At 32.6% G+C, this 63935-nt stretch overlaps 2 protein-coding genes and 1 long non-coding RNA gene across 4 annotated transcripts; 2 read left to right on the top strand and 1 right to left on the bottom strand.

Moving 5' to 3' along the window:
* The first annotated feature begins 2899 nt into the window (after positions 1–2899).
* LOC134723143 (uncharacterized) lies at positions 2900–5869 on the top strand. Of its 2 annotated transcripts, none has more exons than XR_010107994.1 (3): positions 2900–3067; positions 4716–4774; positions 5169–5869. It is a non-coding gene; the product is annotated as an uncharacterized LOC134723143 (long non-coding RNA). The 2 variants fall into 2 exon arrangements; XR_010107993.1 differs by lacking the exon at positions 2900–3067 and adding an exon at positions 3217–3454.
* Positions 5870–17874: 12005 nt separating this feature from the next.
* Positions 17875–34690, bottom strand: LOC134723134 (threonine synthase-like 1). The gene is made up of 10 exons (XM_063586775.1): positions 34502–34690; positions 29492–29632; positions 28032–28831; positions 27290–27360; positions 25834–25938; positions 25245–25347; positions 24378–24543; positions 22210–22461; positions 21659–21749; positions 17875–18261 (listed from the first exon to the last, which is right to left on the bottom strand). The coding sequence occupies exons 1-10, from the start codon at positions 34637–34639 to the stop codon at positions 17936–17938; spliced, it is 2193 nt and encodes a 730-aa protein (XP_063442845.1). The 5' UTR covers positions 34640–34690; the 3' UTR covers positions 17875–17935.
* A 2078-nt stretch (positions 34691–36768) lies between these two features.
* Positions 36769–56452, top strand: LOC134723123 (DNA/RNA-binding protein KIN17-like). The gene is made up of 11 exons (XM_063586767.1): positions 36769–36837; positions 39354–39509; positions 40513–40607; positions 41299–41465; positions 48053–48286; positions 50152–50206; positions 50529–50673; positions 51123–51254; positions 51847–51946; positions 52805–52905; positions 56121–56452. Exons 2-11 carry the CDS (start codon positions 39390–39392, stop codon positions 56187–56189), a joined length of 1218 nt encoding a protein of 405 aa, XP_063442837.1. The 5' UTR covers positions 36769–36837; positions 39354–39389; the 3' UTR covers positions 56190–56452.
* Positions 56453–63935: the final 7483 nt, after the last annotated feature.

The raw sequence follows: 63935 nt of genomic DNA, 5'->3' as shown, positions 1-63935 counted from the left end.
TTTAAATCCACTGCATTTGTTTGCACCTGTCCTAAGTCGGGTACCTGGTACCGTATCACAATGTCGTTTTTTTATGTGCTTCATAAGTGTTTCCATTTGTTTTTATAGATTATACCATTGGCTTTCCTGTTTTTACACAAGTCTTTTTTAAGGCCCTTTGTACCATGCTGTTCAGTGTTAGCCAAGACTATACACACTTTGTGCACGATGTTCCTACGTTACACCACCACGACGTCAAAGAGAGTTTTCTGAAACGTTTGACGTACATTTATTCAATTTGCAAGTTTCATTTGCTTTTTTATGTAGTTGGTTGATTTTAAATCTGTCTCTACTAATTTTGTAATGTCTATTAACCATGAATTTATTTACCCCAAGTTGTGGAAATCGATTAAATAATTTTTACCCTGAATTCACATTTTAAATTGTTGTATTGTCGTAAGTAATGAACTTTAAGGAAGGAAAAATGGGACAGAAGTAAACGGTTTTCTATAAATGAATTACGACAAAATTTTGATCGCAGGCTGCTAAAATTGCATGGATGCATATCATCTGTCATTGTAAATTTTTCATATCTTGGTTCAACCCTAATACAAATATATCCGACACTCTGCAAGTAAATAAAAACATATTTACCCTTGATTAATTTGAATTAAATTGTAATAAAAATTTACTTGACACATAATCATTGAATGAAATTATTATAACCCGATCTTGAAAATTATTTTCCCAGTCATTTGAAGTTTCTTGCTTTTAAAATGTACTAATCTTCTCCTGAACCGTACGTATAATACGGGGATGCATTAATTCAATGAAACTGTTTTTGTCGCCGTTTCCGATAAGTCTTTCAGTTACCTCCGTTTCATGCACAACATGCACCGTGGTGGGTTTTTTTTGACAACCAGCAACTTTTTTTTTAAATTTCACCACGCGATTTGTTTTAAAATTTTGCACATGTAAGTAACGTCGAAAAAAAGCGTTTGTTTGGATTTTTCGACGTATTTCGACGTTGGGATAAAATGGCTACCGTTTTGTAATGTTTCGTAGCATTTTACTTATTTAAGACCCAAACATGCAGTTAATAAAAAAGAATCTAGACTTTATGGACTTTTCGTGTATCTAACTTTTGTTTTTGTAAATTATAAATTAATTATTGAAATATTTGGTGAAAAAACCGCATTAATTGCTTGGACAAATGAAATATCAACTTGGACAAAATGGCGCTACCGCTTGAAAAACGACTGTGTAGTAAGAGATGGTTTTATAGAATCTACAATTTTTAAACTCACGAACAATGAGGCAAATGTTTGTTCTTTCGGTAGATGTTATAATTATCTCACATCTTTTAGGCATTTTTAGCTATGTCTACTTATAAAACTACCTTTCAGTCGTTAAGTCAACAACATTTTTCTTATTCCAGCTTAATATGCAGCCACCGAATCAAACGAAATTCGACAAAATAACGGCTTTAATTTAACCGAGAACTGACACACTTCGTTGCTTCCGCCAAGTTTCGGGAAGATCAGAGAATTAGAAATAGGATCACTATACATAAGAGATAAAACAGTTGTTTAAAAATGTAACGTTGGACATCCGTTTTTTTCACAAAGTTTTGTTGTATTAATCCTCAAATATATTAGATATTACTAAGCATATGACCAAGAGCTATAAGAAAATAAAGGAAAACATATATATATATATATATACTGAATTAGTTTTTATAATGGTTAGTGTTTGTTAACATTTTATTTTGTTTTGCAGAGGAAATTTCGAAGATTCTGTTTTAAAACATAGGGGTTGTAGGAACAGCGTGCATGCCGTTACAGTGAAGGCTGTAATTCATTCCCGAGTGTGCTAAAATGTTATCGTCTTCATTGGTGTCATCTTCTTGTGTTTGTGGTGGTATGTTTTCATTTGCAGCACTTGTTTTTTGGTAGTATGTTTTCATTTGCAGCACTTGTTTTTGGTAGTATGTTGTTCAAGATACCTGTTACAAATAGGACATTAAAACTTGTATGGTTTTTAGTTAACAAACCGAGTTTCCTATTTTGAAATCTGGTTTGTTAAGGAGAATGGTTTAATCGTGAGAGGAAGACGAAATGTAATATCTTCATTATCCTCCTCGTCTGAAATGTCCTGGGGTTGAAGTCATAAAACTTTGCTCAGTGCTCGGAGCACAAAAATCGTGCTCGAAACATGAAATCCAACATTTTCATTTGTTGATTTACGAGTACGAGTACAAAAACTCACGGTCATAAAACTTTCGAGCATGATTATTGTACTCAGACTCGAAAATCAACCAATCAAATTGCTGGATTTCATGTTTCGAGCATGATTTTTGTGCTCCGAGCACTGAGCAAAGTTTTATGCCTTCACAACACGCTACTCCAAAAAATTTGAACAGATCATAGTATTCGTTAGCAACATTATTGCATAACTCCAACCAACGATGTTTTATCGCGTTAAACGATGTTTTAACGCGTTAAATGAAGTTTAAACGCGCGTCTGGCGTATAAAATTATAATCCTGGTACTTTTGATAACTATTTAACGCGTTAAATGATGTATAACGCGTTAAATGATGTTTTAACGCGTTAAAATAATGTATCGTAGCAACGTTTTTGTGTTGAATTTAACGCGTTAATGTGATTTATTATGACACATGTGGCCAATGCGACGAATATTTTATCGCGATAAACGTCAATTTTCATCTACAGGATAAATCCCAAACTTGATAATTGCAAAGTTTAACGCGTTAAATATATTGATTTCTTTTCGCGTTAAAGTCTTGTTTTAACGCGTTAAAACTGTATTTATCGCGTTAAATGTGATTTTATCGCGTTAAATTTTAACGCGTTACTTTATCGGGTTTTTGACATGATCGGCCTCTCATACCGGACAACCGGAAGCGCCCGAGTAAGGATTTCGCCGCTCCGTGATACGGTTCACTAGTCGACGTTGTCAACACGTAATGGCGGCCATTATTTGACGTTGGATTTGGCATTCCATGCTGAAAAGTTGCATTTATGACATTCTTGGATGCTTAATCTTTATGCTGAATAACACAAAAGGTAATGGTTTATACCAGATATTTTAGTTAATTACTATCAAATAAGTCGGATCCAAAGAAATGATTTAAACGGCAAAAATAAAATCAAACATGAAACTATTGAAATCCAATATATCATAAACTAAAGACTATCATTTCCTTATGATATACTAGTATTGAATCAACTATATACTGGTGAATTACTTTCGGATTTCGGTCTAAGGTATCCGCACTTGTCTCCGGAAATATTATACCCACACAAGTTGTCAACATCCGTTTTTAAACTGGTCAAGGTGTTCTTCACGATCTCCATGGAAAATATTCACGCTTTCACTTTTTGCTCAGATAAAAGAACATTGTAAATCTCTAACTGAAAATACGGACCCAAATGAATCAAATTCGAAAGCACGTATGATCACGTTTCATGCCGATTGCAAGTTCTCGAAAAAGGGGGGTACACATGTAATTTCAATGCCCCATAAATTGCAAAATATAGGCTACTGAGGCACCACGAATTTTGAAGAACGTCTCGGGTTCAACTCAAAAGTGGACCCCATACTGGGCCCATAGGCGGATTTAGGGGGGGGGGTGCAGGCTCCCTCTTTTGGGGAAAAAAATGGTTGCTTATATAGGGAATCAATGAAGCGTGACTAGAGCCCTCTTACAAAAATGTAGGTCAGGCAGTGGGCCCCCACCTATTTCTGGATCCGCCACTAGACCCACTTTAACTGTTGGATGTTTTATACCAGGTATAATATTTCATTTGGAAAAAAATATTTGTGTCCCTGATTTCATATATATATATGTCATGTACATATGTACACCAAAATGTAAAATTCATAAAAATTAAATCTTTCATAAACATAAAATACAAAAGGAAAGCGATACAGGCACATGCTCCTCTTTCCCATAAAAAAAAAATAATAGATAGCCATGCATACTCTAAATTCATATCTCATATTTTAAAAGAAATTTACACATTGAAATTAACCACTGAATCACCCACCCATTTCAGAGCTTATACATGTACATGTAGCTGATGACCAGGAATTATTACAAATTTGATATGCCTGTACAGATTCTTTATATCCATTATGTTATATTATTCCTATAGGCCATAGTCATATATATTTTTACAACTAATCATGCTAATTATCATGCTACTTAGAAATGATAATCCATTGACAATATTAATTTCTTTCAAAAAATGTACTCCAACTTGATTGATATCATAATATTATCAAAATAATGGTGTTATGACAGTGGTGGTTCATTGATTCAAATTAAAACAAGGTTGTGAGTGCCCTGAAAATGTAAAAAAAAATCAGCTTGCATATATTTATGTACACTGTACACTATTATAATACATGTTTTCTTTGCCTGTAACTTTTATGTATTGAGCAGAAATTTATAATAATAGATATATAAAATTGCAAATGGAAATGGGTTATGTGTCAAAGAAACAGCAACCCAACCAAAGAGCAGAGAACAGTCTACAGCCACCAATGGGTCTTCATTGGATCAAGAAAATATGGGTTTTTTTGGTAATTTATTTGGCAAATTTGTATTCATGTGTTGATAATAACAATGCAAAATTAATTAAATTTTGCATTGAATAATTTAGTATCATAGATTTAGTAATTGTATGTACATTTGCTTTATATTTACAGGATGGAGAAAGCTGTTCACTATAGGTCCAAGAATCATACACAGACTTTAAGACCAAATGGTATACTTTTAAAAGTTTAAAGATTTTATGCTACATGTATTATCTATGCTGTATAATTTCAAGATAGTTTCATTTGGATTTAAAACTTAATTTCAAGAATGAAGGGTTCAGTAATTTAAGATTCATTAATAAAGATTTAAAACAATATAAGGGAATTAACTCTTACATGATGTGCATCATATTCATATCCATGAGAATGTCAGAAGTGTTTAAATAAACTTGAACATTTTTTCAGATACATGTAAGAGAATGACTTAAGCAGACCATATTTGGGTCAATGATGCCCATAACAATGAAATATAATATATTAAAATTATCATTTATCATTTATCATTACTTTTCAATTGAATCAACAAACTTAATTTAATAACAAATTTATTGTTTTCATTTTCAGTACACTGTCAGCATGGTCAGAAGAAGAATTTTACTGGAGGATTCAAATTTTGATACCTGGAATCAGCAATGAATATGAAAATGAAAATGATATATATTCATGTACAGAATGGTAACCGAGGTGGTTCAATTGTTTTATTAGCAGACATTTTTGTTGAACTTATGCAGGATTGAATAAATGAAACTTAAGCTGACTATGGGCTCAATGTGTAGTAAAAAGAGGATTTTGAAATATATGCAAGATTCATCAACATTACAATGTGCACAAGTGAAATATCACCTTATTTAGTAAAAAAAAAATCAGATTATTGACTCAGTTGTTTTCATGAAAAAAAAGTTTCAAAGCAATATCACTGTTGTATACTTAATAAGATTCCTCATTTTTCTTGAACCTGCAACTTTTGTTGCAGAAAGCTCTACAAAGAGATAGTGATCTGGCCACTATGGAAGTGGGGTTAGGTAACTACTCAAAAGACTTATATTTTAAAGGAGTGAAGACCTGGATGCTTCATCCTTGGTATATAGATGCCTCATGTTAAGAAGTTTCTCTCAGGCACATGTCCAATGTACTTGACCTCATATTCATGGTTCAGTGACTTCTTGTAAAGAAAGTTAACATTTTTTGTAATGTTAAATTCTCTCTCATTATAAGTAATAGGATAACTATATTTGGAATGTCATACCTGGCAAGGTCCTCATGCCCGTCAGACAGTTTTCACTTGTCCTCTTTTCATGGATCAGTGAACAAGGTTAAGTTTTGGTCCAAACAATGGTGGTCAAGTCCATATCTCAGATACAACATGTATAAGCAATAGGTCTAGGATAGTTGGTGTATGGAAGGACTGTAAGGTGTAAATGTCCAACTCGCAGGTGTCATCTGACCTTGACCTTATTTTCATGGTTCAGTGGTTATACATGTACATGTAGTTAAGTTTTTGTGTTTTGGTCTGTTTTTCTTATACTGTATACAATTGGTCTACTGTATTTGGTGTATGGAACGATTGTAAGGTGTTCATGTCTAGCTGGCAGGTGTCATCTAACCTTGACCTCATTTTGATGGTTCAGTGGTAAAAGTAAAGTTTTTGATTTTTGGTATTTTTTCTAATACTATATGCAATTGGTCAACTATATTTGGTGTATGGAAATATTTTATGATCTATATGTCAATCACACAGGTTTTATTTGAACTTGACCTCATTTTGACAGTTTATTGTCCAATGTTAAGTTGTTTGGTTTTTTTTTGGTCTGTTTTCTTAAACAATGAGCAATAGGTCAACTATATTTGGTGTATGGAAGATTTGTTTTCTGTACATGACTGCCTGTAACAGTTCATCTGACCTTTTTCTCATTTTCATGGTTCATTGGTCAATGTTTTGTTTACTTGTTTAATGTTAAGTTTGTGTGACAGTTGTAATAAAGCTTTATATTTAGGACCATCAACATAATATCAATGATAAGTAAAGAAAAAGCGAGACATTTCAGCGTGTGCACTCTTGTATTGTATACTTCTGAAAAACGAATATATCCCTCTGGACTCAAGTGTTTCCCTTTTATTTTGCATGCATGTAATTTAAAGAAATCTCACTTTTACCTTTTGGCTAATTCAAGTTTTACCATTCCAGAATTATTTGACTATTTTCATGCTAAAGAAGACTTTTACCTTACCCATATGTTGTAAAACTCTATTTTTAAGAATTGAATCACAAGGATGAATTTGATCAAATAAGTTCACTTTTGGATACTTTTCACATATCACATACTTAAATTATCTATTAAATTGAAAATGGAAATGGGCAAGGTGTTAAAGAGACAACCCTATCAAAGAGCAGAAAACATGTCTGTCAGAGCAGAAACAATAGTGTGTTTAGATTGATTTCCTTCACTTTTGCCCTTTTATTGAGATTTAGTGAATGAATTTTAATTCTTTTATCCCTATCAATTTAGGGAGAGGGGAATCAGTATTCAACACTGCATTACTACATGTATATATCCTACCACCAGTTACAAATGTATGATATAAACAACCATGCTTTGAACATAGCCCCTGTGACTGAAAGGAGAAAAGAGATGCACAACATATAAAACATATTCCATATGGCTAGCTACATTATATCATTTAAAATACTTCATTGATTTTTTTAAAAAGTGGAACAGTTTTTTGTAATAAGTTATTTACTATAGGTACTACAGTTCCCTTTCAGTTTGCCTGCTTAAGGCTTGATTACAGTTCTAATATGAAAATCAGAAGTTTGAGTATGATTGCCAATGAGACAACTCCTTGCCAGATACTAAATGACTTAATATAGATCTCTGACAGCCTTCAACATTTATTATAGCAGAACCAGTAATGTATAGTAAGCTACATGTATATAAAAGACCCCTAAATAACATGACACAAAACTACATGAAAAGGAATATTCTGTGTCTGTGTGCAAAAGTGAAATATGTTTAATTAAAAATAAAAGCATATAATGCAATGGATGCAGATTAATAGTCAATCCAGAAAAAAATCCTACTATAGATCTCCAATGTTATAGTTTATGTGGATTATCAAAAAAAGTTGTCAAACAAACTTTTACATACTTCATTCAAATAATTTACATTAAACAAAATAACAAAAGAAAAATGAACATCTAGGCCTACTATTGAATGGATATAAAGGTAGAGCACCTAGGACAGACAAATACACCAGGATTCTCTTCGAATTCCCATCACCTAGAATAGCAAATGGTCGCCCCCTTTCCCCTCTATGCATAGATACATGTATATGTAATACTAATATAGTAATCATAAATAATCATTTCCTAAGAAACTGCAGATTTGAAATATATATGTAAAGTCATGAAGAGGCTAAACCTTCACTGCAAATCAGAAATTGAGAACCATAAGTCCTAAAAATTACGCATGCCTTTGATAAAATTAAAAGAGCAAGCCCCCCTCCCCCTTTTGACAAAAAAAAGAAACAAAACACACAACGATAACTGTATTAATGAATGAAAGGAAAATTATGAAAGAAATCGATATGACCAAACAGATAAGTTGTTCCTTTCAAAAACTCAGCGGCCGGTAACAATATGCACGAAATGAATCTTTCTCAACTTTATTAAAGTACGATGTCAACAATCTCATGATGTTGATGCAGGCCTTAAACTTTTAGTTTACCAAGTAAAGCCTGGTTTTGGTATAACGTTGATATGGTTTCAACATACTGCCTGACTTTCCTGACATTAAGATAAACAAAATTTATACAAAGTCTACAAAGAAGAAAATATTCCAACTTTTGCTGACATTTTACGTTGACATTTTCGGCGCCGGAAATTGACAACGTTGATCTATGTATTGACACAACATCGGGTGGGGTCGATTCCGGCATATTCTGTTAAAAAAAATCAGTAGCACTTAAATTTAATGATGTTTTAAAATATATTCATTTTGTTTCAATGATATTTAGTTGATAATTAATTTAGAGAGATGAATAGCTATCGTGTACTTCAGAAACAGGGGGAAAGGAGGACCACGCCCCATAGTGGGGACATACAAAATAAAGATGACCGTTCTCCATTTCTACTCGATAGAAGTGCCTATTATTTTTATAATATCTGTATTATGTACCAAAGATTATAAAATGCAAGTATAAAAAAAATCGAGGCGGAGATTTTTTAGAATCAGCTAATAATTATAGCGGATCAATAAACGTAATAGACAAATAGGCGAAAATGGCGCCTTCTTCAATTTCTAAAAAAAATCTATAATTTTACAATTTATTGACACATATTGATATTTTTATAGGGGTTACATATATAAGGATTCAGCTATTCTTGATAGTTGAATGAATATTTACTTTAAAAACAGAATCTTTCCCAATTTCTAATTCTACCGGCCATGCTAGGAAAAACCTATAAAAAATTGAGACCCCTACTTTAAAATGGGTACAATTTTTTGCCCTACTTTGGACACCCTTTTTCTTTACGGATTTCGATGTGAAAAACTAGCGAAATTACGATGTAAAAAATTCGAGGTAATTGGAGGATATGCTTTTTTTTGTACCCCTTTTAAATATCGCTATTTTATTCTATAGTGCAGAAAATCGAAATCCGAAATTCTATGTTCAGATGTGAAAAAATAAGATTTTCTTTAATTTTTTTGTTCAAATATGAAAATAATAAGTAAACTCATATATTTTTCTCTAATAAATGTGCTTACAATCAACAGCATTGACCGCCGGTACTTTGCTGTAAACGAATGAATATTTTGTACAAAAGCGCGCCATTTTTCAGCTGACGTCGGCCGACGCAAAATAGTCCAATTTTCGGCGTAGGACTACTGAGCGCCGCCGAATCACATTTTGGCCAAAAAGGCACATCCGGTTGTCCTACTGTAACAGGGGAGTTAATGACGTTGCTAACGTAAAACGTTATTTTCGCGACGTCATATATATCGGAAAAAGATGCATTTTCGACTGATTGTTATCATTCAAACTGTTTTAATTTGAAAACGAGTGCATGGAGTCCTATTTTTTAAAACGACATTTTGTGTCATTTTGCAGGGAAATGATGTGGACCAAATTTTATAAAATGCAAATAGTGCATAATAGCCATTTTTTTAATTTTGATAAATATCAGTGAAGCAAAAAAATTTTTTTTTTTCAATTCATGACCATTTGTCAAATATGCATTAATTTTTAGGATACTTATAAAAAAAAAAAGAAATTACAAATTGTTTAACCAAAAACAATTTGTGTTTATCTTTTAAAACAAAAAAGTTATGTCTTTCTTTCGAAAGGAAAAATACGGCCACAAATCCGAATTTTGAGCAAATATACATAATTTTGACCTCATTTAACTAAAAAAGTAGCACATGAAGGTATCTTTTTTTTTATTAAATCATGCAAACATTAGCCTATATGGAAATTTTCATCGAAATGTAAATACAGGATCAAAACTGTATCGTATGCCCGTAATTGTTGAACGAAAATAGGTATACTTTAACATACATACGCTGGAAATAAGATTAAAAAAAAATATGCTACTTTTAAGGTGGAGCAGAGCTAAATATTTCCTGAGATACAATTTTCTTATACTTTGCCAAATTGTAGATTTGACCATGTTTTCTTTTCAAAAAAATATTATGAACAGTATGGATGACGTGCTTGTTACTATTCAAGCTATAATTGCCGGGGCAAAATGTTCTATTTGAATACTCAGATTATTCATGAAAATCACACTTTTTGTGATTAGAAAGAAAGAAATCAAATAGAAAATTGAAAGTAGAAAAAAAATTCATGAAGAGAATGATTTATAGAATGCTTTTAAAAAATAAATTTAAAAAATTGTAAGGGTTTCGCGGAACCCAGTGTCTCGCCTACTTTATGAATTTTATAAATGTATTAAAAGAACTTTAACTGCAGACTGTATGCAATGTTAACTAGAAGAGACAAGTCCATTTTCAAGTAATATACAGAAAAACAGGAAATATATTTTTACAAGTTGTCTTTCTTGATCATAAACAAGCTTCTGTCTAAGTTGGTAGAAATCCAGGATAGTTTAAGAAAGTTATTAAAAATCTTAAGTAGCAGAAACACTAAGTCCATTTATAAGTAATACAAAAATAACTTCTGAATACCATCTTCTCATCATAAAAAAGCACTTCTGTCCAAAATAGAAATACAGAATAGATTAAGAAAGTTGTTGAAATTTTAAAAACTTTAACCACAGATCTAGAGTGATTGTAATGTTGACAGAAAAAAAAACTAAGTCCATTCATTTAATTGTAAAATACAGATAAACTGGATTTTTTTTAACAACTTTATTTCTGGGTACTATCTTATAATGATCATTAACAAGCTTCTGTCCAAGTTTGGTAGAAATTCAGGATTAATTAAGAAAGTTATTAAAATTTCAAAAAGTTTAACCACATATGTAGTGAATATTTATGAACGCTGCCAACGACGACAACGATGGAATGTAGGATCGCTATGTCTCGCTTTTACGACAAAAGTCGAAGGCTTGACAAAAACGATGTCACCGAATTACGTTTTCAAATTCGTTAAACATTTCCTTACACAGATCTACTATTAAATTTATTTCCCCTTATTTGCTCAAGTTGTTCTAATATGAGTTTTTTTGCCTTCGAAATCCTCAATCCACGTCAGGTCCAGTATGTGAAGAATTGACCAAATCAGCAATTTAGTCACATGTTGTCGTTGGTTGCTATTGTATTTGGTAAGCTGTCAATAATCACTCAGAACGTTGGTTTTCACGTTTGAAAGGTTCACATTTTGTCATCTCAGCCCCTTTTAAAGCTCACTTTATTGGCATTGCTCGTTGTTGAATGTTGTACAGACAGTGACACATAACCATGTCATATAGACTCTTGTGGATATTTGTGAAATTGGCAATCATACCACAACTTATTATTTAAGTGCTGGAACACAGACAGTAGCCACTTGTATCAGATAAATAATCCTACATACCTTACATTAAGGTATATAAGGAAAGAGTTCTGAGACAAAAGCCTGTTTTCCGAACGTAGCTCTTAAAACACAACAATCACCCAATCATTCGACCAACCTGAGTTTTTATATAGTAAAGTAACACATTGAGTTTCATAATCGTGGATAAACAGTTTTACTCTTTGAAACCGTAGTATATGACTATAGACCTGAACAATAATGTAACTGCGTAATATCAACGTATGAAACTGATTTCTGTGAGGACATAAAAAAAACCCGATATATAACGAGATAACTAGATCACAAAGCCGTGTAGGAGGCAGTGTATTCGGCAATCACTAGGTAAAAAGGTCCGGTATACAGAAAAGCCAATGTATGCAGGGATCAGCTTTGACTGCGGGATTTGCAAACTTAGTTTAGGTACTTAAATGATTCTTATACTATTCAAATCATGCCTGTGCAGAAACATTGACTTCTGGGCTGATAGCACATTCAGTGAATAATAATATAGAAGTTCACAAGCAGAATTTTGAGGGAAAAAGCCACACTTTCCCAAAACGATATTAATCAAAAATCCATATTTTTTTTTTTAAATAAATACAAAATCAAAATAAAGAATGCTTTTCAACCTACTCACAATATTGTTCCTTTCAATTCTAATATCTACGTAGATTCAATATAAGGTCAATGTCAGATATCATTTTAAGGGGTCAGTTTTGTATAATCTTAAAACAAGATAAGACAAAAAAAAAACATCCCCAGAAAATAATAAACAAATAAAAAGCCTGCGTCACATTCGTAAAAGTACAACCTTTTGTGATATAAAGCAAGAAATGTGTATCTACGATCATTAGATGTAGTCACCTTTCAATTGAGCGTAAGAGACCATAAGATGTGGATCGAAGAATGGAACAAGGAAATAACAATCGTTTAAATATTGTTGCTATGTTGGCTTTTTTTATGATTGAAGATTTTGGAGTATTTAGAATCCATATCTGACTGATAAAATTGAGAATGGAAATGGGGAATGTGTCAAAGAGATAACAACTCGACCATAGAAAAAACAACAACAGAAGATCTCCAACAGGTCTTCAATGTAGCGAGAAATTCCCGCATCATTGTTTACCTTAACTAAACTAAACTAAAGGATATCTTTTTCTATATGAATATTAAAAATACGTTAAGTGCAATATACATGTATAGACAAGCCTGCTATATTTCGCTCTTTGTAACGATTTTTGTGAAGATTTGGTTTTAATCTAAAGAATGAACATGCCATCGTCCTTTCTCTTAATTATTACAAAGGAGGAGGAAGGATTAGTAGTGTTAAAAATATCCTCTATTATAGGCTTATGTTTGTCTGTGAACGATCCATTCTTTTTTGTTTGGATCATTAACAGTAATCGATAATAACATTCTTCTATTCAATCTTTTATCGTGTTTCATCAACATGCAAACAGTATATTCAATGTCGTAAATAATAGTGAAAGCATAGCATATTAGAACATTGCGACTGCACGAGTTTTTATATTTGTTGGTCATACAATGAAAACACAAAGTAAGGATATAAAATGTGTTATAATTTTTTCATAGATATGAAAATGGTGTATGTTGTCACTGAAATGTAGAACAGAGACGGGAGATACCAGAGGTATATTCAAACTTATCAGTCGGAGACAAGCTGGCAACAAAATGGAAAAAAAGACAAAAAAGTCTGCAAAACCAGAAACATATATACTCAATGTTTATATATATATCTGACAAAAAACAAGATAGAAAACTAAATACTGAACAACACGATTCTCACAAAGAAAAGGTTTTGATCTCAGGTGATCAGGACATTTACAGATCCTGCTTCAGAAGTGGCAACTGCCATGTCATGCATGTTACCATTTCAAGTACAAATTCGGTTTTGCGTATCATTCGGTGGTGTCAAATGTCGAGGAGACCGCGGGACCGGTAACGTATCGGAAGTCATATTGTATCTAAGGTCGACGTCACACGGCGAAGTCTCCTTATCTTGTCTTAGTAACTAGTAAACGTCAAACTACAAAGCTGTTGTGTATTTTATCAGAGTCATATTATAAGAAATCGTCCCCACATTTATGGTGCCGTGACTAATGGAGCTACCAAAGCTGAAATCAAGAAGAACGGACAATATTACACTCGTCAGCACAAACTCACTCAAAAGTATTGTTGAAAACTGCCGTGGCCCCCGTTTGGTCAGATCATCATTGCACAGATACGAATATTTTGTTTGATGAAGGCGCTCAAAGATCTTTTGTAACGGAGAGTCTTGCGCATAAATTGAATCTACAGAGAGAAGGAGCCGAAAAGATTCAACTCTCATCATTTGGAGAAACCAACACTAATGCTAGGCGACTCGATAAAACCACAGTTTATGTTGAAACTGAAACTGGACATAAAATCTCAGTACATGCATTGATCGTTCCTATGATAGCTACGCCGATACAGAACCACATTCGTTTCATTGACAGGAACAGTAACTATTTACAAGATCTAAAGCTCGCACATCCAGTTATGCAAGAGGAAACATTCGAAATTTCACTATTAATTGGAGCCGATTTGTATTGGGAAATAGTTGAAGATAAAGTTGTACGCGGAAACGGACCCACCGCTGTCAAATCAAAATTAGGGTACTTACTTTCTGGACCGTTAAATTCAGAAAAATCACAGCTATCAACAGTGTCAAGTATTTCCAATGTACTTATTTCACATCAAACAGAGGAACACAACTTAGAAGCGTTTAGGAAGATTGAAGATCGAGAAGTAGAATTTCAACAAGTACACGACGAAAAAGAGAACTATATAAGAACTTCAATAGAGTTTCGCGACGACAAAGATTATGCAAAGTTACCATGGAAACACGACAACGATTAAATAGAACATTAAATATTTTTATGGACTTTTGGAGTAAAGTATGAGCGAGCATATTTGTTTAGAAATGTGTTACGGAATTATAATGGACTGTAATGCGATTTTGTTTTATGAACTACGTTAGTTCAACTGTGAAAGAACTGTGATTCATTTTTTCATTTGAGAGACTTTAATCTTAATGTAATTATATTGTATTTCAATTTTCTTTTTTACGTAAATTAATTTTTTTTGAGGCCCCGAGAATGTCGAGGAGACCGCGGGAGCGGTAACGTATCGGAAGTCATATTGTATCTAAGGTCGACGTCACACGGCGACGTCTCCTTATCTTGTCTTAGTAACTAGTAAACGTCAAACTACAAAGCTGTTGTGTATTTTATCAGAGTCATATTATAAGATATCGTCCCCACATCATCTTCGAGGAAAAGAGTTCGGTACTGTGATTTCCGCATATGGAATACATTCATCGTCATATTTGAAACAGAGGTTTCATTAGCCTAAGGGTAAAAAGTAAAATAACAAAAATACTGAACTCGGAGGAAATTTCAAAACAAAGAGTTCCCTAATTAACTCGTGATAGCCGGTCCATAAAATTTTATGAAAGGAAGACTTTAATTTTACCTCTTGGAAACCTTGGTTGTAAGCAGCAACACTCTTTCTAGGAAAACATGATAGGAAACGAAAGTTATGGAATATATTATCAACTCGAGAGATTACTCCATACGTAAGCGCTGCTGGAATGACGCTGTACATATAAATGAAAAGTTCACAACTGCAAAGCTGAAATTCACTTAAATTGTCAAATTATAGATGTTAGTCAAGATATAAAACAGACCTGACTGTATCTGTAGGATTCCTTCATGTACGATGGTATAATATATTCGAGTCTTACCTTACAGTACACGAAACAATATTATTGCTTTACTACAACGGGAACTCTTAAGACGTTTTCATGACATCTCTAAAAGTAATACTGCGGACAACTATACAAAGTTATCAAAGGTACCAGGATTAAAATTTAATACGCTGGACATAAAACTCATCAGTGACGCTCTGATCAAACTAGTTATAAAGCCAAACAAGTAAAAAGTTGAACAAGTATCACTTTCAGAGCTGTGTCCTTCACATCTAGCAAATTAATGCCTATAGATCATTGGCGATGCTGCAACCAGTATCGTTTTACTTCCTCTATTTGGATTTCAAGCTGTTAAGCTATTGTATAGTTAAATTTGAAGGAACATAAGACAGGCGAAAGATAACAGAGGAATATTCAAACTCCGATGATCGATCGGAAATAAACTGACATTGGTGAAACGGACAACGCTTTGGCTGCAAAAAAGACAGACAGACAAATAATAGTACACAGGACACAACATAAAAAACAAAAGACTGAGTAACACGAACCCCCCAAAAAACGGTGGGTGATATCAGATGCTCCGGAAGGGTAAACAGATCCTGCTCCACATGTTGCACCCGTCGTGTTGCTCATTTTATCGCACACCCGGTAAATAGTCTAGCTAATTCGGTAGGTCGCATTCGGCATGTTCGGGAAAAGGGAAGGGGATTGTAGTTACGACATAAAAACATATCCGATATCATCTGTGTATCTGATATTCCATATAAACGGCCAACCAACTCGTGATGGCGTCCGTATAATTTACAATTTCACCATTTGGAACTTTTGGTTTAATAGCTTCCTTTTTGGCAGCACCTTTTTCAAGAAATTCATGATAGGAAATAAAAACTCGGTAATATCTTATCAATTGGGAGATATATACTCCGTATGCAGGCGCTGCACAAAATTATACACCATTATAGATTTGAACGAAGGTAAAAAATATGTGAGGCAACAATATATTTCACCAATGTTAAAAGCTTCATTTTACATTACGAATATGAAGAAATCAATAACAAAACCGAAAGAATTAATCGTGTGCGTCGACATGATACGCGTCAACACATATGCACTTCAGTGATAGTGAGCTTTATTCAAATGTGTTAAGGTAGATCATAAGTAAATGTTTTTTGAGACAGAATTTTCTTATAATTTGCCAAAATGAAGATTTTACTTTGCTTTTTTCCAAAAATATAATAAAAAGTATGGGTCACCATGCTTTTTTTCAAGCTATGAGTCGTTGAAAATTGCCTAAATTTGGTTAGTTTGTTCATGGAAAAATACATAAGAGTGCATACAAATAGTTCCACGAGATAGAATTTTGAAATAAATTGTAAGAAGACAGGTTTCGTAATACCCTTTAAGAAAATAAAAAGAAAACATGGTGTCACCGATCTTGTTTTCTTGCCACTGTAAGTAAAAAAAAAAAAAAAATACTATTAGTCTAGTATAAATTTTGTACTAAAAGAGTTATCATTCAAAATCATTTAGCTCATTTGCAAAAATGATATTAAAAAACAAAAAGGTTGCTATTTGTTAAAATATGTTGGATAATACAATAAATTAACAAGTTTTCTTTATATAAATAAACAGTCTAACCATAAAATTGCAAATCTGTTTCCAAATTTGCTGATTTGGGCAAATAACTAGACCGATTTTGTACTGTGATTGTACAATCCAAGATGGCGGTATACCATCAAAATACCTTAAGTGAAGATACGGAGGGTAACGTTTCCATTTGGAATATTTGTCATCATATTAGGGTAAAAGCTAAACCGCTTAAAATGAGCTTCTGATTTTAGAAATATATGAATCCATCTCTTCTCACTCGATAAATACGGATATTGTGATATGAAAATTTGCCGTTGTTTTGGAAATTATTTAAACTTAGGGAATACATCTCCATCTTGCAAAGCGCTGATTCCTTGTCTTCCTTTGGATATACTTTTTGTTCTTTTTAGGTTATAAGCTTTACGTATTACTAGTACAATAAGTTTTTGATTTTCAAATATTTCAGCCTCGAGCATCAATGAAGAAACTTTAACTGTCAAAATGCGCATCTGATTAAAAAAACCAATACCGTTAATGTTATCATCAATACAACATTACCATGATGTAATCGAATAGTTATAAAAGTACCATTAGTATAATTTAGTACACCAGACGCGCGTTTCGTCTTCATTAGACTCATCAGTGACGCTCATATCAAAATAGTTATAAAGCCAAACAAGTAAAAAATTGAAGAGCATTGAGGATCCAAAATTCCAAAAAGTTGTGCCAAATACAGCTAAGGTAATCTATACACGGGATAAGAAAATAACAGTTTCCATAGGGATATTTTGTACAAAACACCTTGTATAACATTCTTTGAAAAAATATGAAAAAGAAAATAAAACACAGCAAGCGAGATAATTACGGATGAATAAAATTGGCATATAAAATAAACTTTCCAAACATGAGAATGCGCTATTTATTCAATTAAAATGTTGTTTCTGGAATATAATAAAGAGTCCGAAATTACACATCATTACAAATTTCTTAAATTTCTTGAAAATGATATAACCTGATTAACAACCTCTTTGTAATCAGCGTTTACGACGGTATTGTGAACACGCTCATGATGCATGTATTTCTCCAACAAATGATGTGGCCGTGGATTTGACCTCATTCCCTGTAATGTCCTAAACATAGATGCCAGGTCATCTTTACTCTCTGCTTTTCCCATGAAAGACATGATTTCTGGTGCGAATTTATCACAATGGGCTGTTGAAGCTATTAGCATAGGTCTTTTACCATTGTTAAACCTGTCACCCACTGCTTTTGCTACTGCTGTATGTGGATCTAACATATACCCTGAAATATAATAATAAATGAACGTAAAGTATAAATATTAAACAATAAGACAAAAACATACAAGAGTGTTCACACTGAAATGTCTCGCCTTCTTTACTAATCCTTGATACTATGTTGATAGACCTAAATATAAAGCTTTATTACAACTGTCACATAAACTCAACATTAACCAAGAAAATGAAACATTGATCAATGAACCATGAAAATGAGGTCAAGGTCAGATGAACCATGCCAGGCAGACATGTACAGCTAACAATTCTTCAATACAACAAATAAAGTTGACTTATTGCTTATAAATAAAGAAAAACAGACCAAAACACAAACACTAAGCAATTGACCGTGAAAATGAGGTCAAGATCGAATAAAACCTGCGTAACCGACCTATAGATCATAAAATATTTCCATACACCAAATATAATTAACCTAATGCATAAAGTATTAGAAAAATAGACCAAAACTAAAAAACTTATCTAAAACCACTGAACCATGAAGATGAGGTCAAGGTCAGATGACACCTGCCAGTTGGACATGTACACCTTACAGTCCTTCCATGCACTGAATATACTAGACCTATTGCTTATAGTATCTGAGATATGGACTTGACCACGAAAACTTAACCTTGTTCACTGATCCATGAAATGAGGTCGAGGTCAAGTGAAAATGGACTGACAGGCATGAGGACCTTGCAAGGTACGCACATACTTAATATAGTTATCCAATTACTTATAATAAGAGAGAATTTAACATTACAAAAAATCTGAACTTTTTTTTCAAGTAGTCACTAAACCATGAAAATGAGGTCAATGACATTGGACATGTGACTGACGGAAAGTTCGTAACATGAGGCATCTATATACAAAGTATGAAGCATCCAGGTCTTCTACCTTCTAAAATATAAAGCTTTTATGAAGTGAGCTAACACTGCCGCCGCCGCCGTAGCCCGATCACTATCCCTATGTCGAGCTTTCTGCAACAAAAGTTGCAGGCTCGACAAAAAACCTATTTACAATTGCAAATGGGTTTTACTTTATAGTAACTATATACACATGTAAAAGCATACAGTCACATACCGTGTCTATCCTACTCCCTGTATTGTCTTATACCAATTATCAGTCAATTGACTATTGAGAGCTTTCTCTATCATTGATTTATACATTATTAACTTATCTTACCTAAATTACATCAAACACCTCACTCAAATTCAAATCACCAAAACACATGTCATATATTTGTCAATTTAGTTGAGAATAATTATATCTGTTATGACAATCTAACACTTCACAGAATTACCAAATCTTAACAAATAATCTGTAGTATGACGCTCATCAACTTTGAACTTGTTTGGCTTTTTACTGTTTTCGTGTGAGCGTCTCTGGTGGGTCTTATGTAGACGAAGCGCACGTATGGTGTATCACATTTTGAGCCTGGTACCTTGTATAACTATTAGCATGTTGAAATATTCTATTGTAATGTTTCTTTGTGTATTTCTCTGACTGTCCAGAACGTTTTTGCATTTATTTGTCCTGTAGTCCTGTCATGTAGTGTTATCGTTTTAGTGTTATATTCAACATTACCATAAAAGCGTGAGGTTGCCTAGCCGCAAAACCAGGTTCAACTCACCATTTTTCTTAAAATGTCCTGTACCAATTCAGAAAAAATTGCATCTGTTATCTTATAGTTGAGAGGCGGATTTAGGGGGGGGGGGGGGGGGGGGCAGGGCCTTTTTGGGAAAAAAATTGTTTGTTATATATATAGGAAATCACTGAAGTGTGACTGGAGCAGGCCCCTCTTAGGCAGTCAGTGGGCCCCCACTTATGAAAATTTCTAGATCCGCCAGTGTGTTCGGTTTCTGTGTGTGTTCATTGTCGTTTTTGTTTTGTTGCAGATCAGTATTTCTGTTGTTTCATTGTTTTCCTCTTATAGTTGATGTGTTTGCCTCAGTTTAAATTCGTAATCCGGATTTGTTTTCTCTCAATCGATTTACGACTTTCGAATAGCGGTATACTACTGTTGGCTCTATTATATCATTGTTCAAAACATCCAGCTCGTTTTCTATAATGTGACGATTAGAATATGCTAATTTTACTGATCTTACTTTTATATCAAGGAAAAGTCCACTTTATGTTCCTTTAACATAGTTCATATCAGAAGTTTCAAGAACCCCTTAAGATTAAGTTTAACTTTAAAAAAAAAGGAACACGGATTTCCATAAGATTAATCAAAATCGCACTTTTAAACATAAATATTCTAAGCTTTGGCAATTTGAGCCCATTATGTTTTATGAATGATATGAATGAAGTCAATATTCAAGTTTATCTCAGATGAACCATCTCCTCACACATACCCGACGTCTCGAAAAAAAAGGGAGACAACTTAACTATTTACAAAACTTTAAATTGTTCGGAATACTTCAGATTTTCTACCACAGGAACATATTTCTTTTGATGTATTTGGAAACACCTTTTTATTGTTTGCCTTCAATGCTATTGAACTTCACATTTATTTGGCCTTTTAACTTTCTTGATTCGAAAGTCACTGATGAGTCTTTCGTAACGAAACGTGCGTCTGGCATTTCAAATTATAAGCCTAGCATCTTTAGCCAGTTGTTATAATCACAGTGAACTGATGGAATATGTTTTTTCTTCCGTTTACGTAATTGTATGGTTCTTTTTGTTTACTTTAAGGCATGTTACTTGTCTGTTATGAATTGTATAGTGTTATTGTCTCAAACAAATATATTTTCAATTACCAGGAACTTGACCAAAGATCGAATGACTTTGGCGTCAACAGAGATCTTCATATTATTATATGTGATCACATATTAAACCTATTTCATTTAGCAAGCAATTTGTCATCACGCATGTCTGTTTACTTTTGGAACTTCGGTTTGAACCTTTGCAATAATTAATTTCATTTTACACCCGGAAACAAAAAAAAAACCCTGAAAGACTGTTATACATCATTATTGTGTCAATTATCTTAATCATAAATTACCTTACTCTTCATGAGTCCTTTAATTGGAATAAACATATTTTATTTTGTCTTATAAAATTAGACGACTAACGATATGGTTAACGGACAGACGCATCAAACAACATTATATTACACCACTACGTTGTACTTTTGTTTTAATAAACATGATACTCAATGTTTATTTATATTTCTAGTGAAATACTACATTTGATATATTAGTTACAGATATGGCCACGATTTCCATTTAATCTGTCTTCCATGGTAATGATCATGAATGAAAGGATAACAAGTAGACTGATACAAAAGTGTTGCACGGAAATAATCGGGAAATACAAACACACTTTGCGCACTATTCCCTAATATGACAAATGGTGGCATAAGGAAAACTGAAAACTAAAAAGCCTTCAACATCAATTTCAATTACCTGTCCTTTTAAGAGTGTCTTTAATTGTTGTATTGCATTTTTCTTCGCTACACCAATCAGCAATGAACATACTTTTAATTTTATTCAGTATCTATACAAAATAAATAAAACAAACACGACAATAAAGATTTGTTCATATCAAAACAAAGCCTGATATAATATTTCAGGTAGCTTGCTGAAACAAAAACTTAAAACATTTTTCAACAAAAATTGTAAGAACTCATGTCAATCTCTATTAGGAATGCACATTTTATTTAACATTTAGAAGGAATTTCGATAAGTCGAAGCGAGTGTAACAGTCCACTTTTCACTGCTCCTTACTAACATTCTTTATTAATTTTAACATATACATTGTACTTCATATGTTCAATTGAATGTATATGTAATAGTATGAATGCACCATAATTCTTTTTAGTTTTTAATTTAAGATGCGATTCAACTTATTTTTTAATTAACTGTTAATATAAGTAACACATTTCTAATTCACCGTAAACATAAGTGTATAGTGTTTCCTCCTTATCTTCACAAAATCATAAGTTAATCATACTTACATCTGGTGGTACCTCAAAACACTTCTGGGCATTAAGTGAACCAAAACATGAATTCACCAAGTAGGAATTCTCATTGGACACGTGATAAAGGTATCGTTCAAGATTTGATGACACTAGGATATCGATGGCTGGTGAAATTGTCTTTACCAGACGACGTCTTTGGATATCATAGCGTCCAGTGTTAATAAATTCAGTTAAAACGTTGTTCGCATTGGAAGCACATACAAAACGTTTAATGGGTATTCCCATTTCCTGTAAAATAAGATGAACAGAACCGTTTACATTTATTATGCCAAATACGGCTAAGGTAATATATGCTTGGGATAAGAAATTCCAGTAAACCAGTAAAGCCAATTAAATACGACATCCAAGAGATATAGTATTACGTGGCCTATTCAACTTCGGTTAATAATTGATACTAATAAAATAAAAAAATAAAAAGGAAAGTTTGATCTATATAACTCCTCTGACCTATTAGGAAAACCCATTGGAAAACGCAGGTAATGGTTTCACAAATGATATCGGCTATCAGTGATATTGTTTGCCTTAAATTACCGGAGAATACAGGCTTCTTCCGCTGAAGAAGAATCCGTATTTGAAAAAAATGGCTTAAAATTACAGTAGCGGTTCCAGGAATTTTCATAAGTGGGGGTACACTGACTGACCTAAGAGGGGATCCGCTTCAGTCACGCTTCAGTGATTCCCTTTATAAGCAACCAAATTTGTTTCCCAAAAAAAGGGGGCCCGGGCCCCCTGTCCCCCCTAAATCCGCCTCTGAATTATTCCCAAAAAGGACAACTTTTTTCCCAAACAGTACAGTCTCAGTAGTAATTGTGCATGAATACAAACTGAAAAACATTATTTATACATTTTTCATGCCTAAAATGACTATTTGTGTAAATTTGAGAGTCTACTTATGTATCATCACTGAAATTAAGGGGTCTTATTTCAAAGCAGGGTTTGACTATTGAAAGGGGGTCTGCAAATTGAAGAATCAGTCAAATTCATGGTTTATTATGAATTTCCCAATTTAACAAAAATGACGCATATTTTCCCAATAAAAAAGGGTACAGGTAGTTTTGAACAAAAAATATCTTTAAAAAAGATATCCGACGTTTTCAATTTGAGTATATGTTTAAAACTATCATTTCCATAACCTTCAGAATCACGTATCTTTCTGTTTATATTCAATGAAGCCCCGAGGAAATCTGACATGCGTAGGTGCGTTCTAAAAGTCATGTACGTTCGTACAACAAAGTATACATTAAAAATTATATAATTGTCCCGAATAAAAAGCTGTCATGTATGCAATGAGCTGTTGGAGAAACAATTATTTTAATAAAAATGTAAAGATCTAGTTCAAATATTTATTGTTTTTCACTTGCTTTTCATCACGATATAATTAACGAGACAATTTTTCAACTACAACCGAATCACCCACCATGACAGCATTTTGTCCATCACATAAAGGATTTTCGAGCATGCGTATTTTGTTGCCGTAGTTAAGCGTCCTTAAGTTCAAAGGGCACAACCCAAAACTATACCGACCACTGGCTATGTTCCTTACGTCGTAACTACAACCCCCTTCCCTTTCATAAATGTGACCTACCGAATTAGACTATTTACCGGATTTGTTATCACATAAGCAAAACGACGGGTGCCACATGTGGAGCAGGATCTGCTTACCCTTCATCGGCACCTGAGATCACCCCTATTTTTTGGTGGTGTTCGTGTTGTTTATTTTTTTTTCATTTTTAGCCATGGCGTTGTCAGTTTATTTTAGATTTATGTTTTGGCTTTTCCTTTGGTATCTTTCGTCCCACTTTTTACCTTAGCCGTATTTGGCACAACTTTTTGGAATTTTGGGTCCTCAATGCTCCTCAACTTTGTATATGTTTTGGCTTTTTAACTATTTTGATCTGAGCGTCACTGATGAGTCGTATGTAGACGAAACGCGCGTCTGGCGTATAAAATTATAATCCTGGTACTTTTGATAACTATCAAGTAGAAAGTAGAAACTAAATTACCGAAATTTAAAACGAAAAATCCGTTATCAAATGGAAAGTCAAAAGCTCAAACAAATGAATCAAATGAAAAACAACTGTTATTCATGACTTGGTACTGGCATTTCCTTATGTCAATAAATCGAATTAAGTAGTCTCAAATACCTTTGCATAATATGCCGCTAATATATTACCAAAATTACCAGTAGGTATGCAGACGTCAATCTCATCACCAACGGCAATAACTCTTTCTTTTACTAAATCTAGATATGCTGAAGCGTGATAAACGATTTGTGGTAAAAGTCTTCCCCAGTTTATAGAGTTGGCAGCACTACAAAAATAGTTAGCTACATTTGAAAATTCATCAATAATTGATAATTGTCTACATCAGCATACATCAATGGATTAATAATAGTTTAAAGATGTGCCGACAAGGACTTGGAAAAGTGATATGTTTTATTCAATTTGCCATTTTTGTTTAAAATAAATGTTTTGATAAAAAAACAAGCAATAAAGAAATGAATATAAAAAGAATCGTAAGGGTTCCGCGGAACCCAGTGTCTCACCTACTTATGCTGTTAATCGCCGGCTCAACAAAAACAAAGAAACAAATTAATAAAAATATTCCTCTCAACACTATCTTTTGATTGTAAGAAGCTTCAGTCCAAGATTGGTAAAAATTCAGTACAGTATATGAATCTAATAAGTTTTTGAAATCAAGAACTGCAGAATGTATGTAATGTTAACTAGAAGAAAAACTAAGTCCATTTATAAGTAAAATACGAATAAACTGGTACATTGTTTTAACAAAATTTCCATTTAGATACTAGCTTTTTATCTAACAAAAACAAATAAAATATTTAGAAGGAACTTCGACAAAAAAACACACATTAATGCAAATGTTGAAGGGATGGTATTGTGCTCTATACACACGAATATGAATGCTGCAAAAATTGATCGTGACTGTATGTTCTGTATTGTATCTTTTAAGAGTTATATCCTTACTATAATAAGCGATTACTTCGACATTACCTCAATTTACAGTCATTTTCCTCTAAAAGCATGTTGGCTAGCAGCGGGTCTTGAAAAGCCATTTTGACATATGACTGGCAGTCATCAAAATCACCATTTATTCCTGAAATAATGAATAATGAATAATTCCTATAATACTAGTTTCATTGCGCTTTATTGTAGAAAAGAAATTTAAGAACGATTAATGTAAGAGATGAATTGCCTCAGCATTTACAATAACTATATAGTCATACGGGGACCGTTAATAGAAATAAATATGATCCGTTACAAGTCGATGGTGCTTATCATGCTAAGTTTGACTTATTTACCGGATTTATAATAATATAAGTAACATGACGGGTGTCACTTGAGGTGGAGGATCTGATCACCCTTCCGGATCAAGCTCCTGAGATCCCCTTAGTTTTTGTTGGGGTTAGTATTGATTAGTCTGTAATTTTGTAACTTAAGTTATGTCTTGTGTTCTATTATTTGTATGTTTGTCTTTTTATTTTTTAACCATTGCATTGTCAGTTTTTTTTCAATCTATGAGTTTGAATGTCCCTCTGGTATCTTGTGTCCTGTTCTAAAGTTAGTTATAAATATACCCTACCTACAACATGGACGTTGTTTGATTTCATAGACGTCATTTGTTTCTTTTGAACATCACTGATTCCATTTTCAGGGAACAATACTAGAACTCCGACGCCCGATTGACCTAAAAAGAGTATATCAAAATCAATATCTATAATCACCACAAAAAATAACCGTTTAGAATATCATACTCGGAAAAGATGATAGTCGGAGATCTAAGAGAGTAACAATTCGATAATCTTCGGAGCACAGATATTTATATATCTAGCCAATTTATAAGAATATATTTTTTAACTCTTTGTGCAAACATTGTTTTCTGCATTTTTCAACAGTAAACCTATTAAATGGTTGATCACTCAGACGTCTATGTCCTAACTGTTTCTAACATTTGATTTGTTATCAGCTCTTAAGCATTTTGACTTTGAACCATTTGCAGGGGCAGAACCAATGTAGATTTAACATATTTTTCTATCAGATGTGTACGCCTTTAGCGCTCTCATGAATATGCCACTGATTTGGTATTAAGCATCATTGCACAAATGATCGAGTAATGAATCATCGAACTGTGCATTCGATTAATGGTATCTTTCATTCTGTACATCTTGTCTAGTGATCAGGATGTCTATCATTACTCCAGCCCCGGGTTTTTTGTAGGGTTCATGTTGCTTAGTTTGTATCTAGGTTTTCTTTTGTATACTGTTGTTCAGTTTTCCTTTTTTTTGGCGTTGTAAGTTCGGTATCATCTTATGTATTTAAATAGTAATAAATACCACTTTCGATATCTTGTGATCTGATCGTGACTGATGAGTCGTATGTAGATAAAACGCGCGTCTGACGTATTACAGTATAAGCCATGTACCTTTGATTTATAACTATTTACACCACTGGGTCGCTGCCACCGCTGGTGGACGTTTCGTCCCGAGGGTATCTCCAGCCAAGGAGTCAGCACTTCGGTGTTGACATGAATATCAATTATGTGGTCCACCCCTAGTTTTTGGAGGGGTTCGTTTTGTTTATTCTTTGGTTTTATATGTTGTGTCATGTGTACTATTGTTTGTCTGTTTGTCTTTTTCATTTTTAGCCATGGCGTTGTCAGTTTGTTTTAGATTTATGAGTTTGACTGTCCCTTTGGTATCTTTCGTCCCTCTCTTAAACATTTCCTGTGTACAAAAGTATGATTTTTTCTAAGGATTTTATTATCCCAAGCATAGATTACCTAAGCCGTATTTGGCACAACTTTTTGGAATTTTCGGTCCTCAATGGTGTTCAACTTTGTACTTGTTTGGCTTAAACTATTTTGATCTAAGCCTCACTGAAGGGTGTTTTGTAGACTTAAACGCGTCTCTGACGTATTAAATTATAATCCTGATACCTTTGATAACTATTTACGCCACTCTTTTAACTATCAATCGAAATTTTGCATGACAATAGCTATATTTAGGTCATAAACTTCGAGCATCATATTTTAGATTTACCTGCATATTTAGAAAATCCATCCAACACGGCACCACCGGTGTCTCCTGATGTTGCAACCAGTATTAAATATCTACAAGAATGGATATCATTTAAGTATATCATTAAAGCAGACAAGAGTAAAGAAAACAAAATCAAGAGGTCCAAATAGTAAGTACTGCTTTTCTGGAATGTAAAGGAATAACAAGGATGGTAAAGTAAAGGAGTGCATTTTGAGATCTCTCCGTATTTTCGGGATTATCTTCCAAATGAAGAATTTCGACCAGCATTAATGTTTAAACGTCTGATAGCAAAGAAATGAGACAGATGCATATCAACACATTCAGTATATAATTCCTTAAAATCAGTTAAACCTCAGATTGGCAAAATTGTTTTAGAGATAAAGAAGCACAAGTTATATATACATATATTGCTTATTGTGTTCAATGGCTAAAATATGCATCTCAATCGTTGTAAAGATATCAACAAAATAATTGCATAAAAGGAGATCTTTTTTATAAAATATGTCTAGAGAGTTTTACTTTTATGAAATTTGTAAATCTCTACGGGAAACCAAAGGATCAGTTTTTTTATACATTCAAACAAATAAGTTCTAACCTGAACTTAAATCCCTTTGTGTTGTATTATACAAAGACCATTATAGGCATTATACACTATCGCTGGTGATAAATTTAGTAATTGCATGTAAGTTTACTTATTTTGATATATGTAAGATTTAAAAAAAAAAAGAAAAAAGGATTTTACCTTGTTGATGTCCTGCCTAAAATTTGTAATGCGTGGACAAAGAATTGTGGCAATAATTGTAGCGCAGCGTCTTTGAATGAAGATGTTGGTCCGTGGAAAAGTTCGAGTAAATACTGATTTTTTTCTAGTTGTCGAATCGGAAATATCTCTTTACTGTCAAAACTTCCTTCACTGTAAGCCATGTTAATAAACTTTTTCAGTAATGTTGGATGGAGATCGTCCGGGTGGATCCATTTCTCTAAAATTCGAAGCGCTCTATCTTGGTATGTAAGATCCACTAGTCTGTCCAACTGTTTTTCTGAAAACTTGGCAATGCTGCTGTTCGGGACAAATAAACCACCATCTGGGGCTAAGCCTTGAAGGATGGCTTCGGAAAATTTCACTTCATGTGGCTGTTTAGAAAGGTCTCTTGTTGAGACGTAACCAGATGAATTCTGATAACGTTTCAGCTCTGCGACAATCTTTCCCGCTATTGAGTCTTGAGTTTCATTTTCTTCGCAAATTACTCGAATATCATATGCCTTTTCGTAAAACGATTGTCTATATTTAAGTATGTCTATCATCGGTACATCCGGGCTTTGTCCTACAATACGATTAACTTTCATCTTTTCTAGTCGGTCAACGATGTCGTCATGTTTAGTGTCCAAGAAAACTACAATTCCAGTTTTGGAAATGTGGTTTATAGCAGCTGAATACATTGGATTTGATCCAGATAATGATACCACGTGTCCATTGCGGTCAAAGTGAAGTAACGCCCTTCCTTCTTCTTCAACAAAACGATCAGGTCCCACTTCAGATAACTGAAAAAATTCGGTCATATTTACAAAATCGACATATCAAACAAAAGTTATATATCAACTGTTTGGAATTTGTGAGCTGAAAAATCACAAATACTAAAAAGTACGTTTATACAGAATAGAATCCACAATAGTTTATTTTAATGAAAATGTTGAGTTTCCTTTAACAACATAGTTCATTAAATGTACGTGTAAAATAATATTTTAATATACATAAGCTTAAAATACCAGAACAAAGTAAGCTTGGTGTCCAGAATGGATGTGCAAGAAGGGTAATCCATACAAATTAAACATGTATGCAATCATAATTCAAATGAAAAGTCAGATGTCTGGATTACTTAATAACTAGAAAGTGTCGGATAACCTCAATCAACTTTAACACCAAACGTTTACCAACATAGATGCTTAAACGTCACATTTTGGCCTTCACCGAGCAACAACGCCAGTAAACTTATATGAAGATCTTGTAGAGCCAGGTCGTAAAAGAATCTATACACAATTAAAAGAAGAAAATACAACGGCGTTAATAATACAAAAATATGTTAAGCTATTGATATTTGTACATGGCTTTGTCAGTTCATTTTCGATAAATGAGTTTGTTTGTCCCTCTAGTATCTTTTGTCACTCTTTTTTAACTAACTATATCATTAAAATTAAAGTTACCTTATCTGCCACTGACATTCCCCAATATGGTTCTAAATGATGATCATCTATGTCAGCCACTGGCAAACCAAGTCGTTTGCCTAGTATTCTGCCAAGTGTGGTTTTACCAGAACCTGGACTTCCCATTAATATTATGTTTGGCTACAAATATGCATTATATATTTGTTACATGATGAAAATATAACGTGTTTTATCAAAAACGAACTAGCACATAGAAAACGATTATTGCGGCTAAAATAAATATAATTACTAAATACTAGTAGTGATGTACAACAATGTTCCAAGTTATTCATCGACTGCTTCTTATATCAGAGTTGAACATTTACCAGTAACGTTATTAAAATGACAAAGATGTGTATGCCGTCTACTAGACAATCATCATGTAGTTTGGGTCATCGAATGGTTCAATGATATACCATGTTGTTGATGCCCTTCAGTGTTTCTGTTTTTTCGTTGTTTCCCGCTTATAGTTGGTGTGTTACCCTAGGTTTTAGTTTGTAGCCCGGGTTAGTTTTCTCTTAATTGATTTATGACTTTTGAACAGCGGTATACTACTGTTGCCTTTATTTTTAACTGGATCCTCATCTTACATTTCACATTATAAAATATAATGAAGCTTCTCCTCCAGTTTTATAAAAGAATTTGCATCTCTTGTTCACTTCACTAAACTATTCATTCTGATGGTTATAATTTATTGAAACACGATATGTTTTTTTCCTATTTTGAACCTCAACCAATGATTACAGTGTGAACAAAAATATTTATAGCCGTAGAAATGGACTAAATTGACAAGAGTACTACATTCTTTCAATATATTGGTTTATAAAACAGAAAACTTGATTTGGACATTGGGTGGCGTGTCAAAATTTGACGTCTCACAATTTATACAAACGGCAAAATATATGCCATCACCTATCGTTCAGTTACTTACAGGCCTTCATTCAATATGCTGAATGTTCTGACAAGATTGGCTGGATTAAAATCTCGTTAAAAATAATATTATTGATATGTTCAACAAGTGATGTGATGTTGGTCACTTGAGATTTTAATATATTGAGTGACATATTTACATGTGGCGATATCCTGTGACAGTTGGTTTGTTCCAGATATTTGCGATGTTTGTGCAAAGATACCTCTCCTGCAATCTGTTATGGGTAGATGAAGTAGGAAGAAATGATTTCCTGTACGGTCAGAGCTTCTTATGGGCTTTAAGTGTATTATTCTAAATAATAAGTATGTTCTTGTCCTAGGCGGATAACCCTGGTCGTATTGGTCACAACTTTTTGGAACTTTTGGTCACCAGTGCTCTTCAACTTTGTACTTAGTCTTGTGTAGACGTAACGCACGTCTGGTGTATTTTTTTTTTATAACTTAGTACCTTTTGTTGGCTATTATTTGTTTGTTTCTCTGTCCTATATTTTATCCCATTTATTTGTATTGTAGTCCTGACATGTCATGTTGTCATTTTAATGTTATAATTAACATTGCCATTAAAGCGGGAGGTTTGGTATGTCACAAAACCAGGTTCAACCCACCCTTTTCTTTCTTTAAATGCCCTGTACCAAGTCAGGAAAATGGCCATTGTTATATTATAGTTCGTTTCTGTGTGTGTTACATTTTAATGTTGTGTTTCTGTTGTGTCGTAGTTCTCTTATATTTGATGCGTTTCCCTCAGTTTTAGTATGTAACCCGGATTTGTTTTTCTCTATCGATTTATGAATTTCGAACAGCGGTATATTACTGTTGCTTTTATTTTATCTTGTCTATAGCTATTAGGTAATATGCTTTTTTGTTATACATTATGATTTACGCCGTGCTTATAAAATGTTCAACCCTAGATCACTTATCAGGTTGCTGACAATTGATCTAATTTGATGTTTGCTGTTGATATATCGTGAAGTTAGCTTTTGAAACTTCTCCAATTTATCAAGTCAGGAATATGACAGCTGTTATCAGTTCGTATGATGTGTTTGAGCTTTTGATTTTGACATTTGATTAGGGACTTTCCTTTATGAATTTTCCTGGGAGTTCAGTATTGTTGTGATTTTACTTTTTATCTATAATGTTGCTGATGGGGTCCTTTACTGTCGTGGTTTGTTCCATTTTTGTCTCACTAGCGTCTAAAACGCATGTTCTTTGGTGGATTTGGAGCTGATGTGGAATAGTTCGATGTAAAAATCTATTGAAGGCTTCGACTGACAATACCTATGAAGTTGGCTGTATTTCCCCTTATCCACAAACTTGCGATGGTGCTAGTCAGGCGTGAGGACGCTGAAATTTTCAGGGTAGAACTCATTCTCCAAACATATTTACAAACTGGTTATCTATCTATTCGTACTGACTTTGTGTCAGTATTTTAACTGATCCAAAGTGAAGAAACGCTGATGATGTTTTTTGGAAGTGAATTTCCCAGTGAATGGAAAAAACTGTACTTGTTAAAATATTATTTTTTGGTTATTGAAGTGAATTGGTGAATCTGGTGTTTTTGACTGGCTGTGGTGAAAGCTAAAGATTATGGTCTACTGCTGTAAGTCTGTGTGTGATTTTGGACATCATTATTACTCGATTGATGTCTCTGGACTGGAGTTTCCCGTAACTTCATTTTTAAGATGGTCAATCATGGAAGTGACAATGTTGGTTTTATGGTACCTGTTGGTGACGTAGGGTGCTGCTATTCTTTGCACTTTTTCAATGTTTCATGAAAGTACTATGTGATATAATTTTACAAAAGATGAATTTAAGAGCCATTGATCCAGGCTAGGAAAATCAGTGTGACAAATTCATATGAACCGTCAAATTGAAGTCCTAGCAAGGTCTAAAAATAAATAATGATGCAACAGACATTGAAACAATGAAGACAGGTTAAGGCTGAAAATGAATCTTCTGCTCCAAAAAATACTGGAAATACTAAGCAAAGCCACATAAATAAACCCGCCTATCAGCTGATATGAAAATGAAAATTCAGTCATCAAAAAATTAGTTTGGCATTCCTCTTGAGATAAAGCAGCAGATACCTTTGATAACACTTAAAAGTCGGTGTTTCGAGGCTCGCGCATGTGACGAAGTTCCTTCGTATTCCTTTAAAATCAAAGCTTTTATGAAGTTGTGTTCTTCAACGGTTGATGTATTTCACGATAAGAATATAAAACAAATATTAGAAAAAAGATATTTTTAACAGCTGAACGCCAGTTCAAAAGTTGAAGTGTTCTGCTGAGTTACACCACTGTAACAGTTAGTGGTAAACGATCGACAGTATGTAAGGGGAAATTTACTTTACAGTCTTGATCAGTCTTGACAATTAATAAAAGATAAAGTCTGGATAAAAACAATGGACATAGAGTTGAACCTAACCATCAAAATCGAGCAAATAAAAGTTAACAGGTTGGGAACAAACCCTCTGCATGGCGGTTATACCTGTATAGAGGGACGATCCTTCTATAGAGGGGGTATTTTTGTTTAGACTGGATTTAAAGCAAAATAGGGTAGAATGGCATTTTCTAGTTTTATTGACCATAATATTTAGCAGTACATGTATATCTATACGTGATATATGCATCAATTACTAGTAATGCACTTTGCTAAAAATTGGGATGCCCAGTTTTCTGCTAAAGTGACAGAACTTGCAATCTATTATTTACCTATCTGAACACCTGATCAACAAAAAAGGTACAGTCGCCCTTAAATTTTTATGTTAAATCTAACAATAGAAATTCAGTTTAGTGAGGCATTTATAACTGAGTGGAATTTACCTGATCATCACAGCTTCCAATTATGGTGAACAATAGACTGTATATTCAGTCAGATACCAGTAAACTGGGCATGTGCATATCAAATATTAAAGTACATGAATTGGTGCATTAACTGTTGAAGGTTACTGCCATAATAAGTAGAAAATGCTAATCTATGTTTTGCTTTAAATCCAGTCTAAACAAAAATACCCCTCTATAGAGGAATATTTTTTTCCCTCTATAGAAGGATTATCCCTCTATACAGGTATAATTGTAAGGCAAAATAGTGTCCTGGGAAATTGTGTCCACATGGACACTATTTCCTAGAATTTAGGTATTCAATAATGTCCATTGCTATGGATAATTGTCCCCTAAATGGACAGATTGTCATAGCAATATCTATGAAATAGTGTCCACTTGACTACAGAATGCTATGAAATAGACTCGGATATAGAGGACATTATTAAATCCTACTATTATTAACAAATTATGTCCTCCAAGGGAAGTAATACAATGGTCATTATAATGTTTTATTATGCTTGAATTTTAATAAAATAAGAAAGTTAAAAGAAATTGATTATTATAAACAAAATAAAAAATGGATGGAAAGGAATACAGAGAAATTTACAACTATATAGGTTATAAGAAATATCCTGATAATACAAATCGAAATAAAAGAAGAACTATAAGAAGGAAATGTGAAAAGTTTAAAATCAAATTTGAAGAACTGTACTATATGTACTATGACAAGAAGGCAAAAGAAAATGTGGAAAAACTAGTGGTACACTGTGAAAAGCTAGATACTGTTTTATTCATATGTCATAATCAAGTTATTCCTGTCAAAGTAACAAAATTAGTGTATTAAAAATTAGCAGGTATAGATTAGAATACATTTAGTAATATAACTTAGCAATGAATGTTATTTAATCATATATATAAAAAAAAGTCCAGGAGGACAAAAATGTCCTGTGAAAAAATGTCCAGGTGGACATCTTATCACTCAAGTATAGTATTTAATTATGTCCACTTTCAGGGACACTTTTTCATACCTGAGGACAGTTTTTCATAGAAAAATGTGTCCAGGACACATATAAATAAGTAAATAGTGTCCCGAGACCGTATTTACTAGGAAATAATGTCCAGTGGACACTTTTTCATTGGGGACATTATTAAATCCTACATAATCACCATATAGAGGGTTTGTTCCCAACCTGGTAAAGTTCAGTATACATATATCATATATGGCATAGGTGTAAACTCGTCACGTCCATATTATGATTACCTGTTTACCACCTGATTTAGTAGAAAATATTCTGTAAGGTAACTTGTAACCCGAACACCAACTGATTCCATTCTGTGCTGGTCTGAAAATTCTCTTGCGGCATTTTAATAAATCTAATAACGATTTATGCAATTTCATGTTGTTTACTTTTTCGGCTTTACTAAATAACTAAATCATCACAGGACATGGACACGCATGTGTGTGCTTAGGCTAGATAGATAACATAGTTTTTCAACTAAGTAAATTATACATCTCAGGGAGATAACATGCAGTTACTGGTTAAAATTAAGAAGGCAAGTCTTCGATACCAATATGTTAACTGTGACGTAAGAAGAAAATTGTGATATAAGATTAAAGTACAGATTAGCCAGCTGCCTTACAATATGATTCCAACTGAATATATACTGCCGGCAACGGGTATAAGTTATGAAATAAAATGAAACTGTATCATTATGTATAACTATTACATCAATAAATAGTAATAGATACCAGGATTAAATTTTGTATTTAAGACAGACGCGCGTTTCGTCTGGAGACAAAGAACGCAGTTACGCTCGATTCCACAAAAGTTAAAAATGCCAAATAAAATGATAAGAAGTTGAAGAGCACTGAGGACCAAAATTCCTAATAGGTTTGTCAAATACAGATAAGGTTATCTTTTCTGAAGCAGAAAAGCCTTAGTATTTCCAAAATTCGAAAGTTTTGAAACAGTTAATTCATCAGTAAATATGACCATATCAATAATGATCAATAATGATTCGTGTCAGCATAGAAGTGCTAATTACTGGGATGGTGATACCCTCGGGGAATTAAAACTCTACCAGCAGTGGCATCGACCTTGTAGTTGTAAATAAACTCGTTATAGATACCATTATTAAACTTAGTATTTACGTCAGACGCGCGTTTCGTCTACAAAAGACTCATCAGTTACGCTCGATTCCAAAAAAAATAAAAATGCCAAATAAAGTACGAAGTTGAAGAGCAAGGACCAAAATTCCTAAAAGTTTTGCAAAATACAGCTATGGTAATCTTTTCCTGCAGGAGAAAGGCCTTAGTATTTCAAAAATTCAAAAGTTTTGAAACAGTTAATCTATAAATATGACCATATATCAATGATAATTCATGTAAGCACAGAAGTACTGACCACTGGGCTGGTGATACCCTCGGGGAATTAAAACTCCACCAGCAGTGGCATCGACCCAGTGGTAAAGGCTCGCAAATTGAGAAAAAAAAGAAGAAAAAAAACCCATTACTTTGATTTATTGAAGGACGTAAAGGATCTACGTGCAGCATTTCTTTTTAAAACTAGAACAAACTGAGGAGATACCAATGTATCATGACATGGACAATGAAATTCAAACGAAGTACAACCAAACCCCGTCCATTGCTAAAAATCAAAAAAACAAAAATACCGCTGAACTTATAGATTGGCAACATTCCAGAAAACAATTCACATACAATAGGTTTGAGCATGAATAATATGAAATGGGGATAAACTCAAATGCTTGGGCATGACGATAATTAAAAAAAAAACGTCCCGGGGATACGCAAATGCTAGCCTGTTTATGCAGTGACTCACGCCGGTGTGACATTATTGTCAACTGACACATCATAGTAACACTTAAACATTTCATTGTTTTTTCTCTTTCTTTTGTTTGCACGGTTTGTTTAATGATATGCAGAACTAGCATGAATTTTAATTCTTATTCGAGAGCACTGTTTGAGAGTAAGATCATATTCTTTTTATTATTATATATTGATGTTTTGATGATATTGATCATATTCAAGTTTATCCCCGGCCCCTGTATACATAGAAATTATCCGCATGAAAACGGATTGGGTTTGGTTAATCCTTCATCTTTATAAATACAATCAATTTTCTATTTGCATACTCATCGTTAACACCGTCATTAAGCTGTAATGCATGCAATACATGTAAAACATGCTCTGAGAATACATGTCATACATGTGTCTGACATAAAATTGTCAGTGCATTTTAGTAATATAACTACCCAGATGTAAAATTAATGTAGGGAATACATATAACCCTATCATGTCCATCTTCTCTATCACCAAAACCATATCCTATTTATTAATTATTGTTTATTTGTCTTTCTTCTTAAATATGCATGAAATAATTTATTATGTGCCAGACATGCATTGGCCGTTTTTTAAAAAGCAATACAATTTTTGGTCCGGATTTAGTCGTGTCCTTGACCATTGCTTGACTTTGTTTTTTATTTGTAATTTGTTGTTTCCGGTTAAAATTAGACTTTTGAAGAATTTTATCATCGCTTAAAATTAATATTTAATAGCATTTCTAGGTTTAAAACAGGGTAAGATTTTTAAAGCTAACCATTTGGAGCATATCTTTTTTCTCAGGGTGCGGTGAAACCACTACAAAGGAGAAAAATTACCATATAACAATTACTGAAGAGTTAAAAAAGGAAATACGAATATTTTTTTGACAATGTCAATGAGATTCTGATTTCCTCCGATTTCTACTTCTCATCAATAAAATACTATGAACATGAATGTTTCGAATATAATATGGGGCAGGAATTAATTACCTGTGAATGGGGACGAAGTCTATGATTTTTTTTTTAAATCAACAATGTTTTAAAAAAAAGAGAAACGGAAATACCGTAACTTTTCCGATTTTGGTTCGGTTGTTAGGGATTTTAGTTGTGACGTTATTTAAGTTATGACGTAATATTCAATGTAAACAAAGAAACGCTGCCATCAGGTAACGTTTTTTTAATAACAAACATTTTTTTTTTAAATGAATTAGTATTAGTTCCTTTCTTAGACTGATAAATATACATTTTATTCAAAGTCTCATGTAAACAAGACCGGAAACGGAAGTCGATTTCTGCGCCAATCTGTAAATTCAAAAACCTGACAATTAAAAATTGAACGATTTTGAGTTCATTAGTACAATCAAAAATTCGGGAAATTTTCCAAATTTAAAAAAAAAAAAAATTCTATTGAATTTTCTACTGTAATAGAGGACTTCGTCCCCATATTACATACAAAGTTTCTGTTATTAGATATTGAGAGGGGTATACTTAAGGTTCATCCTAACAAACAGACAAATACAATGAAATATGGCTGCATTTATATGCCAAAAATTACTTGAGTACAGACTTACCTGCAAAGTTGGAAAAGTTTTAGTGCCTAGCATCCGAATCTCGGTCTGTCCGCCCTGATTCTGGTTCGCCTTAGTTTCTGTTCACCCTAATACCTGTTTGCCCCAAGTCCGTTCACCCTGATTTTATATTTTAGTATAGTGTTGCGTTGTGTGTATATAATTGAATGTGTTGAAGTCAGTCTACAATTTCACTGAATATTTACGATGTTTCATGTTAATTTGTCTAAAGCTAGCTGCTATAACTAGGTTATCAGTTTCATCACAAGATATTGTGACTTCAAGGTATTTAGGAGTTTCTGTGAATTTCAGCATTTATATATATACATTGTATTTTTAAATGTAATGTAAATCAACTGAAGACTAAATTGTTTGTATGTAATTGAATATGTTGAAGTTTACATTCACCGAATATTTATTTATGAATCGATGTATTCTGTGGTACTGCTATTAGGAAATAAGTTTCTCAGAATTTCAGCACTACATCGATACATTTTAACAATTTAAAACTATTCAGTAACAGTTATAACATGATCAATTCCAAACTGTACTTCGCACACATTTATTTACTAAACGAATATTTAAGAGCACTAAATAGAATTACTATTAGTGAAACGAATACCAAAAACACAGTCACACTGCTGTACATTATTCACTTGTCATCAGTGTTTTTACCCATCCTTTTTTTATTTTTTATATTTCAAACTGAATTTTACCCATCCAAGCTGACTATTTTATTTGAGAAAAAATGTTTTTCTCATTATTAATCCATCAAAGAACATTTATATAACAATCAGTGATATCAAAGGTTTCAAATGACACCTTCAAATTAATTCAGCAATCAAAATTCAATCAACAGTAATTAAAAGTAATTATTATAAAATAAAGTGTAACAATGCAGCCAAGAATTTTATTTAATTAATATAAATTTGGCAAATATTCTGTATTTAACTTTTAATAGATATACATAAATTTTAATATATATAATTATATTTCGTTCATTGATGTAACATATACATGTACATAGCATAAATGAATATAGGGCGAATGAACCCAGGGCGAACGGACTATCAGGGCAAACAAACTCAGTGCGAACAAACCTAGGTCGAACAGGTAATTAGGGCGAACGATCCCGATACCAGCATAGCATCCACTAGATATAATAAAGTTAAATGCATTTTATGTTTCAGAAAGATAAAATCTCTTTTGGATTTTGATAGGCATTTTTTTTCCTTCGTGCAAAAGGTGTGAAAATTGACTAAGTTGTGGTACAACTATGAGATGCTCCTTCAGGTAAAAAAACGGTTTGTATTGTTTTCATTGTTTTTAATTGACATGGACACCAGGTATCTTCAGAACTATAGGTGAGTTTAAGAGTTTATCTGAGTCAGTGAGTGGACAGTATCAAAGTAATTCAGGTGTTTGTTTATTTTTACACCTTCTTTTAAGAAAGGAAAAAAATGCCCATCAAAAACCAAGAAAGATTTTATCTTTCTTAAACACAAAATGCATTTAACTTTTATATATCTAGTGTATGCTAGACATTAAAACTTTCCAAACAGCACAGGTAAGTCTGTACACAGAGTAGTTTTTGAGGTGAAAATACGGCCATATTTGTCCATTTGTTATGATGATCCTTAACAGGACTTTGCATGCAGTTTTGTTCCATGTTTTTTTTACTGTTCAATCATGTATTTATTTCAGGATTATTTGTTTCGTCTGTTAAAATAGACATTAAATATGGGAAAAGAAAAAGGAGGATTCTTGACACCAAAGGCAATTGCCAACAGAATAAAATCTAAAGGTTTACAGAAATTGAGATGGTATTGCCAGATGTGTCAGAAACAGTGTAGAGATGAGGTAAAATTAAAACTGCCTTGTAAAGTTTCTTGAAAAAGAAAATCCTTTACATTATAAAATTGTTAACAACCTAACGTGCACTGCAATGTATATGATGTAAATATTAATAACTGATTCTTAAAACACAAAACTTTAACAACTGTTAATTATAAGGATAAGTTTGAATAACATACATTTTGTAAGTCAATAATTGGAGGGGTACTACTTAAACAAGTGATTTCAGAATCAATTCTTCAAGTGATTTTGGCTGTGAATTTCTATTTATGTCTATTTATAGATTTTTTTTAATATTTCACAGCACAGTGTGAAAAATTAAATAAATTATTAAATAGACACAGACTTTTAAAATCACTGTTTAAAACAAGTAATTTGAGAAGATCACTTCAATAAGTGTTCATAACTTTTTCTTGATATTTTTCTAACAAGCTTGATTTTTTTATTGGTAAAAAGACAAGAATTCCTTTGAAAAAACAACTATAAACATCTAGAAATTGTCTTTTGCTTGATAAGCCTGTCAGTTTTTACAATTTATTTAAAAAATGCATTTTCTGGAATAATTTGTAGATTAGGACATAACCTTAAAGTACATGTATATCATTCTAACTCTAAAGAAAACCAATCAGGTGACCTAATATTGTTGGCCTTTGTCTGATAGTCAGATTAGTTAATGAATATTTGATAACAGAACAATTCTCAATGGTACTTTTAAAAGCTTTAGCGCACTAACTTACATTTGTACTGCTCAAGCGCACTGGTGAAGTTAATATCCATAGAAAAAGGGATAATTGATCTAGTATGGATTCATAGTACATATAAAAAAGATAGAGGACTAATTATAAATTTACTATATACTCATGTAAATATTAATTATTTCAATAACATTTTACATTTCAAAAAAACTTGTTTCATATGAATTTGAAACTCTTGCCTATTATATGAATTAGAGCTCAAAACTATAATATATGTCTTACTGATGGATTTATATTGATTTTTAATATTACAGAATGGGTTTAAATGTCACACAATGTCAGAATCACACCAGCGCCAGTTACTGTTATTTGCTGAGAGTCCAGATAAATATATAGATTCATTTTCAGAGTAAGTTATAACATTAGTAATTGTTTGATAAAAATATTGAAATCATTATCATACTATAAACAAAATTACAACTTTATCATGTTTATTCAGAGGCACATATATGAAATCACACATGCATGGGTTTAACTTTTAGTTTAATGTTAATGTACATGTAGTAGTGGCTTTAGCTCTTTTAAATCTTTATATTTCATAAGGTACATTGTAGGAGGGCCAGATTATCCATATCAGTTATACAATGTCTTATGATCTGAGGTTTAGGCCTGGTTTTATAGTTTTAACTATATTGGATATAAAAGTAAAATGTTTGTAAGTAGCACAAACGGTACATGTCCATCTGACATTGTTATTACGCTGTTAGCAAATGAGTGAGACATCAAGTTCTGCACTTTGCTATGTTCTCTATTCAGCATGATTGTATCCCAGGTGTTTAATATCTGCAATTTTGTGTTTTTACTTTGAAATTTAGCTAATTTATTTACATAGTTCAAAGGCAAGGTTATGATATTACCTCATGGATCGAAATATTGGCACCACTGAGCTCGATTTAAAAATAAGGAGATGTGGTATGATTGCTAATGAGACACTTATCTATGAGAGTTCAAATGTTAATGTTTGAATGCTGAATATTTCATTCCATGTAAACAAAACAAAATATGAACTTTTAAGCTACTTTTTTTAATTTTTATTATAGAGACTTTTTTACTGACTATGTGGAGTTATTGAAGAGGCGATTTGGTAAAAAGAGAGTAAATTGTAATATTGTGTATCAAGAGTATATAGCATTTAAAGAACATACACATATGAACAGTACACAGTGGGAAACTTTAACAGAATTTGTCAAATGGCTTGGAAGAGAAGGTAAGTTTACATATAACATGCACATAAGTATATTTATACTGCACTCAAAATATGTTGACCGTATATTTCTATGTCATATACAGTCACTGACCTGATATCACTTTTCCTCATGAATATTTAAATAGAAATTGTCGAAATTATATTTATAATTACAGTACCATCCCAAAATATCGATTCGATATCTTTTTTGTCCGATTTCCGTGTTTCTCGGAATCACACCGCGAACCGCGGATTTCACTCCTAAAATCCTCCAAAGATTCTCTCCCAACACCGCGTGGTTGTTAATTGGTTTATTGCCCATCGGATGTACTTAAAATTAACGACGCGTGGCAACATAATTGGATTACCCAGATAATTTACCTTTGAACATTTGATCGATCTTGGTTGCACAGGTGTGCTTTAAAATCACGGTATTATAAATTGAGCAAATGTTTTCCTTTCTTTGACAGATAAAGATGTGACAATATCATTTAGAATAAGATAATTATTATCTTATATGTTTTTGTCTTGTGCCATTATCTTTAAAATAAAACGTTCATACGAAAAAGTATGAAGAAAATACTTGTTATTTTGTGTTTCTATTACAGTCCAGTCAGGTCATACATTGTGTTCTTTCAACAAGGACGATTTTGCCACAATTAGTATCTTTTGTAACTTATTCAATAAGCAATATCGGCGCATTAACTGTTCATTATTTTAAAATCAACTGGCTAATAAAATCATGTTGTTTTTACGCTCGGATCATCAAGTAAACTTAGTTTACTGAGCAATGTGAAATATTATGTTTCACCACCTCGGTACATTTATACAGACTTGAATAATTTAAATTACGAACAGAAACTGTAAAATGACTACTCTGTTGAACAAAGGAAATAATTTCAAGTGATATTGATAGCGCTCGTCAATTTCGTATTTTACGGAACGGTTTTCAAATTTACGAAAGTATTTAAATCAATTTCGTCATTTTAATTTGGAAAGTGTAAAAATATTTTCACATTAAAGTACTATAATTCTACCGGTCTCCATATGTTTGTTAACTATTTATAGCATTTAACATTGTTAAGTAAGTCAAGTTCAAGTTCAACCAAACTGTTGACAACTGAGATGTGTATCGTGGAATTGTCTTCGCACGGCAAATAATTGTTTTTAAAATCTTTAATATGATCACTGTTTAAACTACACAAATTTACATTCATTGTGAGAAAATAAATATTTAACAACAACGAATTATTGCAGCTGTAGAAGTATTCCTGATGTAACCAAAATGACTTATTATCATACAGAACTGCCAACAAATCGTAAAACGAAAATGCCGTAATTATTAAGCATAACGAATGGTAAATACTATTTCCCTTTTTAGTTGAACATACAAAACTTTCAGACACGTTATTTTTATGATTTTCTTTAAACTGCTCTCATTAATTTAGCGAAAGTTTCCGGTTATTTTTACACAATTTAAGTATCTTCATTTCGTAAATAAAATATCAATTTACTTGTGAAGACATCAAGGTCAAAATTAAGTAGTTTTCATTTTTTTTATAAAACTTAAATGCAATTGAAAGAATTGACAACAACCTTTTGCTTTTAAATCATTTATTCATTCCAGCAATTAGATAATTGTAAAAAGAAATTGCCGTAGACTTACACAATTATTACGGGGCTATTATTATGCCTAATGAATAGTAAATAAATTTACCTTTTTACTTGCATATATAGAAAACTTTTAGACACAATTTTTAAATAAAGACTTTAACTTTGAAGTAGAATATTTGGTTTTAAACATATTCCACTATATTTTATAATCCTTTTTTTTTATAAGCAAGTACAAAAAGGTAAAGATATTTTTAGATTGGCTAACAAAAAATACGAAAATATTTTAACTTATTATTACCACAAATTAAATTTAATTAGTATAAAAGACATTTAAAATTATACACCTGTTTGACACTTAAAATGATACAGTAGACCGGAAATATAATTCTTTATTACTTCAACCTTTACCTGTCAGGTAATCCAATTACCCTATCAGTGGTGTGCCGGTAGAGATCAAAGAAGGATAAGTGCAATTAATTCCTCAGTGTAGAGAGTGAGCTCGCTATCACAATAAACATTTACCTGATTTTGGGAGAGATTACTCCCAAATTCCTCCCAACATTTTGGGAGGATTATCGGAGTTTTTCGGAGTGACTCCGACATTTTCCTCGGTGTAGGGTGTGGGAGAGTGGGTCCTCTTGAATGGTACTGTATTCATACGACCTCTTCAACCTGTTCTTGTTTCCAATGTTAACAAAAATGCATTTAACAACTCAAACTTGTTTCTTTTACAATTTTTGGGAAAACATATTTCACTTATTAATATTTTTTGTTTACAACCTATAAATCATTATGTTTTATGCTTATTGTTGATATTTTAGTCTGTAAACAAAGTAATTCGATCACCATTGATTGCGGTTTTCAACAGGTCACGAATGATGTACATTTCATCGTGTTGTATATTTCTCTGCCTGTGTGATATGAGGCCTCTTTAAAGGGGGATTTTTCCAAATATTTAAATCAAATAAATAGCATTAACACACTAAACAACAATTGCAAATGCTTTTTTAGATTGCAGTATAAAGACAATTATAGTGCATTGACTTGACATATCAACGATATAAGGATAGGACCCGAAACGGGGAAAATGCTCTGCACAGCCTCGCATTTCCCCATTTCTAAGCCTCATCCTTATATCATTGATATGTCAAGTCAATGCACTATTATTGTCTATGTACAAACAACATTATATACAAATATATTAGCTACAAAGAATAATAAATATGCACACAATTTGATATTTACTTTGAATGAAAATATAACTTGATACATTGGTTACCTGTATAATTGGTAATAAACAGCTCACACAAATGTTATCAGATATTGTCAAATTTTCTTTTCTCATATTGAAATACAAATGTATACCACATATCTTTTTCGTTAATTTATAACAGAGATCTTTCAATTATAACAAAAGAACCTAAAAGAAATTACTTAAATTTGTTATTATTGATACTATCTAAGTATTCCTTTACTTGCATTGTGAGTATTAGAACCAAGTAATGAAATAATGATTCCACAAACAATTGTTTTTTTGAATAAAAATGTCATTGTTTTTAACACTTTAAATGACAGTTTTATAGTACATGTACTGTGGATTCATTATTATTCGTTGGATACCAATTTTCGTGGTTTATGTTATTACACACAGGCACTTGTCTCAGAAAAAAAAATTACCTCTATACCTTAATATAACACAAGGTACTTAACTAAATTTTTTGAAAAATGACACCCAGTCCCGAATTCACGTTATTTTTTTATTTCTCGGTTGTCAAACCTACCTAAACTTTATATGCCGTAAATCGAAATTGATTTATCTACACAATGGTGTATGACACGGCTATCATTGTTGTTGGGATCATTAGTAGCAGGCCTCACAAGTCGGTCAACGGGATGTTTCTTTGCCTTCGTCTAATTTTTTGGCAACACCCAGTTCGCATGTAATTTTATACTTGTTTCTCATTGGTCAATCGTCTGGCTAAAAATAAAAGTGGGAAATTTTGGTCAATTTATATCTCTACATTAGTGTCGTTGTGTACAGAGTCGTGTACACGCGTGTTTCATAACAAAATGAATGTAAAACAGCTAATAGCATTAAATGAGGTAAAAAAATGGTCATAACCTTTTGGTTTTGGGGCAAAGTGGAACGGGGAAGAGCCATTTGGTCTGCACTATAGAACAAGAACTAAAAAAAAGGGGGGGAAACGGTCGCAGTCACCGGAACAACAGGAGTGGCTTCCTTGAATTTAGGTGGGATTACAGTCCATTCCTGGTCCGGTATAGCAGATGGTCATTATTCTAACGACAAGCTATTACAAAAGTTGACTATTGATGAACATTTTCAAAAATACAAATTGAACATCAAGCAAACAGATGTTTTAATTCTTGATGAAATATCAATGCTTTCTGCAAAAATGTTTAATCAGATTGAATTTATATGTAGAAATATCAGAGATAGTGATCTTTATTTTGGAGATATACACATAATTGGGTCAGGAGATTTTTTTCAGCTCCCCCAGTTCCAGATTTACTTAACAGAGACCCTGGAAAATTCTGTTTTAAGTCTGATGTTTTTAAAAATGTATTTAGACATAAATTTGGTGCAATCATCCTCAATTGATCAGTTACATCTGTTTTTTGCTGGGTTGCTGGATTAACATTTTCCTTGTCAGAGTTTTTTTATCTTTGACTGATCATATTTTTTATGACGCTTGTGCCCAGAACATTTGATACAAGTATGGGATTGAGAATTTATTTGGACAGTTCTCAAACACTCTACATGTCTTATTACAGTCTTAGACTTGGTGTCTGTTAAGCAGATTTCTTTAACACACAGTTTGCTTGAAGAAAATATATCAGAATCATTTGTTTCAAGAGTAGCACCATAACATAAACCAACTGTTCTTAAACTTTTAAATAGACCCTTTAACGATTTTAGAGTGAATGTGATACTTTTGCCAATGAAAAAGACAGAAAGATTTATGGCTTTCCCAGCCACAAAAAGCCCAATTAGTCTATCACTTCCTATTTTCAACTTCATAAGAACTGAATTTCCATTGAATTTTTCAATAGAAAGATATCCTAACGTTAGTGTAGTGGTTGTATATTCTAAAACATTCCATTGCTGGGGAACATATTTGTTAATATCTGCAAATCTGATATTTTCACCAGGCTGTAAATCAAATTTTACCCCTTTGACACTCGATATAAATACACCATTTTCTTTCAACTTGGACTTTGTTATACATGGAAAAATAGCTTTAAGCAATTTGAATATGCAGTTCTGATTGCAAATTTCCTTTACATTTGGGATATCACTGGACGCTTTGCTGTATATGCTCTCTATGGATATGTTGGGACTTCTCAGTAGTTTATTTTCATCAATATCCAGATTTTCAGATAGCCTACAAAATGTTTGTTATTTGTAAAAGACAAGGCTAAAATATGTCTTGGTTAAATATAACCTTAGAATAGGTGTTACATATTACATGCATATTCAGGAAAAATTGAAATGAATGGTTTTCCATGAAATTTTATTAAAGGGAACATGTCAGGCTCTGATAACTAGTTGACTGTTTTAAAACCCGGTTCAAATATTTCATGCAAATTCAAGACAAGAGATTGGTTATAACACAAATGTTATAATTCAGTTAATATAATGAGGCTATAATGGAATTTGTAGCAGTGGAAATTGCATCAGATATCATATGCCCCACAAAGCAAAAACATCATGAAACCAAATGTCAAGGATGGAATTATAGATCATTGTATCAGTGGCAGAGGCGGATTTAGGGGGGGCAGGGGGCCCGGCCCCCCCCCTTTTTGGAAAAAAATTTGGTTGCTTATATAGGGAATCACTGAAGCGTGACTGGAGCGGGCCCCCTCTTAGGTCGGTCAGTGAGCCCCCACTTATAAAAATTCCTGGATCCGCCACTGAGTGGGACCACATCCATAGTTATATGCCCACTTGATTTGAAGGCAGCTGCTAGAGAGTGGCATCAATTGCCATTATATCATATCCCCTTATTTTGTGGGATTAGAATGTATATAGAATATAACCATACTCATTTGATTTTCCAGCAAGGGGTTGTGCAAGTTTAGGATTTTAAAAATGTCAATTACCATTCAAATAAGAATTGGCATATTTTTTTGTTTTGTTTTCCCGAATCAAAATGATATTAAAGTGTTATTAGAAATATACATACCATGAACAAATAGCATTATTAGCTAAATACATCTTTTCATTCAGTTCCATACTTCAAAATTTCCCGCTTTCAAAACCCTTTGGAGTTATCTCAATATCTTATATAAAATCCAGAGAGAGTCTGAATGATATCAATAAAATGGGAAAATCTGAGTTCTAAAATTAGAAACTCCTGACACATTTGACAGACCTCAAAAAACACTTATTTGGGTTTGTTTCACATAATCTGTAAAGAATTTACAATAAAGATAATAATTGATAGTCAGAGGGAAGCTGACAGTTTTTATTTTAATATTTTTTATAATAATTCAATTACTGCGGGCTGGGTGTTGCCAAAAAATTAGACGAAGGCAAAGAAACATCCCGTTGACCGACTTGTGAGGCCTGCTACTAATGATCCCGACAGCAATGATAGCCGTGTCATACACCATTGTGTAGATAAATCAATTTCGATTTACGGCATATAAAGTTTAAGTAGGTTTGACAACCGAGAAATAAAAAAATAACGTGAATTCGGGACTGGGTGTCATTTTTCAAAAAATTTAGTTAAGTACCTTGTGTTATATTAAGGTATAGAGGTAATTTTTTTTTCTGAGACAAGTGCCTGTGTTATTACAGGTAAACCACAAATTCAAATGTTACATGAATATCATATTTTCAATAGGCTTTGTATACAGATATTGGCAAAACCACGAAATCCAATATCCATGAATATGCAAGTTTTCAGCAATAAACGAAAATTGATACCCACGAATATAAATGAATCCAAAGTATTGCATTTTGATTACAGGACATTGTGTGGTTGATGAAACAGAGAAAGGTTGGTTTGTACAGTATATTGATAGAGATCCAGAGGCAATAAAGAAACAAGAACAGATTAAGGCCAAAGAAAAGATGGAGCTTGATGATGAGGAGAGAGCAGCCAAGTTTATAAGGGATCAAATAGAAAGGGCATCTGCACAGGGCCAGGAAGTTAAACAGACAGAATTTACAGAACTGAAGAGGGAGAATGAAGAAGAAAAAGGTGTTATATTTAAAGGATATCATTAGTGTTTTATTACAGTAAAAAGGTTTTAGGCAAACATGTAGTTTCTTAAATTTATTATCTTTTATTTGCCATCAAAATATTCTACTGTTAAGGTCATCTTTTATTTCAAGAATAATGAAATGGCCTTTTAAACTTGTCTTGATTGATTGGTATTTAACGCCACTTTTGGACTATTTCATCGCAGCCAGTTTTTATTGGTGAAGGAAGCCAGAGTGCCCAGTGAAAACCACTGACCTTCGATAGGAAAACTGACAATCCTAGTCAATTAAGATTGGAATAGAGTGCACCCGCATGAGTAGGGTTTGAACTCACATTCTCAGTTTTGACTTGCTAGTGATAACAGTAGTAGAACTACTTAGACCCCTTTGCCACCGAGACTTTGCCCTGAACATTAGTTCACATTGATGCACAACATATAAATTGTGGAAAGCTAAAAGGGAACCTTTGAACAAATGAAAGAACCAAGCACGATATTCAATGATTATGAGGGAAAATTTATAAGTGGTTGATATTTTTGAAATTTAGCCAATGTGAAGGTATAAATTTATTAAAAATAAAAATCTGTAGATAAGTATCTAATGTAAAAATGATGACAGTCAGAATTAAGACATGTAAATCATCAAATAGAGCTACAGAGGCCATTTATGTTATGTTTTTTGTGGTGTATTTTGTTTCTGTCTCATTTATGTAAATCTTTCTCCTTTGTATGTTAAACATGTCATATAAGGCCAAAAAAATAAATATCTCTTTCCTGCTGCCAAGGCAAATAAATCGGGGTCGGTAGGTCAGGATTTAAATTTTTTTTTTTTTTTTTTGCACTCCCTGTCAGATTTGCAGTTGGTTAAATGTCATGTTTGGTTAGAGTCCTGTACCCCAAAATGATTTAATGTCTTTAAAGAAGCTTTTATTGACCTTTCCTCCCAGGGCTGAAATATTTTAAACCTTAATTGTAGCACATTTGTGCTGGGAGCAGCCATTTTGATTGTTTGGGCATAGTAAGATACGGATCTGGATCGGACTGGAAGAGATTTTTTCCAGATGGGAAACGATTTTTTCCAGAGTGGAAACGATTTTTTCTGGAATTGAATAAAAAGATCTAGGGTCGGGGGGTTTGAGCTGGGGTCTGTCAGGAAACAGGAAACAAGACATGTATTTTTTTTTTGGCCTAACATTTATTCACACAGCATTGATGAAACAATGATCCATTTATTTTTACATTTTTGTATGTCTACTCTGTGGTCATGATGGTCACGTTGTTGTCTCTATAGGTTGTGTTTCCGTAAATATTGACAATGCAATTTCCCATAGTAACTTCTTTTACGGCTAAAACTGTAACACTTTTACTATTAAGCTTTGAAAAAATTCTAGTCCTAGAATTGAAAATTCATATGCACTACAATTTTTTTTCAAAGGTCAAAATATAGAGATGTGCGGCATATTTTCAACGTTTATATGCCCTGAACTTCTCAGAGTTTTAACTAACACTTATTTTCTTAATACCCCTACCTCGAATGAAAGGTTACCACAGATTTCAATGTAAACAATATGCACATGTATATTTACTGGTAACATTCCCAAGTTATGGCTCTGTGAGATGGAACACAGAGAGCATGACTTGGAACCAGTATGTAAACAAAATTTAAATTTATTTTCTATGTTATGTTTATTCAAAATCCTCCCCCCCCCCCCCCCAAAAAAAAAAAAAAAAGATTTGGTTTGAGAAACAGCTGTATTTACAAAGTGCAACCTTTAACACATTCCCCATTTCCATTCTCAATTTTATTTATACAAGCTTTTACAACAAATTAATTCAATATATTTAATGTCATTTATATTTAAAGTGACCTTAAGTCTGGGAGGACTAAGCAAAAAGAAAGAAACAGATACAGTTGCCAGGTATTTAACATTTGAGATTATAGTCGAGAAACTTCCTCTCTTAAGACTTTTGAAGATCCATCCATAACCTATCAAGTTTATTCTGTTTAAGTGTAATACAATGCGGTAAAATGCTTCAACAATTATTTTGTTTGAATTTTACCAGCTACATTTAATTTATTTGCTTTTAGTATCAAAGTAAAGTAAAAAGAAAAAGATGTACAGAAGGATTGTTATCTATATGACAAGGATAATTTTTCGGGAAAAATTAAGTTTATACTCTATAAGTATTTTTAGTCTCTGGAAAAACCTCTATAAAGATTTGATACTGTTTTATTTATAGTTCCAGTAAAGACAATCCACTCAAGAAGCCACCAATATCCTCTCTAGAAAATCCTTTTAAAAAGCCATCTGGTTCTGGAGTAATAAGAATAAAGACAGAGAAAGCTGGTCAGAAGAGAAAATCAGCTTTAGAGGAAATAATGGAAGTAAGCATTTCCCTTAGTTTTTTAAAATCTGTCTGACCGTGCTAGCCAACAAAACTGCACTTGTCCTTCTGGCTAATATATTTAAAATGTTGTCTAGATAAAAGTCAAATTTCTTTCTTACAAAGACACTGGATTATTACACGTATTGATACCGATACACTATTGATAAATTATATATATGCCTCAAACATATACAAATTGACACTAATATTAAAATAAATCATCATCTGCATCATCAAATTATCTTTTTAAATATAAATTGTTATCAAATTCATTTTTTTTTACATTCACCAAATTTAAGTTTATATTTAAATGCTTAACACTTGTTTTATGTGACAATGTATCATCGAAACAGCATTTCTATTACTGGTCTTCATCATAAGGTTACTGAAGCAAATTTAAAGCACTGAGTACAAATTTATATAAATGTTGATACTTGAATATTTTAGTTGGAAAAAATGAAGAAGGAAAATGTGAACAAAAAAGTCAAGAAAGATTACTGGTTACATGAAGGAATAATGGTAAAAATAGTGACTAAAAAACTTGGAGAGAAGTATTACAAGAAGAAAGCTGTAGTCAAGGTAACCATATTTGTTTATATTTAGTAGTAGTCAATTCAATTTAAGTTCACATTGTAAACATAAACAGCATGAGATTAAAACCAATTTATGACGATTTTGATTTTCTCCAATGCAAAATCCTTATTGAAAGCACTGAATCTCGTTCTATCAACTTTGTACAAAGTAATTTGAGTGACATAATATATAATTAAGAAGTTTATAAAAATTGAAAAATATGAACAAATGCTCTATGTCTCAGAAGTGTTTTATACATTTGAATATTATGTACATACATCAATCATAATAGTGTTTAAGTAAATAAAATGTTGAGAATATAAATAAAATACCAATCATTTGATGTCTACTTGTGTCATATGTTGGCTATGCCGGTCCCATATCTGCAATAGGTTAGTGATAGCAATGTAATGTGGGAGGAGTTATATACTAAATATCAAAACTTATTATATAAGTGGTCTAATTATATTTCCCAGTAATTTTCTGCTGCAAAGTTCAAACACAAACTTCTGTGATGTCTTTTTTGGGGTTTTTGCTTTTTATGGGGAGATGTATAACAAGAGTTTATATAAAAAAAATAATTTCTAACAATTTTCAGGAAGTAGTTGATTTATATAGAGCAGTTATTAAGTTGATTGACAGTGGAGATAAAATGAAAGTTGACCAATCACATCTAGAGACAGTCATTCCTGCACAAGGTTTGTATAATATTGAAATGGTGCAATATTTCTATTTATTGCATAGCAATTTAATATGTCCTACAGAAAGTAACCAAAAGTTAGGGTGCAATAAATTCCAATATTGCACTAGTGCAATAAATTTTCAAAATTCATGACGTCATCAACAGCTAAATCTTAGTTTAAACCAATTTTTACTTTCAAATATTATATTGCTATAAAATAGCAGGGTTATTGCATGAATATTGGGGAATATTGTCACTTGTAGAACATATATTGCACTCGCAAGCTCGTGCAATATAAAATTCTACTGGGGACAATATTCCCCAATATTCATGCAATAACCCTATAATATGAATGAAAGAAAAATATGTTTCTGTATATACGAATGGAAGAAAAAAATAGGACAAAAAAGACATGTATATTTTTTTCCATCTTTTTATTAGACCTATTTGTTACTTTTGTTATGATTTCTCTATCTGAAGAGGATAGGTTGTAAAGTGTCTTTTGTCCTGACATATTGTTGATGACTACATATGATTTGAGCATAGATCCAAACATTGTTGAAGGCCGTACGGTGACCTATAGTTGTTAATGTTTGTGTCATTTTGGTCTTTTGTGGATAATTGTCTCATTGGCAATCATACCACATCTTCTTTTTTATATTACAAAAGAATTCAACCATGGTGAATTTGCATTAATTGAAATTTGAGCAGATGCATGTTTAAAGAAATCCCTCTGATTAAAAATTCTGTAACAGTGAAAACTGATTAAATATATTGAAACAATCTTTCTTTTGTTACAAAAAAAATCTAAAATATACTGCAGATTATCTCCCTTTGTATACTTGGTAGATAATAATTCACTTATAACTTGCAGGTAAAAAAGTTCTCATAGTTAATGGTGCATATAGAGGAGAAAGCGCTATTCTGGAAACAATTGATGAGAAGAAATTTTCTTGTTCTGTCAGCATAGCAACAGTAAGTATTGATTTTTAATTATTAATCAGTGTAACCCTTTATAGGCAGGGTTGTCACCAAGGATTTTTGAAGGCGAGTCCAGGGACTCATCTTTTTAGCCATGATGAGTCCAACAGCAGGAAGAAAAAAAATATGTTGCAATATAATGTAATATCTTAGTCTCCATTTCCTAACAGAGCAATGCAATGACATTAAATTCAGATCACTTTTAAACTTTTGCTATAAAATGATAATATTTGTGTTTAACTGTGTATAATTTATACAAAATATTTCAATCTTGATGCATCTGTGGACTCACCAGTTTTGAAAATGGTGAGTCCAGACAGATTTTGATGAGTCCAGGACTTGTTGACTCGCCTAAGTGAGAACCATGTAAAAGGTATAAAACCACCACAATACTGTAGTTATAAGGAGGAAACATTCAAGATAAAAAAGTGTTTGCTGTGTAGTTTATCATGATAACTTCAAATTGAACATATAGAATAAAATAAAAGAAACCTAGACCATATTATCAAATCAGACTACAATGTGAGGAAAGCAAAATTATTTTAATTTAATTTTTGTATGTATTGAATCAACCATTTGATGAAAAAGTATAATTATTATTAAAATGCTTCCTTCTAAGAAGAAAAAGAATTGCAGAAGGTATTAATTTGAGGGTTAGAAAAAAACCCTCATTTTATGTTTTTAAATTCTCAAAGAAACTACCTTAGGACAGGTATTGTATTTTATATAAAAAAGAAGATGTGGTATGATTGCCAATGAGACAACTGTCCACAAGAATCCAAAATGACAAAGTCATTAACAACTTTAGGTCACCGTACGACCTTCAACAATGAGCAAAGCCCAAACCGCATAGTCAGCTATAAATGGCCCAAAATGACAACGTAAAACAATTAAAATGAGAAAACTAACGGCCTTATTTGTATATAAAAATGAATGTAAAACAAAAGGTGTACAATTTGGAAATTAGTATAGCCATTCAAGAGAGCCGTGGTGTAGTGGTTAGAGCATCGGACTACTATCACAAAGGTTCCTGGTTCGATTCCCGTTGGGATGAAAATTTCAGGAATTCAATTTTCGGCTCTCCCTCGACACCATTTGTGAGTATGGTCTTGAGGAAACGATGATAGTCTGTCGGAAGGGACGATAAATGGCTGACCCGTGTTAAGAGAGAGCCATATCTCTTGCACGTTAAAGACACCCTTGTAGATTTCGAAAAAGAGTAGGCTAATGCCGCTACAAGGCAGCACTCACACCCGCAAAGTGGAAAGGGATTAATATAAGTTGCAAAACTTGTTTCCCAATCCACTATAAACAAATATGTTTAAACTAAATTAGTATAGCGTTCATTATCACTGAACTAGTATATATTTGTTTAGGGGCCAGCTGAAGGACGCCTACAGGTGCGGGAATTTCTCTTTACATTGAAGACCTGTTGGTGACCTTCTGCTGTTGTTTTTTTCTATGGTCAGGTTGTTGTCTCTTTGATACATTCCCCATTTTCATTCTCAATTTTATGTAACACATAAAAAAAAACAACCACTGAATTGCAGGCTCCTGACTCAGTAAACTATCATTGGATGAAAACAAACATGTAGAAACCATTTATATTAAAACAGTTTTAAAAACATGGATTATCGTGGGTGGGTTATATTTTAAATACATGGTTTGTTAGTGTGTAATATTTTAAATACATGGTTCATTAGTGTGTAATATTTTAAATACATGGTTTGTTAGTGTGTAATATTTTAAATACATGGTTTATTAATTAGTGTGTAATACTTTAAATACATGGTTTGTTAGTGTGTAATATTTTAAAAACACTGTAGTAGTTAGTAGTAGAGTTATGTTCCTTTAAAACTGCAACCCTCTGTTGTTCTCAAATAAACATATATTATTAAAATTTAACTTGATTAAAGACAAAAACATGTGTTGGAAACACTGTTAATAATTGAGCATTCTGTTCGATGTTCTGGTAAAACTGTGATACCAAGGTTATTTGGTATTTGTTATTGTTGGCTTCTGTTTTTGTATACATCTGTGCAAATTCTTTCTTTATATTGAAGACTTGACCACTGTAACATGTGTAAACATGCACCAGATACCAAATATGCTTAAATGACTCATATTGATAACAACTACTGAAAAAATATTTTTGTAACAGCTATGTTTAAACTCCCAATATTAAGAAAGTCTGTAAGATAGCTTCATAAAATAGTGTACACGTGACCTAACAGAACAGGGGAGTTTCAGCCATTTTAAAAAGGGGTGTTTCCAACCCAGAACAAATGGGAGGGGGTCCAACTATATGTCCCCATTCAAGTGCATTGATCGGCCAAAAAAAAGGTGGTTCCAAGCCCCCTTCCCCCTGGATCCGCCAATGTACAATATACAGGGATCATTAAATCCATATGCAGCTCCAGCTTTGATCTTGCCCTTGGACACTGTATATGTAGTTTGAGGTCACTATCACACAGTATAACTCATATGAATCTGGATTTTCTACTAATTAAGAATAGAATTTTGTTATAAATTGTTAAGTTCTGCTTTTTGTTGCATATTTACAATCTATTTGTCTGAGGCATCTTTTATCCTGATCTTTGATATGTCAATATTTCCATTATAAATATTCATTGGAAATTATCACCAAAGCTACCAGTCTTATAACTAGTTTACAAGACATGAGTTTCATATACTTTTGTGTCAACAGTGACTTTCAAATCATTTGAATGACAGACTAAAACAAATATGATTTTGAGTTAGTATATCATTGGAAAATAGTCTCATGCACTGTAAATTGAGATTTTTTTAGTTATTAACAGTCACTGTGGTATTTTTGAACAATGGACAAAAATGAAAGTTGATAATTGCGTTACAGGAAATGCTGCACACAAATAACCAAGTTGGAATTTGGAATGCAAATTTTCATTTGTGGTGCATGAAATTGAGAATGGAAAAAGGGAATGGGTCAAACTGGACAACAACTCGACTAAAGACCAGAAAACAGTAGAAGGCCACCAATTTGTCCTTGACAAAGTGAGAAAATTCTACACAGAGGAGCACTTCTGCTGGCTCTAAACCAAAATGTGCACTAGTTTAATCATTATGCAAATAAAAAACATCAATAATTTCTGAAATTTATAATTCATTCACAATGTATTCCATCTTTTACAATTATAAGGTAAATTGTAATACTTTTCCTTATATTTCAGGGTCCATCAAGGGGCAGAGTAATAGAAGGTATAGAATATGAGGATTTAAGTAAACTATATCAGCCATGATAGGATTACACCTAATTCAAACCACTTAAGATCTCTGTGATAAGAAAAACTCATTAGCTTATGAGTAAATGGATCATTATCCCTGTAATAAATATTGATCTATGATTAAGCTGTACAGACAGAAACGTGAGGGTAAAGAGAAAGTTGCCTTGAAACAACAGATGTTACTGAGATTAAATCTTTATTGCAATAAACAAGAGATTTTCTTATACCTTCATCATTTATTAAGAACAGTGAACTCAGTTTGTTGATTGTATATTTTGAATATACAGTTAACTCTCGTTGTCTCGAACTCGGTTGACTCGAAATTTCGGATGAGTCGAAGTTTTCACGTGGTCCCGAACTTTATTCCATACAAAGTATGTAATTCGACTCCTGATGAGTCGAAATTGGATGAGTCGAAATTTCGGTTGAGTCGAACTAAATTTACGGTCCCAAGGTTAACAAAAGCATTCAAAATTCATTTTTTATCTCGAACTTATACACATATGTCAAAACATGACCTCCGGGATTTAAATTGATTGAAGAGTTAATCTGACAATATGTATTGATTTATGACATGCTATTTTCATGAGTGTTTACCTAAGATTATCTTTTATAGAATTTTTATAAATAATTAGTGATACATTGTTAATGTTCATGAAAAAGTATTTAAATGTTTACAAAACAATTAATTTGTGATTTACACTAATGAGCTTGGGTGTGTATAAAGTGAGGAATATGGCTTCCGTTGAGGATCACCTAAAAACTTCTAAACGACGTCTTTAATCTTGCTATATTTTCTTTTGAAAAGAATGAGTGAGATAAAACAAAATGAATAGAAATCAAAATGTTCTTAAATCTCTTGTATCCGAGAATAAACAATTCTGTCAACTATAACAGACCTGAATAACGGATCTATCGATTGAAAATTACTCTCTTGGAAAAGCCATATAATTTTTTTTAATTGAAACAAATGAATAAGTAAAAATAATGTAATTTTAATAACAAAAGACTGTGACATACACATACAACGATCTGATACTAGAATATCGATCCCCTTGCCATATTCACCCGGAATTATTTTAGCTTTACCAAGCTAAGCAAGAGTTGTGTCCCTTAGATTGTCGAACTTCCGGTGTTTGTTTGAGTCGAACTACGTGTATCTCGAAGTATTTCTCTGGTCCGGCTGACTTCGACATAACGAGAGTCGACTGTATTTCTTTTAATTGCATATTTTCCAAATAAACGTTGCAATTTCTGTTTTTGTATAAGGAAGTTTTTGAAGAAAACTCAAAATTGTAAATATCGATTTTTTAATTGTGATACATGTATATGATATTGATAATGACTAAAATGTTATATATTGACTATGAAATGTTTTTATTAATTATACCATCTGAAATGATGATCTTTACTTATGAAAACTTAGTACCTTAATGAGAAAAGTTTAGTTTAAAATTGAGGTCCTGAAAGAGTAGTATTGAGTTATGATCTTTTACCTAAAAGAGTACAATTTAGTTTTAAATGACAAGTTTTTTAGGGTATTGTTCAGTTTTCAGTAATGGTTAGGGTTTGATAAAAGATAAGAACATAAGGTATGATTGCCAATGAGACCACTTTCTTTCAGAGACCAAAGGACAAAGACATGAAGTATCATCCCCACAGTGTATATTATGACATCAATGTTTGTCAGTTATGCATGTTTTATACCTGAAATCTCAATCATGTCACATGTTAAAAAGGTTTATTGTGAAGTATGATTCATCAAATATACTTTATGTTAGAAATAAGGGATATAGTTTAAAATCAACATGATTTTATGTATGCATTATCAGCATGGCTATAAAGTGTTTAAATGAGCAGGGAATATGTCCAAAAAGGACCATAAGAATATCTAATCCATTGAGGGTCATCTTTTCCTGATCTAAATTGAACCTTTCTTATCATATTAATTTCTGAATTATCAAAGATGAGATTAACATTTTAGAAAAAACTAAATATGATCAGGGTTCAAAATGTATGTTATTGATTAAGTCAGTAGTGTAGAACTGACTACTGACGAGTCAGGAACTAGACCAGCTGCTTTATGGACTGGTTGCTGACAAATAAAAATAATATTTTATAAATGTTAGTGCTTCAGAAGAACTTTTCTGGATTCATCTTAATCTGGGATGTACAAACCCAAAACAATAAAAGTCTGTGTTATACAGTCTTCTTTTTATGTAAATGCTGTTTGTGTAATGCAGGAGAAAACTTTTGTGTTATGTGTTATTAGAATCAAGAGAATTGTTGATTAATTGTTATACAGTGAAAGCTTAACAAGTTTAACTTGAAGGAACACAATGTAATAATATTGTTTTTTTTATGCCCCACCTACAATAGTAGAGGGGCATTATGTTTTCTGGTCTGTGCGTCCATCCGTCTGTTCGTCCATCCGTTTGTCCGCTTCAGGTTAAAGTTTTTGGTCAAGGTAGTTTTTAATGAAGCTTAAATCCAATCGACTTGAAACTTAGTACACATGTTGCACTATGACTGTTCATAAAACAGTCAATTGTTCGAAGAGTTTTCACACCCCAGGTACATTTTCATTATCGGTATATAGCACTATTTTATTTCAGAATAGTTTGGTTTTATGCCCTCCAACTTAATCTATTTAGCCATCCAACAGTTTTAAGTGTCCCTGATGGATTTTATATAGATGAAACGTTCGTCTGCCGTACCAAATTATTTGCCTTGTATCTATGAAAGATTGGACTTATTGTAAGGCACCGCCCGGCCTTAATACAATAAGTGGCACAGGTTAGCTACTTAATCTACAAAATGTGAACACACAGAAATATAGTTCCCTAGCATTCTTACATCTGAATACATATACATGCACGAACTGTGAAAATTAGGCTTATACTTTTGGAGCAGCTTCTTTCAAGGTTTGTCTCTAATGTGCAGGCTATTTTTGTTGTTTTGATTAGGAAGAGTTATCAAACAAAACCAGTTTAATTGACAAATTTCTTGATCACCAAACAATTTTTCATTGTTTATTACTTTTGATCTAAACAACATGAATACAAAAGGGCAACAGTAGTATACTGCTGTTCAAAATTCATAAATCGATAGAGAAAAAAACAAATCCGGGTTACAAACTAAAACTGAGGAAAACGTATCAAATATAAGAGAACTACGACACAACTGAGACACAACACCGAAACGAACTATAATGTAACAATGGCCATTGTCCTGACTTGGTACAGTCCTTTTTATGAAAAAATGGTGGGTTGAACCGGGTTTTGTGGCATGCCAAACCTCCCGCTTTAATTGCAGTGTTAATAATAACATCAAAATTACAACATTACACGATAGGGTTACAATAAAAAAACCAGATAAATGGGAGAAAATATAGGACAGAGAAACACACGTATAATAGCCATCCAAAGGTAACAGGTTAAACGTATTTTTGTACACTACACTGCGAGCTATGTCCAAGCAAAACTATGCTCTGATGTAAAAAGTTTGAAAGCCATAACAACTACCAAGTTGAAGATCGCTGAGGACCAAAAGGTCCAGGGTTATCCGCCTGGGAAAACGCCTGAAGTGATTCTTTAAATAATATCTGAATGATAAATGATTAATTTAGGATTAACAAGATTGTTTTTTTCTTCTATGAACGAATTGACAAGAATATTAAAATTACATATACAAAAGGGAGTCAAGAAAGGTCTGTCTTTAACTTGACAAAGCTGTGCAACTATGATCTGTAATTAATTAAAAAAAATCAAGTTTAATACACTCATCAGTGAATATAGTGAAACACAAAAAGAACTTTCAATATTCTTAACCCAAATTATCATTAATTCTTATTTAGCTCATTTCATCTACTAAAAAGTGCTTATCCTCCAGCAGTTAATGAAATTGTCGTTAATAGAGCTATTTTAAGGTGATTTTTATTCACATCATTCCTAAATATGATTTGGAATTATTCGAACTACTCTTTCAATCAGCGATTTCCATCAATTTAGTTTTATAATTTATCTGAACACTTTAGTGCAAAAATGTCACTTGATTTGTCATTGCGACATTATAAACATGTAGAAATTAACGTATGTGACCTCAAATGGCTATTTATCTATTTTTATTTATATCAAAATGTGTTTATTCAAAATAGATTTTACAACGATGAACAGCGTTGAATTATCATTGATATGGTTATGATAATAAATTAACTGATAAAAATTTAGAATTTTTGAAATACTAAGGTTTCCTTCTTCAGGAATAGATAACCTAGCTGTATTTGGCAAAACTTTTAGTATTTTGTGGTCTTCATCTTCGTACTTAATTTGGCGTTTTTAACATTTTTTGTTTATTCGAGCGTCACTGATGAATCTTTTGTAGACAGAACACGGGTTTGAAGCACAACTATCATTTGAACCTGGTATCTATGATGAGTTTATTATGGTAGATTTTATATATTAAAAAAAAATAAATAGAGAGTACCATATCTATCATAATGAACCAACTTGTCAGAAATGATTTCGAACTGTCCAGGTATATAAAAAAAAAGAATCTAACGAAATGTCCCTGCACCTAACTCTCGATTGGTAAAATTATTAACTTCCAAATTCATTAAATTGTTAAATATACGGTGGACTAAGTTCAACATTTTGATAATATTTACTTATGGCAAATCTTAATCTGAACATTGAAGCGATGCTGTTCTTGAATAGGAGTTTTGACTATACTATGAGTTTCATTTGTTTGTTTTTATCTCTACACCATGACACATATAAAACAATAACCCATGGAAATAAAATCAATATACGTTCACCTTTATACAAAGGACAAATACGTGCAGTTATGGTGCAAACTTATGTAAAAAGCTTCTTTTTGTAGTTCAATTGATTTTTGGCTTTGCGTACCACATAGTTCAAAGGGATATCAATTGTTCATTGAATTTACATAGCAAATTGTAATTAGGGTTAAAAGTATCTCTTTATATTAACATATGACTTAATGTTATGAATAAATGTTGTTTTTATTTTTCATTGAAAGGATAGAAATTAGAGACATGATTAAGTACATTATAATTATACTAGGGTTTATGCCACAGCTGTTCAATTATATGAAACGGAGTCAATAGCCATCATAACAATGAAATCTAATTGATTGAAGTACAGATAATAACAACGATCAGCCTTTGTAAGGGAAGCATTACACATGAACTATTTAACTACTAGTACCAAACTAGGTCCTCTCTGGGCCATCAGTCCTCCAGTGTATGTATTCACGTGTCGATTAAAGGGGAAAAAAATCAAGGTTTACTTGTAAACAAGAACTCAGAGAATCACATAAACTCTAGCGAAAGGAGAACGACCAGTCGAATGATGCGTTGACAGGTTAGCATCTTCTGCTATGCATGTAACACCCAAGGGCGAATTCACAATCAGAAAAGACCACAAACAGTTAAGTTACATATCCGACGACTACACTTATTTTACGTAAACCACAACGGAGAAGTTCATCAATCGGCGTCTTAAATACTTAAATCTCAATAAATAGTGTGTCACAATAACCACGTATCTCCAATATTGTTTATCTTGCATTATTATATGTTATATATTATATGTTACATTATTATTGGTGTCATTATGTAATTTAACCTTAATATCAGTTCTAATAAAGTGGACACAATTCTGAAGATTTGATATCACTGCAATATTGTAAAGATTGTTTGTGGCACATTTTTGGGCAGATCTTAAGAGCACCATCAGTTTTAAGTTTTCCGCATGGTGTGTTGCATACTGTTGTTTATATTTTGATGTTTTTCCCCAGTTTTATCGTCATGGAATTGTCTTTAGTCTATCATATACAAGTTTTAAGAAAAAATGTATAAACGAGATCAATTGAAAAAAGGTGAAGTCCATAAAAAATGGAGAAAAAAAACCGCTTGACTACATCAACTAACAGATTGAATGAAAAAAAACCGTCATATTGTTGACAGTAAAGAATTTATCCTGTGGCTAGCTTTACCTCCCACTTGTAGGACAGTTGTTAACATAAAAGAAATAGATGTGGTATGATTTTCGATGAGGCCCTTAAGGACAAACGATACAGTTACATGGGCGGGAATAACGTTGCTAACGTAAAAGTTATTTTAGGTCATGTCAAACTGTGACATATCGGGGAAAGATTTGAACTTATTTTAACAATCAGCTTGCAAACGAGTGAATGGATCCCTCTGTTTAAAAATTACATTTGAAGATTATTTGTACCAATGTTTTTATGTACAAATCACCAATGATTTTTTTTTATTAAATTATATAAAATTTGATATGCAGGAAAACAAATATAATTTATTTCTATTAAATCATGTAATTCTAATAAAATTGAATTATTTCCAAAGATTTGCTACACATATCAAAAGCTTATGTGGAGAATATATTCTAAATGCTTTCTACACAAAAAGCATGTTTTTTCTTTTTTTTTAAACAAAAAAAGTTAATTTTGTCTGTCCAAAGGATATACATTTTTAAGAAATCGAAATTTGCGTGCATGTCGACATCATGTATCTTTTTAAGTAGCATATGCATGATTTGTTAACATATTTCAATTGACAAAGTAGCTTGTTTGCAAATTTAAGTCCAAACATTCATTTTAGGATCAAAACTGTAGCGCATACCCTTACAATGACAATGAACTATAGCGTATGCCCTTATCATGACAATAAACTGTAGCGTATGCCCGTATCATGACAATTAACTGTAGCGTATGCCCTTATCATGACAATAAACTGTAGAGTATCCCCTTATAATGACAATAAACTGTAGCGTATGCCCTTAACATTCGATAAACTGTAGCGTATGCCCTTATAATGACAATGAACTGTAGCGTTTTCCCTTAACATGACAATAAACTGCAGCGTATGCTCTTATCATGACAATAAACTGTAGCGTATGTCCTTATCATGACAATAAATTGAAGCGTATGCCCTTATCATGACAATAAACTGTAGCATATGCCATATCATGCCAATAAACTGTAGCGTATGCCCTTATCATGACAATAAACTGTAGCGTATGCCCTTATCATGACAATAAACTGTAGCGTATGCCCTTATCATGACAATTAAATGTAGCGTATGCCCTTATTATGACTATATACTGTAGCGTATGCCCTTATCATGACAATAAACTGTAGCATATGCCCTTATCGTGACAAAAAACTGTAGCGTATGCCCTTATCATGACAATAAACTGGAGCGTATGCCCTTGTCATGACAATAAACTGTAGTGTATGCCCTTAGCATGACAATAAACCGTAGCGTATGCCCTTATCATGACAATAAACTGAGGCGTATGCCCTTATCATGACAAAAAACTGTAGCGTATGCCCTTATCATGACAATAAACTGTAGCGTATGCCCTTATCATGACAATAAACTGTAGCGTATGCCCTTAGCATGACAATAAACTGTAGCGTATGCCCTTATCATGACAATTAAATGTAGCTTATGCCTTTATCATAACAAAAAACTGAAGCGTATGCCCTTATCATGACAATAAACTGTAGCGTATGTCCTTATCATGACAATAAACTGAAGTGTATGCCCTTATCAAGACAAAAACTGTAGCGAATGCCCTTATCATGACAATAAAATGTAGCATATACCCTTACCATAACAATAAACTGAAGCGTGTGCCCTTATCATGACAATAAACTGTAGCGTATGCCCTTAGCATGACAATAAACTGTAGTGTATGCCCTTATCATGAC

The sequence above is a fragment of the Mytilus trossulus genome, chromosome 1 (genome assembly GCF_036588685.1).
Source record: "Mytilus trossulus isolate FHL-02 chromosome 1, PNRI_Mtr1.1.1.hap1, whole genome shotgun sequence".
NCBI classification, from domain to species: Eukaryota; Metazoa; Mollusca; class Bivalvia; order Mytilida; family Mytilidae; genus Mytilus; species Mytilus trossulus.
Note: the sequence above shows the minus strand (reverse complement) of the source record. Positions and strands in the feature narration are given on the sequence as shown.

Bases quoted from the DNA above. Each gene is read 5' to 3' on its own strand.
- LOC134723123 (XM_063586767.1), top strand. From the start codon at position 39,390: ATGGGAAAAGAAAAAGGAGGATTCTTGACACCAAAGGCAATTGCCAAC. The intron at 50,207-50,528 runs GTATTTAACATT...TTTTATTTATAG, and splicing joins GAAACAGATACAGTTGCCAG to TTCCAGTAAAGACAATCCAC. The intron at 50,674-51,122 runs GTAAGCATTTCC...TGAATATTTTAG, and splicing joins CTTTAGAGGAAATAATGGAA to TTGGAAAAAATGAAGAAGGA.
- LOC134723134 (XM_063586775.1), bottom strand. From the start codon at position 34,639: ATGAAATTGCATAAATCGTTATTAGATTTATTAAAATGCCGCAAGAGA. The intron at 28,832-29,491 runs GTAACTTTAATT...GAATTTTTTCAG, and splicing joins GAATGTCAGTGGCAGATAAG to TTATCTGAAGTGGGACCTGA. The intron at 21,750-22,209 runs GTAAGTATGATT...TATTTTGTATAG, and splicing joins GTTTTGAGGTACCACCAGAT to ATACTGAATAAAATTAAAAG.